Raw genomic sequence first — 70,460 nt, forward strand, 5'->3', positions numbered from 1 at the left:
CTGGGAACAGTGGTTATGTCTGAGTCCCATCCATTAGACTGAGGATCCCACCATAAAATGACTGATTTGTGTGACCTCCCAGACCCGTCTGTAAAAACTGTAAGGGCCTGTAATGGCTGGTCGCTTCTTCTAGGCAGAGGTACCAAATTAAAGGCAGTGGTAAAAAGCCTGTGCTGAGGCGGGTGGGATGTAAGTTGGCCTGTATCATCTGCCAATGCCACAGCAAACGTGTCTGACCGCTGGTTTAGCCACTGCAGATAAACATTGGTAACAGGCAAACAGATACAGCAAAAGTCCACGCCCGCCAGCAACAACAAGCGTTGCCTGGCCTTAACCATCAAAAAGGCAAACATCTCGTGCTGGGTCAAGGCAGGTTTTGTTGGCTGGTTTGATAAAAAGACCCACTCCATAAGGAGCAGGGGATCTGACATTTGGGGATCCCACTGAAATATCAGCGCATGAGGCTGCCGGGAGGGATTTAAGAGAATAAGGTGAAAAGGCAACTCAGGAGCCCATTGCTGTGCTTGCCTGACCATTATTGCCATGGCAACCTTCTGTAAAGATTGAGCGGCTTCAGAGCCAAGACTGCAGGGAGAACGTAAGTCAGTGTCCCCTTTTGACAGGGCAAACAAAGGGGCTAGTTCTGCACTGGATATTCTTAACAGTGGTCGGACCTAAACACACGTTAGCAGTGTCAGTAGGGACACACCATTGAGCTGCTGGGGATTCCAGCTCCTATTGCAGCTCCAACATGTCTGGAACCGCAGCTCTCATCGGTGCTGTGACTTCATTCAGGCCATGGTCGTCCACAGTTAATCTCCATTCCTCATCAGGCTTCTGCACTGGCCATACGGGGCTGTTGAAGGGTGACTGAGCCCTCCTTATCACTGCTTGGCTCTCTAGTTGACCAATCAGCTTATGTGCTGGGAGCAGGGAGTCTCTGCTGGGGCGGTACTGCCCACGATGTCCTGCAGTAGAAGGGGTTGGTACCTGCTGCTCCTCCACCCTCCTCATGCCCACCACAGAAGGGTCATCAGAGAGACCAGGCAGGGCAGACAGCCAGGTAATGCCCTCAGTCTCTATGGCTGCTACACCAAAGGCCCATTTATACCCTTCCAGGTCTTCAAAGTCCCCTCTCCAGAGCAATCTGTACCCAGGATGCAGGGAGCAGCTGGGCCAGTTACTATCCAATGGGTCTCCCAGTCATTCCCAGTCACGCTCACTTCAGCCTCCAACACACTCAGCTCTTGAGACCCTCCAGTGACTCCAGGGCTGGTAATGGAGTCTGCCCCTGTCTGGCTGGATGGTATCAAAGTGCACTGTGCAGCAGTGCCCAGCAGGGCTCTAGAACCCTGTGGTTCTGTTGTGCCAGGCCACCCAACCCACAGTGTCCAGTCAACTGGGTTATCCCTCTCCTGCAGCTGGCTGGAGGCAGGGCCCCTCTAACGTTGAGCATGGCATCCACAAGTAACACAGGGCTTTGTGTGGCGTGCTGGACTCTCCTCTGGGGTAGAGACCCACCTGCTTGGGCCAGCAGATACTTCCCGGGAGAGCCGAGCAGTCATCATGCTGGGACTGTTCTCTCTAGTGGCACCACCCTGCAGCTCCCGTGCTCTGGCACGCAGAACAGCAGTGGCTTTGCCGTCCCACCTGCTCGTGTCCTCACCATGTTCAGCAGAGGAGACCACAGAGAACCTCGTGTCTGATTCTGCATAACCTGAGCTGGTCTCCTTGGAGTGCCCCTGTTTCTGATGGCTGATACATGGTTCCATTCAGGAGAGGAATGGGTGGTTTTCTGCCTCTCCAGTCTGGAGACCCTATCACCCAGCTTCTCACAGAGGTTTTTCCACTCCTCAGCTGTTTTTTCCACAGCTGAGACATGGGCATTTAGGGGGTTAGAGATACTGTCTGCATATTACCTAAGCTGGTTAGCAAATTCATCGACAGTTGGTGGTGTTTCACCATTTCCCACAAAGACCCTTCCTCCCAACATGGTGGGATACATAGGAGGAGCACTCTGTGAGAGCCTCTTTAGCATGGGCTGACTGCATGGCAGCTCCTCAGGGCTTTCAGGTGTGTCCCCATTACCATAGATGACCTCCTGGACTGCCAGCTCTCTCAGACAGGTAATACCTCTTTCTATGGTGTCCACCTACTGGGGTGGCATCAGTGTCCTCCCTGTGGGGATACTGGCTTTTGACAGCCATCAAAAGGTGGTGCCAGAGACTGTAAGGACCGTTTTTCCTGCCAACCATCTTATCAATGCCTGCATCTCTGGCTAAGGATCCCAACTGCAGAGCCTCCCTGCCCTCCAGATCTACCCCAGCAGCTCCCAGGCCATCCCACCCCAACAGCCTCCAAATCAGTGACTCATCCTCCCTGTGTGTAGGATCCTTTCCTCCATCCCGTGACTCCTTCATGGGCAGGGATTTAACCCTGATCTCAGGCCCGAATCGCTGCCGTGTGCTGTTCCTGCCCCAGGCTGCCTCTCCCCTGGACCAGCGCCTGCCCCTGTCTCCCAGTCCTCATCCCTCCCCGGGCGGTCTGACTTCTCCCCGTGCTCTCTGCGCCTTGTTCCTGGAGCCCCCAGGGCTGGTTGGGACTGAGGGGAGCGGTGTCACGCGCTGCCGCAGGTCCCGCTGACCCCAGAGCAGCGCCGGGGGCGGCAGCAGCGGCAGGGGCCGTGGGGGCAGCAGCAGCGGGGGCAGCAGGAGGGGCCCTGGGGGGCTGGCAGCGGCAGGTTTCCTGCACCACTTCCCAACTGGAGCCAGCCCTGGCACACAGCAGGCACAGCCCTCATGCAAGCAGAAGGGAACAGCCATGCCTGGGGCCCCCAGGCTCGGGCACGGGGAACTGGCCAGAGAAAGGAGCAGAATCATTTCTCATAACACCCAAATCCTCAAGTCGCCCTTGAACTGCCCAAGCCAACCCTCAGCCCAGCTCCTCCCAGCAGCAACCACTGCTTGAACCAAATGAGAAAACAACTCAGGTGGCAAATAGGACATAAAACTATAAATCATTGTCTATTCCCCCCCTTCCACCCTCCCAAGGGAAGACAGAAGGATAAGGAAGAGACTTAAGGGCTGGAAACTGAAACAGGAATGAATTTACTGCAACGTGGGTAAGGAAATAACACATGGGGAAAGAACAGATCTATACACTTCTGTACTAATATAGACAAAACTGATCTTGCTGATGGCAGGAACGGGTGGGTGAGGGTCCCTTGCAGCAAGGCCACTTCAGGAGAGGGGTCCAGGGCTCCTCACAGCACCTGGTGGAGTTGGATTCCAGAGAGCACCTGGTGAACTGAAGAATCCCCAGGCAGCAGCAGCAGCAGCAGAAAGGAAGGAGGCAGAGGAAGGAAAGGGCCTGAGCTTCTGGTTCTCCTGCTTTTGTAGAGTATGGCAGGAACAGGGGGAATATTGACCCATCCCTGTTCCGACCCTCCTGGGTCTTTCAGGGAGTTAAGGACCCTCTCTCTAGTTCCTCTTACAGGTGCTCAACACCAGGCCAGAATCACTCAAACCTAAACACCCCTGACCCAGGTGCCATTGCCTGCTCAGGACCGACCTTCCAGCCCATGAATCCTGCAGACAGAGGCAGGTGACAGCAAGCCCAGCCCTGAAGGCAGGCTGTGGCCACCAGCAGGAAACACTCCCAGGTGCAACAGGCTGACAAAACAGGACTCACAGCCCTGTGGGCAGAGATGGTGGCCAGCAGCTGGGACAGGCTGGTGGCCCTTGGTTCAAGGAAGCACATCCCTCAGCTGCATCCAGGTGGTTTCCAGGGGACGTTGCTGTCAACATGGAGTGACCTGGAGACACTGTCTGTCCTACAGACCCTCACAGCCCCCCAGGAAGAGCTGGGGGGTTGTGCTCTCTGGGGTTCATCTCACCCCCCGCACATGATGCTCATGCTCAGGTCTTGTCTGCACAGGGCAAACAGGGACTCCTGCCCTTGCTGACAATGTGTCCCTGTGGGAGGGACAAGCAATCTCTGTCAGCTGTGGTGAGAGGCCAGTGCTGGGGAGGGTGGTTGTTCTGGCTGCTGAGTGACAATGGCCCTGGGGCAGCTTTCCTGGGCTGCCCAGTGAAGACAGAGCAGAGCCTGCCCTGCTGGTTGCTCCTGCCTGTCCCAGGAGCCTGGCTGGGCCAGGAACACGCCGCTGTGCCCCCACCCTGCACACTCACACACTGGAGCTGTTCCCTGCTGCTTTCCTCTCGGGGACTCTGCCCAGCCCAGCTCTTCCCCAGCTCTCCCAGCTCCACCTCTCCCTGCAGCCCAGTCTGGGCAGGCCCTGCAGAATGAAAGGAGGAAATGGAGCTCAGGGGCAGGGACTCTCCATCTGGCAGGCTCAGCAGATCAGCAGCTCAGGAAGTGACAGCCCCAGGGCCAGCCCTGCTCCCTCCCTCCAACCTCCCATCTCTCTCCTCCAGGCTCCTCCTGGCCTCCCCAGAGCTCAGAGTGAGTCCAGAGGAGGCCACAGAGATGATCCGAGGGCTGGAGCAGCTCTGCTCTGGAGACAGTCTGAGAGAGCTGAGGTTGATCAACCTGGAGAAGAGAAGGCTCCAGAGAGACCTTAGAGCACCTGCCAGGGGGCTCCAGGAAGGCTGGAGAGGGACTTTATTTCAGGGCCATGCAGTGACAGAATGAGAAGGGAAGAGTTCCAAACTGAAAAGAGAGATTGGGATTACACTTGAGGAAGAAATTCTTTCCTGTGAGGGTGGTGAGACACTGGTGCAGGTTTCCCAGAGAAGCTGTTGCTGCCCCAACCCTGGAAGTGTTCCAGGGCAAGTGGGATGGATCTTGGAGAAACCTGATCTAGTGGGAGGTGTTGCTGTCCATGCAGGACAATAGAACTAGATGACCTTCAAGGTCCCTTCCACCCCAGCCCACTCTATGACTCTGTGCAATGCAGGTCAGTGGCAGTGTCTCTCTGGCTGGCATGCTCAGGAGATCCTGGTGCCAGGCAGCCTGCAACCCTGGGAAAGTGGGAAGGGAACAGCTTGGATATGCCCAGGTGCTGGTGCTCCCTGGCAGTGCTGTTGTGCAGCCCTTACCCTGCCCCTCTGCACAGAGGCTCTGAGAAGGTCTCCAAGGAAGGATCTGTGAGTGGCTGGAAGGTCTGGATTCTGTTTAAACACACAGAGAGCACAGCTCCTGATTTACACAGTCTCTGGGTCAGACACAAGCTGGACAGACACAGAATTAGAAAGGGCACAAGTACTGACATTCCTTTCTGGACAACATTAGAAAAAGAAGAACAGAGCAAATAAAACCCCATAAAGTTGATAAGCTAACCCCAGAAAAACTAGCAAAGATGGACATGACATATACTGAGATACATCAGCAGTGATTTGCACAAGAAGACAACCAGGTGAGCACTTCTGAAAATCCTCCAGTCACCAGTTTCTGCACAGCATCCTGGAGCTCCTGGTTCCTCATGCTGTAGATGAGGGGGTTCAGTGCTGGAGGCACCACTGAGTACAGAACTGCCACCACCAGGTCCAGGGATGGGGAGGAGATGGAGGGGGGCTTCAGGTAGGCAAACATGGCAGTGCTGATGAACACAGAGACCACGGCCAGGTGAGGGAGGCAGGTGGAAAAGGCTTTGTGCCTTCCCTGCTGAGAGGGGATCCTCAGCACAGCCCTGAAGATCTGCACATAGGACACCACCATGAAGACAAAACAGCCAAAAGCTAAACAGGCACTAACCACAATAAGCCCAAGTTCCCTGAGGTAGGAGTGTGAGCAGGAGAGCTTGAGGATCTGGGGGATTTCACAGAAGAACTGTCCCAGGGCATTGCCCTGGCAGAGGGGCAGTGAAAATGTACTGGCTGTGTGCAGCAGAGCATTGAGAAACCCAGAGGCCCAGGCAGCTGCTGCCATGTGGACACAAGCTCTGCTGCCCAGGAGGGTCCCGTAGTGCAGGGGTCTGCAGATGGCCACGTAGCGGTCATAGCACATGATGGTGAGAAGATACCACTCTGCTCCAAGGAAGAAGACAAAGAACAAGAGCTGTGCAGCACATGCTGAGTAGGAGATGGCCCTGGTGTCCCAGAGGGAATTGGCCATGGCTTTGGGGAGGGTGGTGGAGATGCAGCCCAGGTCGAGGAGGGAGAGGTTGAGCAGGAAGAAGTACATGGGGGTGTGGAGGTGGTGGTCCCAGGCGATGGTGGTGATGATGAGGCCGTTGCCCAGGAGGGCAGCCAGGTAGATGCCCAGGAAGAGCCAGAAGTGCAGGAGCTGCAGCTCCCGCCTGTCTGCGAATGCCAGGAGGAGGAACTGGCTGATGGAGCTGCTGTTGGACATCCCAGCCCTTTCCTCAGGAGGTGCTGCCAGAGGAGGAAAGCACACTCACAAGTCAGGACAGCCCTGAGCAAATCTCTTCCCATTCCCTCCACTTTACACCCCACCCTCTGAAAACACACATTGACTCTCTCCTTGTTTACAGAACATTCCTCCATCTCCCTGGCTGGAGCTCTGGTCTGTGCTGGCCAAGTGTGCTGTAAGGAGACCTGCAAAAAGAGTTTTTCCTGCTCCAGAGCAGGGGCAACATGGGAAAGAGCATGAGGAGCTGCTAAGCAGGTGACTCAGGCTGAGATCCCAGTGCCTTGGAGCCAGGAGCTCTGCTGTGGAGCAGAGGAGACCAAGGGCTTGCTGCGGGGAAGGGACCTGACTGCAGCTGCTCCTGCTGGAAGCTGTCCCCACCTCTCCTCCCTGGCCCTGCTCACAGCCCCATCCCACCCAGCCTGTGCTCAGCTCTGCCCTGCAGAGCCCTCCTGGCAGCAGGACCCTGCCCAGGGGCAGCTCTGTGCTGGCCACTCCTGAAGAGGAGACCAGATCAGCCCTGGGGAGAGCACAGAGCTGAGGGCAGTGCTTCCTGCAGGCAGAGGAAAGGCTGAAGGCACTTTCTCAGGGGCCTTGACAAACCTGCTCCTCTCTCCCTGCAAAGCTGCAGGAGTCTGGGTCTCCTGTCCAAGCCAGCAGCTCCAGGACTGGTTCCTCCCCCCCGCACAGAGGGGCATGCAAAGAGACACTCACCATGCCCAGGGCTGTGAAGATGTCTCCTTCAGCAGCTCTCAGCCCTCCTGCCCCTCCTGCCTGCCTTTATCCTCTCTCCCTGCCTGGCTCCTCTCCCCTGCTGCCTGCAGGCAGTGCCCTCAGCCCCTGCTGGGGCTCCTCTCCACAAGGCAGGCTCAGCTGCACACTCCCAACTTTCTGCAGCATTAATGGGTCCCAGGGAGGACCATTACCAGGAAAGGCTGCACAGGGGCTGCTTAGAGCAGGAACCTGGAAGCACTCATGGCAGGCAGGGAAAGGCCATGGCAAGGTGGCTCTGATGAGCAGTGAAGCTGAAGAAACCTCTCCAGAAGCCAGAGTCAGGTGCAAACTCCAGAGTTTCTGGCAGTGTGAAGGGGTCCCACTGAGGGACATCCCTGACAAAGCTGCCTGGGCTCTGGTGAGAGCAGGAACCTGGAGGCCCTGCTGACAGGCAGGCAAAGGCAAGGACAAGATGGCTCTGAGCTGGAGTCAGCCTGGCTGGGGGAGATGATTCCAAGGTGCAAGCCCTGACCCAGAGGCCCTGGGAGAAGAGATCCTGCCCCTCACACGTTGCTCAGGGCTCTGCCCGGGCACTGGGATGTGGGGATGTGCAGTGCCTGGAGCAGGACTAGGAGACACTCTTTCTCAGGCTCACAGGTGTGATGAGGAGCCCATGGAGTCCTGCTGCTCTCATGAGAAGGTGTCTCCTCGTAGGCAGCAGCTGCAGAGAGAAGCTCCACAGCCCAGGAGATCAAGACCTGGGCTGGGGGCTCTCAGCCATGGCTGTGCCCCCAGCTGTCCCCACCACAGGCTGTCCTACAGTGTCTGACTCCTGCAGCTCTTTCCCTGCAGGCTGTGGACATCCCCCTGCTTCCCAAACTGGCCACCCATGGTGATGTCATGGCCATACATCCCATTTAAGGCTCTACTGCCCCATTGTGATGTCATGGCCATACATCCCATACAAGGCCATATGAGGTACTGAGGCCTGAACCAAAGAGGACCTCTAGAGGAATCTCACAACCCAGCACTATATATTTATACATATTTTGATGACAATCTCTAACTATCAGGTGCAACACTTACTGTGTAGCTGTAACCAGCAGACAGATCTCTCTTTATTTAGAGGCACGCTGCAAGGCCATGAAACCAGACATCTGGCCTTGGGGAGACAGATGTGGTTCAAGCCAAAATAGGGAGAGATACCACCCACCCACCCCCCTTTGGCCCAGCCAGTCACTAGACTGGTTTTGAAAGGAGTCCCATTGTCTGACTCAAGTCTTCCTGGAAGGACCATCTCCTTCATTCCTTCTATTTAGCAGCCCTTGTACACGTCTCAGGAGAACAGCAGTGGGTTTATTGTCTCAGGTTCTCTTGTCCTCTTTATAAGATCACACTAGAGAGACCACAGGTGGCATCCAAGTGGGTCCTGCCTCTCTTGCTGCTGTCTCCTAGCAGGACGTGTCCCCTTCATGGCTGCAGCACCAGCCTTCCCATCTGTCAGGCATCTTATTCCTTCCCTCAGTCATTTCTTCCATGGCTGAGGTGTGGAACTGATGGGGATCAGAGATCATGTCTCCATACTGTCGTGCTTTGAAAGCCACTTCACTCACAGTTGGTCTTTTGTAGTCATCAAATCATCCCCTGAAGGAGAACATCTGGGCATGTGCTGCTGGCACAGCCTGCACAGACCTCTGGAGCATTTGTGTGTCGCACAGAACGTCACCAGGATCTGTAACCTCTTTTTCGGGAACGGTCCATCTTCTCTCCCCCCACATCAGACTAAACAAAATGCCTTTCAAGCCGGCAAAGCAAGAGAGGTGTCTTTTTGCTCATTTAGCCAAGGACTAACTGGAAGACGCCTCCTGCTCTACCAGATAACTCCACAGCAAGAAAAGAGCATAAGTGTTCTGATAACTGGCAGAAGAATGGACAATAGATTAAAGATGCCTCTCACAGAGCACGTACCTGGCCAGTGCTAATTGGCTAATTTGAACAGAGGTACTTTCTCGAACAGTGATTTCTGATCTATAAAAGAGGGCAAGATCTGCAGGCCGGTGCTCTCTGCCTGCCCAGGAGGAGACCCTGCTGCAGCAGCAGAAGCCATGGGAACCTGCAGCAGACCCTGCTGCAGCAGCAGAAGCCATGGGAACCTGCAGCAGACCCTGCTGCAGCAGCAGAAGCCATGGGAACCTGCAGCAGACCCTGCTGCAGCAGCAGGAGCCATGGGAACCTGCAGCAGACCCTGCTGCAGCAGCAGAAGCCATGGGAACCTGCAGCAGACCCTGCTGCAGCAGCAGAAGCCATGGGAACCTGCAGCAGACCCTGCTGCAGCAGCAGAAGCCATGGGAACCTGCAGCAGACCCTGCTGCAGCAGCAGAAGCCATGGGAACCTGCAGCAGACCCTGCTGCAGCAGCAGAAGCCATGGGAACCTGCAGCAGACCCTGCTGCAGCAGCAGAAGCCATGGGAACCTGCAGCAGACCCTGCTGCAGCAGCAGAAGCCATGGGAACCTGCAGCAGACCCTGCAGCAGCAGCAGAAGTCCCTGGAACGCCAGCCCCGCTGTCCGGAGGAGCCGAGAGGGAAGGGGGGGCTGCCCCGCGACCGCTGCCCGGAGAAGCGGAAAGGGGGGCACCTGTGCCCGCTCCCCGGGGACCCTGCCTGCCCAGCCTGAACCAAACCAGACCAAAGTAGGAGCTTGCCCAGCCTGCCTTTGTCATCTGCTTCGGGACTGGAGCCGTGCTTGGTGCAGCTGCTGCTGCTGGGAGGGGTCGCCCCGGTTCCCGGGAAGCCCCCCCACGGATCTCCTGCCGAGCCTGCCAGCGCATCCCGGGAACCACGCGCTGCGGGAGGAGGGTAAATACACACACACACACACACACATACACACACAGGCACACACACAGACACACACACACACACAGACACACACAGACACACACACACACACTCACACACACACACACTCTAACTTTCCTGCCGGGCTCAACTCCTTCCCTTTCACTCCATTGATTTTACACTCCTTCTCGGAGTGTGCCTTTAATAAGACCATAGTACCTCTGAATCCCTTTCCAATAGACACCTGGACAGCCTCTCCTGAACCTTGTTCCCTTAACTTGTGTTGACCCTTAATAAACCTATTAATTCATAAACTAAACATTGGCCTCAGTAGCAATTTGTGAGCGTGGTGGGAGGGTGTTCTGATCTACCCTCTAAGATACGGCCCCGCGGTGGCCGTTCCTCCGTGAGAGGCAGCGCCGCGTGTGACCCTCGGGCTCATTCACAAACCCCTCCACACTGGGGGGGGAGTCACAGAAACACCCTGACAGCCGGGAGCCCCCGGTACCGGCCTGTGACACCCTTGTTATCATAGATCACCTCTGGCACCTCTGGGGGCTGTGATACACCCACTCAGGGCCCTTTGGCCCAGTCTGACTCCATCCTTGCTGGGTACCATGTCACATAGGACTTGTTTTCCAAAGGCCAGGACAGTGTGTGGGTGCTGGCAGGGGACACAGGAGATGTTTCCAGCCATCCGGTGGTTCCTTCCACCTTGGTGAGCACATGGCACTTGCCTTGGTGGTTGGTGGCAGTGTGATATGATCCATGTGCCAGACCTCCCCAGAGTTCTCTTTCAGCCATTGTCCTCCAAAGCAGGGAGGCTGGAACTGCTGGGCTTGTTTGATTGCAGCAGGTGTTTCAGGGCCCCTGAATGCCAGAGATGTCTGTTCCATCCATGGGTTCAGCGGGGAGAAATGGTGAGGACTGTCATTGTTAACAGTCTCCAGGAGGTTGCAGCTGAAGGACAGAGGTGACAGCAGTGCTGACTCCAGACACAGGGTCAGTCTCACCATCAGGGTCACACAGCCCAGCCCAGTGATGCCCTTGAGCCAGGCTCCAGAGGTGACCACCAGCACCTCCAGAAGCATGGAAGGTGTGACATCCCACAGCTCTCATAACAGCTCAGAGAGCAAAGCAACCAACACGGTGCCCAGTGACTGTGAAACCAGTACAATGAACAATTATAACTGCTTCATTTTACCATGCTCTGATCAGAGCTGTCCTTCTCTGAACCCTTCCAGCCCCACGTTGGGCACCACAAATCAAAAGGACTGTTCAGGTTTAACCCCAGCCAGCAACTCAGCAAGACACAGCCCCTCGCTCACGTGGCCTCCTCCCAGTGGGACAGGAAGGAGAACTGGGGGAAAAAGGAAAGAACTTTTGTGGGTTGAGTTGAGAACTGCTTAATGATTGAAACAAAATATAATCCTAATCCTAATAACAAAAATAATATATTTATATCACCAAAAATAATAAAAAATCCAAAACCAAACTGTCACAGCATTTCCTTTCCCTTGTCATTGCTCCCCCTCAGCCCCCACTGCCCCCAGGAAGAGCCCTGAGCCCTGTGAGAGGGACAGGATCTGCCTTCCCAGGGCCTGGGCTCAGGGCTTGGCCTTTCTGCTCCATCCAACAAAGCAAAGGGTTTCTCAGCAGGACAGGCACCTGCCCAGGGCCTTTGCCTCCCTGCACTCATGGCCTCCCATGATCTGCTCTAGCGAGGCCCTGGGGAGGCTTTGTCAGGCTCAGGGGGACCCCTGAGTGCTTCAGGGTCCTTCCTTTTGTTCAGGCTTCTCTCAGTATCTGAGGTTCATGTCATTAGCCCTAACGAGCTAGATCATCCTCATCCTAACAAGCAAGTATTACAAAGCACTAACAAGCTTTTTTTGTTTGTTTTACTGTTTTTTTAATTACTTTGACAGTGGCCTCCAATTACCTGCTGTAAGGAGTCCCTGGGGAGGCTTTGTCAGCAATAGCCCTCAGTGGGGCCAATCACTGCTTCAAGGCACTTTCAGTTTTGCTTCTGGCTTCCTGAGCACTTTGTTCAGTCTTCCCTCAGCACCTGAGGATCATGGACTCAGCACCAAACACACCCTGGGAGTCATTAAAGTGCAGAGAGCCCTAACGAGCCTTTTGTCTCCCTGTCTCTTCAGGTCTTCAAGACCCTTACAGCTCATTGGGAGCATTTTCATCATGTAGTTCAGGAGGAAGATTTCAGACAGTACCTCATAAAAATGGGGGGTTAATTTAAAGTATATTTTGGATGATTTTCATTTGAGAGAAGAGGTGATAGAAGCATTCTCCAAGTGATACTGGTCCAGGGTGTCTTTTTTAATAGTGTTTATTTTTTTTTTAATAATGTTTTAAGACATATAGAAACAAAAGAGTTTTAAAATGTATGCTCAGCAAATGCAATTATACAACATCTAAGAGAAAAATACAACATCATGAAATACAGCAGAATTAATTATTACACCACAAAATATCTACAATACAGATATCACTGAAAAATAGAATGTTTCAAATATTTTTAAAGCAGTTATGAAGGAAAATACAGCTCTGAAACTGAGGTGAAGCAGCAAAAATATTTTTATATTTTACTTGCATTTGTTTAACATTAATTTTAGAACAAGTCTGACAAATGATTTATTTGGCTTTATCTCATTGTTAGTTTTTCATTTCTCATCTTGTATTGAGTTGCCTTTATCTCTGCTCTAAGCTGAGAAGCCACAAAAGAGAGCCTTTCAAATAAGGAAAACCAAGCCATTTTCATTAGGCACATGATGAAAGATTCCTCCTTAACTACATGATGAAAAGACTCCAATTAGCTGTTCAAGTTGTGAGGACCTGAAGATCATTACAGGAAAAGTCACAGCTCGTTAGGGTTGTTGTATTTTAATGAGCCCCACAGTGTATTTGGTGCTGAGTCCATGAGCCCCAGGTGCTGAGAGATGGATGAATGAATGAATAGTTTAAAGAAGCCAGAAGCAAAACTGAAAGTACCTTGAAGCAGTGATTGGCCCCACTGAGGGCTATTGCTGACAAAGCCTCCCCAGGGACTCGTTAGAGCAGGTAATTGGAGGCTGTGATTGCAGGGAGGCAAAGTCCCTGTGCAGGTGGCTCTGAAGCTAAGAATTCTTAGTATGTCTTTATTCTATGAAGCAGTGAGGCCAAACTCTGAGCCCCAGGCAATAGGAAGGCAGATCCTACCCCTCACTTGTGGGTCAGGACTCTTCTTGGGGGCAGTGGGTGGGAGGATGAGCAACACCAACTGTAGGAAAACTGTGCAACACCTCCTGGCTACCCCAAGAAGGGACAAGGAGGAAACCAAGTCCAGAGCCTCAACATGAAATTTTGCCTGGTGGTCATGAGACAATGGCCCTTTCTAAAGCTGTCCTTCCAGGTGCAGACTGTCTAGACAAAGGCCATTTCCATTCCCATCCTGAGTCAAACCGTGACAGCAATTATTGGTGCCCAACGTGGGGCTGAATCTTTAGCCCAGGCTCTAAAGTCATTGGTGAATGTTGAAGATTCCAGCTCTGATGGCAGGAATCCCTCAGGTAGCAATGGGCTGCACTTCTGCTGAATCTACTGACGGGTTGAAAACTGAACAGACACTTCCTGCAAAGTTTCTGCTGCAGCTTTTTCCCAAGATGCAGTTGTACATGTGGTGTGCAGCTGGGATCATCCTGCTCTGTGGAGCTGCTCTGCTGATTCTTTTATGTAGATGTGATTGGTTCATGTATGTGATTGGTTTTTATTTATAAGACTGTAGCCAAAGCCATCATCTCTCCTGTGAGAAGATATTGAGTGCTCACAGGGGTTTTGATACTGATCTATAGGGTGGCAGTGTGTAGTAAGGGCTTTGATGTGAACAGAAAGGTCCATGTTGGTAATGGCAGGGTCAGCTTTACCTCTGCGTTTTGTCTCGGGCTGAATCTCCCAGCTCTGGATCTGAATGGCAGGTTTCAGTAGGGATGCTTCTGCTGAATGTTTAGAATGTTCTGTGGATGGTAGAGCAAGATGTTGTTCCCCTCACTGCCACTCCCCCCAGGCAAGGCTGCTGCCACCACTGCTGCTGCTGCAAAGACCAAGGCCACTCGCCCTCCATCCAGTGAGTAAAGGTTCATCCTGTCATCAAGGGAAAGGCAAAGACAACTGGTCCCAGAGCTCATCCCTGTCTGAAATCTCCACAGCTTCCACAGGACCAGGAAGAGAGTGATGGAGAAGATTCTTCTCAAGCAGATGGAGGAGTAGGCCCTTCTCAAGCAGATGACAACGATGACCTTGTCCAACCTTTCTCTCTAAAGGAACTGCACCTCATGAGAAAGGACTTGACCCTCCATGAAGGTGAGCCCCTTCTGCCTTGGTTGCTCTGCTGCTTTGATAGTGGGGCTGAAATCTAGGACATGGACGAAAGAGAAGGCAGGCAGTTGGGATCCCTGGCCAGAGATGCTGCATTGACAGAGCACTTGGGAGTAAGGCAGGAACTCCCAGCCTGTGGAGCCAACTTCTTTCAGCTGTGAGGCAGAGATACCCCCACAAGGGTGACATCGACTGGCGCCGAAGCAGAACAGCCACTCTTGAGAGAGACATCACGTGTCTGAGAGAACTGGCTGTGCCAGAGGTGATCTATGATAACAAGGGGTTACAGATCCTGGTGACCTTCTGTGCGACACACAAATGCTCCAGAGGTCTGTGCAGGCTGTGCCAGCAGCACATGCCCAGATGTTCTCCTTCAGGGGATGATTTGATGACTACAAAAGACCAACTGTGAGTGAAGTGGCTTTCAAAGCACGACAGCATGGAGACATGATCTCTGATCCCCATCAGTTCCACACCTCAGCCATGGAAGAAATGACTGAGGGAAGGAATAAGATGCCTGAGAGATGGGAAGGCTGGTGCTGCAGCCATGAAGGGGACACGTCCTGCTAGGAGACAGCAGCAAGAGAGGCAGGACCCACTTGGATGCCACCTGTGGTCTCTCTAGTGTGATCTTATAAAGAGGACATGAGAACCTGAGACAATGAACCCACTGCTGTTCTCCTGAGACGTGTACAAGGGCTGCTAAATAGAAGGAATGAAGGAGATGGTCCTTCCAGGAAGACTTGAGTCAGACAATGGGACTCATTTCAAAACCAGTCTAGTGACTGGCTGGGCCAAAGGGGGGTGGGTGGGTGGTATCTCTCTCTATTTTGGCTTGAACCACATCAGTCTCCCCAAGGCCAGATGTCTGGTTTCACGGCCTTGCAGCATTCCTCTAAATAAAGAGAGATCTGTCTGCTGGTTACAGCTACACAGTAAGTGTTGCACCAGATAGTTAGAGATTGTCATCAAAATATACATCTATATATAGTGCTGGGTTGTGAGATTCCTCTAGAGGTCTTCTTTGGTTCAGGCCTCAGTACCTCATATGGCCTTGTATGGAATGTATGGCCATGACATCACAATGGGGCAGTAGAGCCTTAAATGGGATGTATGGCCATGACATCACAATGGGGCAGTAGAGCCTTAAATGGGATGTATGGCCATGACATCACAATGGGTGGCCAGTTTGGGAAGCAGGGGGATGTCCACAGCCTGCAGGGAAAGAGCTGCAGGAGTCAGACACTGTAGGACAGCCTGTGGTGGGGACAGCTGGGGGCACAGCCATGGCTGAGAGCCCCCAGCCCAGGTCTTGATCTCCTGGGCTGTGGAGCTTCTCTCTGCAGCTGCTGCCTACGAGGAGACACCTTCTCATGAGAGCAGCAGGACTCCATGGGCTCCTCATCACACCTGTGAGCCTGAGAAAGAGTGTCTCCTAGTCCTGCTCCAGGCACTGCACATCCCCACATCCCAGTGCCCGGGCAGAGCCCTGAGCAACGTGTGAGGGGCAGGATCTCTTCTCCCAGGGCCTCTGGGTCAGGGCTTGCACCTTGGAATCATCTCCCCCAGCCAGGCTGACTCCAGCTCAGAGCCATCTTGTCCTTGCCTTTGCCTGCCTGTCAGCAGGGCCTCCAGGTTCCTGCTCTCACCAGAGCCCAGGCAGCTTTGTCAGGGATGTCCCTCAGTGGGACCCCTTCACACTGCCAGAAACTCTGGAGTTTGCACCTGACTCTGGCTTCTGGAGAGGTTTCTTCAGCTTCACTGCTCATCAGAGCCACCTTGCCATGGCCTTTCCCTGCCTGCCATGAGTGCTTCCAGGTTCCTGCTCTAAGCAGCCCCTGTGCAGCCTTTCCTGGTAATGGTCCTCCCTGGGACCCATTAATGCTGCAGAAAGTTGGGAGTGTGCAGCTGAGCCTGCCTTGTGGAGAGGAGCCCCAGCAGGGGCTGAGGGCACTGCCTGCAGGCAGCAGGGGAGAGGAGCCAGGCAGGGAGAGAGGATAAAGGCAGGCAGGAGGGGCAGGAGGGCTGAGAGCTGCTGAAGGAGACATCTTCACAGCCCTGGGCATGGTGAGTGTCTCTTTGCATGCCCCTCTGTGCGGGGGGAGGAACCAGTCCTGGAGCTGCTGGCTTGGACAGGAGACCCAGACTCCTGCAGCTTTGCAGGGAGAGAGGAGCAGGTTTGTCAAGGCCCCTGAGAAAGTGCCTTCAGCCTTTCCTCTGCCTGCAGGAAGCACTGCCCTCAGCTCTGTGCTCTCCCCAGGGCTGATCTGGTCTCCTCTTCAGGAGTGGCCAGCACAGAGCTGCCCCTGGGCAGGGTCCTGCTGCCAGGAGGGCTCTGCAGGGCAGAGCTGAGCACAGGCTGGGTGGGATGGGGCTGTGAGCAGGGCCAGGGAGGAGAGGTGGGGACAGCTTCCAGCAGGAGCAGCTGCAGTCAGGTCCCTTCCCCGCAGCAAGCCCTTGGTCTCCTCTGCTCCACAGCAGAGCTCCTGGCTCCAAGGCACTGGGATCTCAGCCTGAGTCACCTGCTTAGCAGCTTCTCATCCTCTTTCCCATGTTCCCTCTCCTGTGGAGCAGGAGAAACTCTTTTTGCAGCTGGGCTCCTCACAGCACACTTGGCCAGCACAGACCAGAGCTCCAGCCAGGGAGATGGAGAAATTTTCTGTAAACAAGGAGAGAGTCAATGTCTGTTTTCAGGGGATGGGGTTTAGGGTAGAGAATGGGAAGAGATTTGCTCAAGGTCTTCCACCTTAAAACTCCTCAGGCGTGGTGGGTAAACTAGAGCAGAAGAAACAAACCAAAGTCCACTCAGCTCTACCCTGCAGTTGGGTGAGTCTGGAAGAGAAATGCTGAAAAGCTCTTAGATCCAACAAGTGGATCCAACCTGTGGTCGCCCCTTCTTGCTGTTTACCTGTGGCTGCAGGGCAGGGTTCACTCCTCCAGGGCTCACAGCTCCCTGGTGAACCATCATCCAGAACCAGCCAGATTATACAAAGAGGACCTGCCCAATGTCTTCAGGAAAGGCAAGAGGCAGCTTGTGGTCTTTTAAGAGTAACTACTAGATTTTTTTGCTTGAAATTCTGTTAATTTTTTTTGCTGGACAGGTCTCCATGCCCAGAGGCAGCAGATGTCCAACAGCAGCTCCATCAGCCAGTTCCTCCTCCTGGCATTCGCAGACAGGCGGGAGCTGCAGCTCCTGCACTTCTGGCTCTTCCTGGGCATCTACCTGGCTGCCCTCCTGGGCAACGGCCTCATCATCACCACCATCGCCTGGGACCACCACCTCCACACCCCCATGTACTTCTTCCTGCTCAACCTCTCCCTCCTCGACCTGGGCTGCATCTCCACCACCCTCCCCAAAGCCATGACCAATCTCCTCTGGGACACCAGGGCCATCTCCTACTCAGCATGTGCTGCACAGCTCTTGTTCTTTTTCTTCTTCCTTTCAGCAGAGTGGTCCCTTCTCACCATCATGTGCTATGACCGCTACGTGGCCATCTGCAGACCCCTGCACTACGGGACCCTCCTGGGCAGCAGAGCTTGTGTCCACATGGCAGCAGCTGCCTGGGCCTCTGGGTTTCTTTATTCTCTGCTGCACACAGTCAGTACATTTTCACTGCCCCTCTGCCAGGGCAATGCCCTGGGACAGTTCTTCTGTGAAATCCCCCAGATCCTCAAGCTCTCCTGCTCACACTCCTACCTCAGGGAAGTTGGGCTTCTTGCTGTTGGTATCATCTTAGTATTTCTCTGTTTTGTCTTCATGGTGGTGTCCTATGTGCAGATCTTCAGGGCTGTGCTGAGGATCCCCTCTCAGCAGGGAAGGCACAAAGCCTTTTCCACCTGCCTCCCTCACCTGGCCGTGGTCTCCCTGGTCGTCAGCACTGGTGCATTTGCCTACCTGAAGCCCCCCTCCATCTCCTCCCCATCCCTGGACCTGGTGGTGGCAGTTCTGTACTCAGTGGTGCCTCCAGCAGTGAACCCCCTCATCTACAGCATGAGGAACCAGGAGCTCAAGGATGCCCTCAGGAAAGTGATTTCTTCCAAGGGTGCTGAGGGAGCTGGCGGAGGTCATTGCTAGGCCACTCTCCATCATCATCGGTAAGTCATGGGTAACAGGAGAGGTGCCTGAGGACTGGAGGATAGCAAATGTCACTCCAGTCTACAAGAAGGGCAAGAAGGAGGACCCGGGTAACTATAGACCGGTCAGCCTCACCTCCATCCCTGGAAAGGTGATGGAACAACTTGTCCTTGGCACTATTTCTAGACATATCAAGGAGATGGGGGTCATCAAGAGCAGTCAACATGGTTTTACCAAGGGTAAGTCATGTTTGACTAACCTCATAGCCTTCTATGAGGAAATTACTAGGTGGATGGATGATGGTAGAGCGGTGGATGTGGTCTATCTTGATTTCAGTAAAGCATTTGACACCATCTCCCACAGCATCCTTGTAGATAAGTTGATCAAGTATGGGTTTGATGATCAGGCAGTGAGGTGGATCAAGAACTGGTTGAAAGGAAGAAGTCAGAGAGTTGTAGTCAATGGGGCAGAATCTAGTTGGAGGCCTGTGACTAGTGGAGTCCCTCAGGGGTCGGTACTGGGACCGGTGTTGTTCAACATCTTCATCAACGACCTGGATGAGGGTACAGAATGTACCCTCAGCAAGTTTGCTGATGACACCAAGCTGGGAGGAGTGGCTGACACACCAGAAGGCTGTGCTGCCATTCAGAGAGACCTAGACAGGCTGGAGACTTGGGCGGGGAAAAACCTGATGAAGTTTAACAAGGGCAAGTGTAGAGTTTTGCATTTGGGGAAGAAAAATGTCATGCACCAGTACAGGTTGGGGGCTGAGCTGCTGGAGAGCAGTGTAGGTGAAAGGGATCTGGGGGTCCTGGTGGACAGGAGGATGACCATGAGCCAGCAATGTGCCCTTGTGGCTAAGAAGGCCAATGGCATCCTGGGGTGCATTAGAAAGGGTGTGGTTAGTAGGTCAAGAGAGGTTCTCCTCCCCCTCTATTCTGCATTGGTGAGGCCGCATCTGGAGTGTTGTGTCCAGTTCTGGGCCCCTCAGTTAAAGGACAGGGAAGTGCTTGAAAGAGTCCAGCGCAGAGCCACAAAGATGATGAAGGGAGTGGAACATCTCCCTTATGAGGAAAGGCTGAGGGAGCTGGGTCTCTTTAGTCTGGAGAAAAGGAGACTGAGGGGTGACCTCATCAATGTTTACAAATACGTAAAGGGTGAGTGTCAAGAAGATGGAGTTAAGCTTTTTTCAGTGATGACCAGTGATAGGACAATGAGTAATGGATGCAAATTGGAGCATAGGAGGTTTAAGGTGAATATCAGAAAACAATTTTTTTTACTGTGAGAGTGACAGAGCACTGGAACAGGCTGCCCAGAGAGGTTGTGGAGTCTTCTTCACTGGAGACATTCAAAACCCGCCTGGACGCCTTCCTGTGTGATGTACTCTAGGTGACCCTGCTCTGGCAGGGGGGTTGGACTGGATGATCTTTCAAGATCCCTTCCAACCCCTAGGATTCTATGATTCTATGATTCATTGTTCAAGTGTGACAGATTTAAAGCCTCTTTCCAGAAGTGATTCCATTTTATGTCATTGCACACTTTTTGTTTGTTTATTTTTTGGTTTTTGTTTTTAGATTTTTTGGGTATTCTACTCTGTTTGTTGTTGTTTTATTTATTATTAGTATTATTATTTTATATCTCATTACTGCTGTTGTTATTGTCATCCATGGTTTTGTTTCTGCAGACATGTTTGCACTTGTGTTGCTACAACTGAGACACGGACCTGCTTTGTTTCCTCTTGATCCATCATTAAAGTTCCTAACACTTGCTCTGAGTCCTTGGCTGTCCAGGAACCCAAATCAGCTGCTCTGCATGGCATCCTGTCCCCCAGCCATGTCACTTGCACCACTCAGCTCTCTAGGTCATTGATACAGATATTAACCAGGACTGGTCCCAGGACGGACCCCTGAGGAACACTTGTCACCATCTCCATCTGGACACTGAGCCATTCACCACTGCCCTCTGGATCTGACCTTCTCACCCATTCCTCATCCACTGAGCAGTCCACACATCAAACCCTTCTCTCTCCAGGTTAGAGAGAAGGATGTTTTGAGGGGTCACGTCAAGGGCCTCACACAATCCAGGGAGGTGACACCCATGGCTCTTCCCTTCCCAATGATGCAGTCACTCTGCTGCCCTATTTGCAACTGGCCTTATAACTCTGAGCACACACCACTGGCTCCTGGGACACTCCTGGAATGCCCAGGCCCTTCTTCTCAGGGTCACTGCTGAGTTGCTCAGCTCTCAGCCAGCCCTCATTCTGGGGATGATTCTGCCCCTGGCAAAGGACTGACTGCTTCTCTGGGTAAAACTCTGTGAGGTTTCTTCTGACCGAATCCCAGAGTTTTTTGAAGTCCCCCAGGAGTGAAGCTGTGTTTGGACCCCTGTTAATGTGTGTGTACAGGTGGCTCACCCTGACATGGGGGGCCTCTGGCAAGATCAGAGCATGAGGAATTGCAGAACACTACATATCTTAGGTGATTCAACTTGTGGCCAAGTTAGGAATGCCCATGGTGACAAGCTCAGAAACACCAAATGAAGGTACAAAGGAAGCAAAGCAAGGGCCAGGGAGGAAAGTGTGAGCAGAGATGGGGTCTTTGTGTGGGAGGGCACAGAGATCACAGAATCACAGAATTGTTAGAGTTGGAAGATCATCTAGAAACCATCTAGTCCAGCCCCCCTGCCAGAGGAGGTTCACCTAGAGCAGGCTGTACAGGGGGTTTTACTGTCTGCAAAGAATTATAGAATCATTAAGGTTGGAAGGGACCTTAAAGATCAGCAAATTCCAACCCCCGTGCCATGAACTGGGCACCCTACCACTATACCAGGCTTCACAAATCCTCATCCAACCTGGCCTTAAAAACCTCCAGGAATGAGGCATCAACAGCCTCCCTGGACAACCCATTCCAGTTCCTTATCACCCTTAGAGTGAAGAATTTCTTTCTAATATCTCACTAAATCTCCCCTCTCTCAGATTAAAACCATTGCCCCTTTTCCTACCACTATCTTCTCTCATCAAAAGCCCCTCCCCAGCTTTCCTGGAGCCCCTTCAGGCACTGGAAGGTGCTCTAATATCTCCCCAGAGCCTTCTCTTCTCCAGGCTGAACACCCCCAACTCCCTCAGCCTGTCTTCTTAGCAGAGCTGCTCCAGCCCTTGGATCATCTTTGTGGCCTTCTCTGGACCGTCTCCAGCAGCTCCATGTCTTCCCTGTGCTGAGGGCTCCAGAGCTGCTCTCAGTACCCCAGGTGGGGTCTCACCAGAGCACAGCAGAGGGGCAGAATCCCCTCCCTCACTGTGAGATGTGTTCACCTGGTTCGTGTTAAAATGGAAAATCACAGGGTGAAGAACAATCTTTTATGGAACAATGTTAGAGTCATAGAATGAAGAATAATCCTTTGTGTATAGTATCTTTGCTTGTGCTGCCTGCTTTTGTATAGTGCAACAAAATTTGTATCTTCTGCTTTCATTGCATGAGATTTTTGTATTATGTAGCAGACATTGGGCAAACATCTTAAAGTTACTTTTTAGCATAGACCGGCTTTGTTGTAAAACAATGAGGATAGTATAAAACAGATTCTTGTAAATCGTTAACATAAGCCGACTGTTTTCTCGAAATAGTAATGCATATGTATTAGTCAAAAAGGATAAAACCTGAGAGATGAAACTGTTTGGGGCACGTCTTGGTGGAGCAGAGACTCCCGGCGCACCCAGCGCTGTTTGCTGCTTCCGTTCGCTTAATAAATTACTGATCTGGATAAAGATCCCACTTGGGAACGAGTCATTTATCACAGCTGGGGGCTCGTCCGGGATGTTCTCAGTTCCTGAATTCTGACTTGATCTAGGAGGGGCACCCCACTGTTTGGTAGCTCCTGATCGGGTCAGGTCGGGACTAACGCCATCCTGAACCTGAACAGCTCTTCCAGCCGCGGTTCCAATCTCCCGCCAGGGACTTGGCCGGTGAAGGACTGAAGCGATTCTTGTGGTATTCGTGGGTGGGTGACAGGTCCTAGACCCCCTGCAGGACACTCTTACTGGTGATCAAGGGCTGGAGGAATTGCCACGGTAAAGTTCCTAGGACCAGAAAAAAGGGAGCAAACTACTGGATAATGGTTAGAAATTGGGATGAAAGGGGCCCCAGAAAAAGAAAAACAAAACAAAACAAAAGAGAACAACGAATTACACTTGGTGCAATATTGCATAGTTAAATGGCCAAAGAAACCTTTAAGACCACAAATCTTTTGGCCTGTTTTTGGATCTTTTAAGGACTGGATATGCTAAGCTTTAAATATATATGTTAACACAAAGGAAACTTTTTAATCAGCAGGAGAGTGATTGTGCAAGATTATGGATCAGGGCTTCATCCCCTTTTCCGGCTTCAATATGAACATTAAAAACAGAGGAGGAGTTTAAGGAAAAAGAAAAAGATAAAAACAAAGAGGGGAAAGAAAAAGATAACTGGGAGCCGCTGGACAATTTACTTCCTCCGTATGTTAACAATCCACCTCCGGCAGCGACCCCCCCTCCCGTGGCTGCAGCAGCTGCACCAGCACCGGAGTTAGAGCAACCCCCGGCTCATGTACAAGAAGTAAGACTGCTGTAGCTGAGGAGGCTTCTCTGTACCCCTTATGAGAAGTCCCTCTCGGAGGCAATCAAGGAGGCATCGGGTTTGTGGTAGCCCCGTTAAATACTACAGATGTAAGAAATTTTAGGAAGGAAATGGGGACCCTATTAGATGATCCCCTTGGAGTATCTGAAAAACTGGATCAATTCCTAGGTCCCAATACTTATACTTGGGAAGAAATACAATCCATTTTAGGAATATTATTTACTGCTGAAGAGAGAGAGATGATTAGACAGGCTGGGATGAGAATTTGGGAAAGACAGAATCAGGCAGGACTCCTGGGAGACCAGAAGTGGCCAAATGTGTATCCCCACTGGGATCATCAACAACTCCAAGGGAGACAGGATATGAGAGATTTCAGAACACCAATCATACAAGGAATAAGGGAAGCGGCCCCTCGAGGACAAAATATTAATAAAGCATTTAATGAACAACAAGGAAAAGATGAATCTCCAACAAAATGGTTAGAAAGGCTGAGAAAAAGCCTACAAATGTATTCTGGAATTGATCCAAATACAGTGGCTGGAACTGCACTTCTTAGGACACAATTTGTAGCTAAATCATGGGGAGATATAAAAAGGAAATTAGAAAAACTCGAGGATTGACAAGAAAGAGGATTAGAGGAGTTACTTAGAGAAGCCCAGAGAGTCTTAAGTTAGAAGAGACAAAGCCGTTAGGAGAGAAAAAGGGAAAAGTTGTATGTACACAGCTTTGGTTGAACACTAGTGATGGGGAGGATGTGTACAATTGTGTGTGAATGTGTTCGGGTGTGGGCAGAGGCCTCTCACCTCGCCTCCCCCCTCCCCGGCGTCTCCTGCTGTGCTAACTGCTGGAGAGGAGTAGGGGGTGATGGGGTCAGGAGAGCTCGAGCCTGGGGGTCGGCGGTGGTGGATGGACGGGGTCCTCCCTGGACGCCGGCCATGGATAGAAAAGAAGAGAAGAAGAAGCAGGAAGGAAGTTGTCTTCTGGGATCACTGACCTTCCTCTGGGCTCACGTAGCTCTCTGGAATGGAAGATCTCTGGCCAGTTTTGCTGTCTGTCTCACTCAGCCTCCTCCGGGGGGGTCAGAGATCTCCCTGTAGCGTCTGAGCCGGCAGAGTGAAGGTGCGACCTTGGAGACCCAGCAGTTAGAGAAACATTCCAGTGTCTTATCAGCTCTAGCTAGGACACTGTTGCTAGTTAAAAGAGAAATTAAACTTGAGCATTCAGTCAAGGGGACAAATTGCAGATTAAATTAAAGACTTTTGGAAAAAGGGAATTTTAAAACCATGTATGTCACCTCATAATACACCCATTCTCCCTGTGAGGAAACCAGATGGGTCATCTAGGATGGTACAAGACCTAAGAGCTGTGAATCAGCGAACAATCACAAAGTTTCCTGCGGTAGCAAATCCTAATACTTTACTGAGTCATGTATCCCCCAAATACACTTGGTAGAGTGTAATAGATTTAAAGGATGCTTTTTGGGCCTGTCCTTTGGATGAGGGATCCAGGGATTATTTTGCCTTTGAGTGGGAGGATCCCAAAATGGGACAAAACAACAACTAAGATGGACTGTATTACCACAGGGGTTTACATAATCACCCAGTTTATTTGGACAAACTTCAGAAAAAAAATTTTTACAAGATTTCCTATTACCCAAGGAGGCAAAATTATTGCAATATGTGGATGATTTATTAATCGCAGGAAATAGTGAAGAGGGGACCCGAGAAGCCACCATTAAATTGTTAAACTTTTTAGGAGAAAAGCCTGGGGACAGTTGCTGTATGTTCCTGAGGCAGGTGGTAACTTACTGGGCAGGGACATGATTATACAATTGGGCTTGCAAATCAGAACACACTCAGAAGGTGTGGTTATAACAGAACAAGATGAGGCTGGAATAGATCCCTTGGTGTGCGGTCTTAGGAGAGATCGGGCAGAACCCCCTTGCTTTCACCGCAGTGGGAGGCTGCTGTGGCTGGATTCTGCCTTTGCTCTCCTGGGACAACCTGCACGGCAGCTGCACACTTTGTTGTGGGGCAGGACCTGAGAAAAGGTTTAAAGATGATCCTAAATGGTGAAATTAAGATGCAAACGAGGTCAGATATCACCTGCACAGCAAATTTTTATTAGTGTAACAAACACCCTCAACCTAAAGTCCCCAAAAGTCCAGATATTTTTTTTTCTCTGCTACCACTCTCCTCGGGTCAATGATGTCTCCTTTGGCTGTAACAGTCCAACTCCAACTGGTGTTTTCTGGTATAAGTCCCAAGGAAAACTTAGTCCTTCGGCTGTAACAGTCCAACTCCAATCGGTGTTTTCTGTCCACAGTGATAGCAGAAAGGAACTGTAAAACTATCAATTATAACAACTAACAATCAACATTAACAATTAACAATTTCTTAACAATCAACATTAACAATTAACAATTTCTTAACCTCTAACATTAACAGTTAACAATACAAAGCTGGAAGATCCCAGGCCAGGACCGGCGGCTGTGGCTGGGAAGAGTTAGAAGGAATAGTTTCAGTATTTTCAGGGGATGAAGATGACCGTGTACAGAAACGACTACATATTCCACGCAACCAGAGACACAGACGACTACATATTCATGCAAATGATTACAAGGCCAGAGCACATACAAAATAAAACCACAAAAAATGATAATAAGAACAGTAAGCATGATGAGGTAGGCATGTACGGCACCTTCCAGGATTACAGTTTGTTTTTCCATAAACCCCTGGACACTGTTTTGCAAGGCCTTCATGTTATCTCATAGAATCTCGAAGCTGCTTATGGCTGGTCCTTTGTGTCCAGGTCTGGTATCCTGGGGTGCGATGGGTGCGATGTGCAGAGGTGCAGCGCGCTGGCCTGGCCCGAGCTGGTCTGTCTGTGCCTGCGCTGGTCCGGCCACGCAGAAGGATAAAGGATGTCCACGCCCTCGTCCCATCAAGGCGCCTGTGCAGCTCAGTTGTTTGTTTTTGTTTGTTTGTTTGTTGCTTTGTAGATAGTTATAGTTTTTAAGCTAACTGTGCAAAAGCAAACTATAAAACACATGATAGGGAATCTGTAAAATAGCGTTTGCTCATAGAATCGTTACCATTGATGGTTTTGGTTGGTAAACTGCACGAATGTGTTTAACACCGTCTAGAGATAAAATAGTTATAAACTGTGTCTTGGCTACTATATATTGGATAAGTTGGATAGAACATGGAGTCTACCCATTGTTCTGCTAAGAATCAGGACTGCTCCTCACAAAGCCATAGGGGTGTCACCTCATGAAATGCTGTTTGGACTGCCATATTTAGGCAAAGGTGATGGACTTCTGAAAAAGGATGGACCCACGTATCACGAGTAAAAGATCTTCTATGAACTTTTCGGATGAAGAGGAATATGGAGAACTGTTCCCACGACAAACTAAAGAGACATCAAGTTTATACTCCTGGTTCACCATACAGTCAGAGGAAACACTAAGACAAGTTCAATGTATTTCCTGGAGAGATCGGGCCTTACCCCCTCAGACAGGAGGGGCAGGACTTTATAGGACTGTACCATCATCTGTAACCTATGCTTTAGCTTGTGATTTAGAAAAGGACAATATTGTGATCCTCCAATACCAACTCACATTCCATGTATTAAACACCCAAAGTTGAACCATTTAGGATGGGTTATGTGTAAATGTCAAATATGTCACCAATATTGGTCATGTATTTCATATAAACGAAGGCCCAGTTCTGAGAATACCAGAGAATTGGGAAGTATTTGAACGAAATTGGAATATGACTCTAAATTATTGTAGGCAAAAATTTGGAGGACAACTAGTTTAAATTAAGGGCAAAACCAACATACAAATTGGAAGGAGCTAACCCGAAAACCCTGCGAGTGTTCAGAAAAAGCCACCCCTTAAGACAAAAGACAGACAAGAGAGCAAGACCGGGTAGGGAACCGGTGGTGCAGCTTAAAAGGTCTGCCAAGGGCTGCAACCCCTTCGGGCTGTGACCGCCGACCACTATGGCCCTTACCGGACCTCTGCTAGTCCTGTTTGGGTGAGTTCTTTAGCCCTAACTACAGTGACCAACTGCACTCAATGTGTAGTTACTACTAAAGGGGGACGGGTAAGCTCTCAAACTTTGGTGTATCATACTATCTATGACTGTAAAGGTCAAAAATTAGGACACTGTATTCATAACGAGCCCCAGTATGCTTTATGCGAAGAAGGAAACAGGACTATATGCTATGATCCAAAAGAACTCCCCTATCAATATTGGGTGGAGATTAGAACAAATTACCAGAATGGGAGATTGATAGGATCAAGTAAGGTGATTGGGAATCTGACTACACCTGTCTGAGTGTCTTTTGATGCATGTGACGCTATTGATGGTGACCCATACACTAACTGCGGGAACATGGGTTGGAGGAAATATTATAGTCAGAGTGAAAAATATGTATGTGTTAAACCTGAGTCGTCACTACCCACCAACTGCTATCACAGTGAGGTGGAAGAGACTGCCAGGAGCTATTACTGTTGTGCTACCGGGTGGAGTTGTGCCTGTTGGAGTACAGCTCCTAGCTGGAGATGGCCTCGACAAGGTAAAGGTACCGGATTAGAAGCAGAAACAGCAAAAGGAATAATCCACTCCAATTGTACAGCTCATTCTTGTAACCCTGTTAATCTAACTATTTGGAGTCCAGAAAAATGGAAACAACAAGAGGTGAAAACTGGAATACTGAATTATGGACCTGGAGAAGATCCAGGTGCTGTTTTACAGATAACAATTAAAGAAAAATCTAGAGAGTTAATACAACACCGGTTATTGTTTCACTCCTTTTTGTCATGAACTAGAAACAGGAGTAAAATATGAAATTCCCACCGTAGCCAAAAATTTATTTGTAAATCTTGCTGAAAACATTGCTAAATCATTAAATGTAACCAATTGCTATGTTTGCAGTGGAACAAATCGAGGAGAACGATGGCCATGGGAGGCTATGGAAAGCAATATAAGTGATCCAAACAGATGGAGAACAGTAGAAAAGGGAAACAGGAAAGAACAATGGGTACTTCAAACAAGTATAATTGGAAGAAGTTGATGGCAAAATTTAAGGAATGATGGAAAACAAGTAGGTGACCTGGAATGTGAAGGAGGTTACTTGTGGAATGAAACTCAAAAGGATTGGGACCGGTGGGGAAGCCCACTAGAGATGAATGGTCAATCTAAGAATTGGACCAATGGAACGAATATACCAAATGGTTGGTCAACTCCTGAAGGACATTATTGGATTTGTGGCAAATTAGCTTATGCATTTTTGCCAAAAAACTGGACAGGATCCTGTGTGTTAGGAACTATAAGACCCAGTTTTTTCCTGTTACCCATAAATCGGGGTGAACGGCTAGGAGTCCAAGTATGTGCAGAAGCCGATGAGTTAAGAAAAAACCGCTATGAGCGAAATTTACAAATTGGGAATTGGAAAGATAATGAATGGCCACCTGAGAGAATCATGGCCTATTATGATCCAGCCACATGGGCCAAGGACGGGTCATGGAGTTACAGGGCCCCAATATACATGCTTAATCGGATAATAAGGTTACAAGCTGTAGTAGAAATAGTTGTAAACAAAACTGGGGAGGCACTAGGATTAATCGCCAAGCAAAATACTAAAATGAGAACTGCGTTGTATCAGAACCGTTTAGCTTTGGATTACTTGTTAGCACAGGAGGGGAGAGTTTGTGAAAAATTCAAACTTAGTAATTGTTGCTTAGAAACTGATGATGAAAGAAAGGCTGGAAATGAACTTGTAAAAGAAATGAAAAAGATTGCACAGGTTCCAGTTCAAACTTGGAACGGAATTAACTTAGGAGGATTTTCTTGGGAAAAATTCATGGGAGAAAACTGTTTGACCAAAATTGGAATAATTATACTCGAATTATGTGCAGGATTGTTAATAATTCAGTGTTTGATACCTTGTTTCAACGGGCTCATACGGGCTTCAATCATTCAAGGGATGCAAATATCTGTACTACCCATCGACTTGGAACCAGGAAAAGAGGAGACACATTCTCTAATGATATTGAATACAAAGGGAGATTGGGAACTGATGCCAATTCAGCAGATATTAGCACGATTGGAAACAAAACCACGATTCAATAGCATAAAAGAAGAAAATGGGGGATTGTGAGATGTGTTTACCTGATTTGTGTTAAAATGGAAAATGTGTTCACCTGATTCATGGAAAACCACAGGGTGAAGAATAATCCTTTATAGAACAATGTTAGAGTCACAGCATGAAGAATAATCCTTTGTATATAGTATCTTTGCTTGTGCTGCCTGTTTTGTATAATGTAACAAAATATGTGTCTTCTGCTTGGACTACTGCTCTTGTATTGTGCACCTTCTGCTTGCACTGCATGTGATTTTTGTATCATGTAGCAAACATCTTAATGTTATTTTTTAGCATAGACCGGCTTTGTTGTAAAACAATGAGAATAGTATAAAACAGATTCTTGTAAATCATTAACATAAGCTTACCCTTTTCTTGAAATAGTAATGCATATGTATTAGTCAAAAAGGATAAAAACTGAGAGATGAAACTATTTGGGGCACGTCTTGGTGGAGCAGAGACTCCCGGCGCGCCCAGCGCTGTTTGCTGCTTCCGTTCGCTTAATAAATTACTGATTTGGATAAAGATCCCACTTGGGAACGAGTCATTTATCACAGGAGGAGCACTCTGTGAGAGCCTCTTTAACATGGGCTGACTGCATGGCAGCTCCTCAGGGCTTTCTGGTGTGTCCCTATTATCATAGATCTGGTGAGAGGCCAGTGCTGGGGAGGGTGGTTGTTCTGGCTGCTGAGTGACAATGGCCCTGGGGCAGCTTTCCTGGGCTGCCCAGTGAAGACAGAGCAGAGCCTGCCCTGCTGGTTGCTCCTGCCTGTCCCAGGAGCCTGGCTGGGCCAGGAACACGCCGCTGTGCCCCCACCCTGCACACTCACACACTGGAGCTGTTCCCTGCTGCTTTCCTCTCGGGGACTCTGCCCAGCCCAGCTCTTCCCCAGCTCTCCCAGCTCCACCTCTCCCTGCAGCCCAGTCTGGGCAGGCCCTGCAGAATGAAAGGAGGAAATGGAGCTCAGGGGCAGGGACTCTCCATCTGGCAGGCTCAGCAGATCAGCAGCTCAGGAAGTGACAGCCCCAGGGCCAGCCCTGCTCCCTCCCTCCAACCTCCCATCTCTCTCCTCCAGGCTCCTCCTGGCCTCCCCAGAGCTCAGAGTGAGTCCAGAGGAGGCCACAGAGATGATCCGAGGGCTGGAGCAGCTCTGCTCTGGAGACAGTCTGAGAGAGCTGAGGTTGATCAACCTGGAGAAGAGAAGGCTGCAGAGAGACCTTAGAGCACCTGCCAGGGGGCTCCAGGAAGGCTGGAGAGGGACTTTATTTCAGGGCCATGCAGTGACAGGATGAGAAGGGAAGAGTTTCAAACTGAAAAGAGAGATTGGGATTACACTTGAGGAAGAAATTCTTTCCTGTGAGGGTGGTGAGACACTGGTGCAGGTTTCCCAGAGAAGCTGTTGCTGCCCCAACCCTGGAAGTGTTCCAGGGCAAGTGGGATGGATCTTGGAGAAACCTGATCTAGTGGGAGGTGTTGCTGTCCATGCAGGACAATAGAACTAGTTGATCTTCAAGGTCCCTTCCAGCCCAGCCCACTCTATGACTCTGTGCAATGCAGGTCAGTGGCAGTGTCTCTCTGGCTGGCATGCTCAGGAGATCCTGGTGCCAGGCAGCCTGCAACCCTGGGAAAGTGGGAAGGGAACAGCTTGGATATGCCCAAGTGCTGGTGCTCCCTGGCAGTGCTGTTGTGCAGCCCTTACCCTGCCCCTCTGCACAGAGGCTCTGAGAAGGTCTCCAAGGAAGGATCTCTGAGTGGCTGGAAGGTCTGGATTCTGTTTAAACACACAGAGAGCACGGCTCCTGATTTACACAGTCTCTGGGTCAGACACAAGCTGGACAGACACAGAATTAGAAAGGGCACAAGTACTGACATTCCTTTCTGGACAACAACAGAAAAAGAACAGAGCAAATAAAACCCTATGAAGTTGATAATCAAACCCCAGAAAAACTAGCAAAGATGGGCAGGACATACAACGAGGTACATCAGCAGTGATTTGCACAAGAAGACAACCAGGTGAACACTTACGAAAATCTTCCAGTCACCAGTTTCTGCACAGCATCCTGGAGCTCCTGGTTCCTCATGCTGTAGATGAGGGGGTTCACTGCTGGAGGCACCACTGAGTACAGAACTGCCACCACCAGGTCCAGGGATGAGGAGGAGATGGAGGGGGGCTTCAGGTAGGCAAACATACCAGTGCTGATAAACAGGGAGACCACGGCCAGGTGAGGGAGGCAGGTGGAAAAGGCTTTGTGCCTTCCCTGCTGAGAGGGGATCCTCAGCACAGCCCTGAAGATCTGCACATAGGACACCACCATGAAGACAAAGCTCAGAAAGAATAAACAAGCATTAAGTAAAACAAGCCCAAGTTCCCTGAGGTAGGAGTGTGAGCAGGAGAGCTTGAGGATCTGGGGGATTTCACAGAAGAACTGTCCCAGGGCATTGCCCTGGCAGAGGGGCAGTGAAAATGTACTGGCTGTGTGCAGCAGAGCATTGAGAAACCCAGAGGCCCAGGCAGCTGCTGCCATGTGGACACAAGCTCTGCTGCCCAGGAGGGTCCCGTAGTGCAGGGGTCTGCAGATGGCCACGTAGCGGTCATAGCACATGATGGTGAGAAGGGACCACTCTGCTGTGATGAAAATGGCAAAGAAGAAGAGCTGTGCAGCACATGCTGAGTAGGAGATGGCCCTGGTGTCCCAGAGGGAATTGGCCATGGCTTTGGGGAGGGTGGTGGAGATGCAGCCCAGGTCGAGGAGGGAGAGGTTGAGCAGGAAGAAGTACATGGGGGTGTGGAGGTGGTGGTCCCAGGCGATGGTGGTGATGATGAGGCCGTTGCCCAGGAGGGCAGCCAGGTAGATGCCCAGGAAGAGCCAGAAGTGCAGGAGCTGCAGCTCCCGCCTGTCTGCGAATGCCAGGAGGAGGAACTGGCTGATGGAGCTGCTGTTGGACATCTGCTGCCTCTGGGCGTGGAGACCTGTCCATCAAAAAAATTAACAATTGAAGTTCAAGCAAAAAAATCTAGTAGTTACTCTTAAAAGACCACAAGCTGCCTCTTGCCTTTCCTGAACACCTTGGGCAGGTCCTTTTTGTTCAATCTGGTCGGTTCTGGATGATGGTTCACCAGGGAGCTGTGAGCCCTGGAGGAGTGAGCCCTGCCCTGCAGCCACAGGGAAACAGGAAGAAGGGGCGACCACAGGTTGGATCCGCTTATGGGATCTAAGAGCTTTTCATCCTTCTCACTCCTATCTCACCTGAGTGCAGAGCAGAGCTGAGGGGATTTTGGTTTGTGTCTTCTGCTCTAGTTTCCCCACCACACATGAGGAAAGTTTTTAAGGCAGAAGCCTTGGCCTTTCCACTGCTCTCCAAGTGAAACCTTGAAGGTGCTGAGAAGCAGAGGGACTGTGCCTTAGTGCAGAGTGAGGACAGCTACTCTGTCCATCAGTCCTGCTCTCAGCTGCCCTGAGCTGGCACCTCTTTCAGCTGCAGGACCATCATACACAGATGTTCTCCTGAGGAGAAACTGAACATGGCTGAGAGCAGAGCAGTCAGATTGTCCAGTGCAGCTCTCCCAGCCCCTCAGCCCATCTCATTCTCCCTGAGCAGGATCTCAGCTCTGCCCTCCCAGCCAGGGAGGCACAGGGCTCACTGCAGCTGCCCACAGACAGACCAGGAGCAGTATTTCCATGGCCTTGGCATGGACATGTCTTCTCCATGGGGCTCCCAGGAAACACAGAGGTGCCACAGGAGAGCTGTGCCCTTCTGGAGGGCAGTGTGCCACTCAGCAGGACCCTGCAGGGGAAGAGCCCAGTATCCCAAAGATGGGGTATCCTGACAGGAGGGTCAGCTCAGCCCCAGCCCCACACCCTGCAGTCCTCACAGCCCCAGATATCAGGCCATTGGGATGCTTTTCCTCCATGGACACAATGGCAGGACAGGACACCCAGCATCAGTGTCTGAGCTGCACCCAAATCATCACCCCCCACCCCAAGGAGAAGAAGGAGAAGAACAAGGGCAGGAGGGGCAGGAGGGGAACATGATAAAGTGCTGCTGGTGAGAGAGTTGGGACAGGGACACAAAGTCAGAGACTCCAGCATTTCTGCTCTGTGGTGATGAGGTGTCTGGGAAGGGAACTCAGGACTAAGTCCTGAAGGGATATGAAGGGCTGGGAGTTCTACAGAGGGGGAGAGGAGAGCAGGGGGTTGCTCTTGGGAAGGCATCAGCCCTGCAGGGATGGCAGGAAGGTGTCCAGATCCCCTCTCCCATGACTTGCAGGCAGCAGCTCCCTCTCCCTCCCTGCCCATGTCTCTGCTGCCTGGAGCTGTCTCTGCTGCCTGGAGCTGCTTCTCTGTCTCCATGTGCCCTCCTTAGCAGGGCTCCCAGAGCCCATCCCACCCGCCGGGTGCTCAGCTCTGCCTGGAAGACACCCCTTGTAGCAGGGACCTGCCAGGGGCAGCTCTGGCTGTGCAGGGGCTCAGCAGCAGCTCAGACAAGTCCCCACTAGCTCTGGGGTCTCAGTGCCTTCTCCAGAGTGGAAAGCTCAATTCTCATCTCCCACTGCCCACCCAGCTCACCAAGAGTACAGAACTCAAAGCACAGACTCCTTTTCTCCCAGATAAATGCTGCCTCTCTGTGCTGCTTCAGAAGGACCCTCTGCAAATGCCCTGGGGGTGATCTGGAGCTGTGAGCAGTCCTGACCCACACAGCACCCTCTCAGAAGCAGAAGGACCCGTCCTTGCCCTGCCAGGGACGACTCATTCCGCACAGAGCTTCTCCCCACAGTCCTTGAGGAGCTCCCCGGGCAGGCTGAGAGCTGCCCCTGGCAGGCAGCACAGCCCCTGCCCCAGCACACAGCCCCTCAGCTGCAGGACCCTGCTCTGACAACAGCCCTGGGCACCCCTGCCTGCACCCCTGCCTGCACCAAGATCCAAAATGGCACAACCAGAGCCACCCACACCAAAGCCCTGACACACCTCACACACCCCATAAGCTGTGGCTGTGCCAGCTGCAGGAGATGCCTCCAGGAACTGCACCCACCTTGCCCTGCACCCACAGACTCACCGTGCCAAGGGCTGCACAGATGTCTCCTCCACTGAGCTCTCACTCCCCCCCAGTCCTGAGCACCTTTAAGCTCTCTCTGCCTTGCCCATCTCCCTCAGACCCCCTGGCAGTGTCCTTCTCCCTGCTGGGCCAAGCAGAGGAGCTGCTCCTGGGCAGAGCTGTCTCTCTGCAGCACTGCCCACTTGCCAGCAGCTCCCTCCATCCCAGGAGCCCAGCTCAGAACCTTAATGAGCCCTCTGGTGGCTTTGCTGCTGAGCCCATGAAGCTGAGACAGGGAGAGGAAGCTGATGAAACCTCTGCAGAAGTCAGAGCCCAACTGCAAAGTTTCTGTCAGTGCTGATGGGTCCCAGTGAGGGACACGAGTGAGGAAGCGTCCCCAGGGTGTGGGTAGAGCAGGAAAGAGGAGGCAGGGATGGCAGGTGGGGAAGAGGAAGGTGAAGGTGGCTCTGGGGCTGAGTGACCCTGGGTGTGTTTCATGACTGCAGAGGACCAAGCCCTGTCCCCCTTCACCAAAGGTGCCAGCCCTGACCCCCAGCCCCTGGGAAGGGAGATCCTGTCCCTCACTCACCCCTCAGAGCTCTCCCTGGGGCACTGGGATGTGGAGCTGTGCAATGCCAAGGGCAGGACCAGGGCACGACTCTTCTGCCTGCTCCCTCAGCCCCCTTGGGTGGGTCCATCTGGCCCCAGAGCCTTGTGTGTGTCCAAGTGGTGCAGCAGGTCACTGACCATCTCCTCTGGGATGATGGGGGCTCCATTCTGCTCCCCATCCCTGCCTTCCAGCTCAGGGGGCTGCGTACCCAGTGAGCAACTGGTCCTGCTGCTAAAGGCTGAGGCAAAGAAGGCATGAAGCACCTCAGCCTTCTCCTCCTCCCTGGTCACTGATCCCCTCACATCCAGTAAATGACAGACATTCTCCTCAGTCCTCTTTTTGTTGTTAATATATTTGTAGCAGCATTTCTTGTCATCTTTTGCAGCTGCAGCCAGGTTGATTTCAAATTGGTCTTTGGCCATTCTGATTTTCCTCCTGCACTTCTTCACAGCCTCTTTCTTGTCCCCCTCATTGTCCTGCCCCTTTGTCCCAGGGCCATAAACTCTCCTTTTTGCCCTGAATTGACACCAGGTCTCTCCATTCAGTCAGGCTGGGCTGCTTCCCACTGCCTTGACTTTCTGCTCAGGGCCCCTGCCTGCTCCTCTGCATTTCAGACTTCCTTCCTGCAGCCTTTTTGAAGAAGGGTAGAGAGGAAGACCCTGGGAACTAGTGACCTCTCAGCCTCCCCTCTGTGCCTGGGAAGAGCATGGAACAGATCCTCCTAGAAGCTGTGCCAAGGCCCATGGAGGACAGGGAGCTGACTGGAGACAGCCAGCAGGGCTTCAGCAAGGGCAAGTCCTGCCTGGCCAACCTGGGGGCTTTCTGGGGTAGAGTGACTTCATCAGTGGACAAGGGAAGAGCTACAGGTGTTACCTCATGGACTTGTATGTGGCCTTGGACACAATCCCCCACAACATCCCTCTCTCTAAATTGGAGAGAGATGGATTGGATGTGTGGAGAGTTCACGGGATGAGGAATTGGTTGGATGGTCAGATCCAGAGGGTAGTGGGCAATGGCTCAATGTGGTCCATACACCAGAGGGATGGGATGCCATCCAGCTGGACCCGGACAAGCTCCAGAAGTGGGCTCATTTTAACATCACAGTGTTCAAGACGGCCAAGTGCACCTGGGTCTGTTCAGCCACTGGTATCAATAGAGGCTGGGGATGAAGGGTCTGAGAGCACCCACAAGATGAAAGGTCTGGGGGTACTTCCTGGTGGATGAAAAGCTGGAGATGAGCAGGCAATGCGTGCTGGCAGCCCAGAAAGCCAACTGTGTCCTGGGCTGCATCACCAGCAGCGTGACCAGCTGGTCAAGGAGGGGATTGTCCTCCCCTGCTCTTCTCTGGTGAAACCCCTCCAGCAATGCTGGGTCCAGCTCTGCAGCCCCCAGCACAGGAAGGACATGGAGCTGTTGGAGTGAGTCCAGAGGAGGCCACAACAAACATCAGAGGGCTAGAGCACCTCTGCTCTGCAGACAGGCTGAGACAGTTGGGGGTGTTCAGCCTGGAGAAGGCTCCAGGGTTACCCTTGCTGGCCCATCTACCAGCTGTGCTCAGAAATTCTCTCAAGACACTCCAGAATCCACCTGGACAGTTTGCAAGACCAGGAAGAGAGTGATGGAGGAGATTATTCTCCAGCAGATGGAGGAGCAGGCCCTTCTCAAGCAGATGACAGTGATGACCATGCCCACCTTTTCCTCTAAAGCAACTGCACCTCGTGAGAAAGGACTTGACCCTCCATGAAGATGAGCCACTTAGTTGCTCAGATCTCAGTACTTCATATGGCCTCGTATGGGATGTATGGCCATGACATCTCAATGGCCATCACATCTGCTTCGGCACCATTCGGTGTCACCCTTGTGGGGGTATCTCTCTCTCACAGCTGAAAGGAGTCGGTCCCACAGGGTGGTAATTCCCACCTTATTACTAAGTGCTCTGTCTATACCAGCATCTCTGGCCAGGGATCCCAGCTGCTTGGCTTCTCTCTCATCCACGTTGCAGGTTTCAGCCCCACTATCAAAGCATCAGAGCAGCCAAGGAAGAATTCCCTCACCATCAGTGCAGGTGAAGTCCTGTCTCATGAGGCGCAGTTCTTTCATAGAGAAAGGCTGGACAAGGTCATCGTCGTCATCTGACTGAGGAGGGCCTGCTGTTCTGTCTGCTTGAGAGTGGTCTGATTTGTTATCTGTTTGAGAGGTACCTGCTCCATCAACTGAGTTAGAATCCTCTGCCTCCTCAGTTTCAGTCTCTTTTGTTGCTTGAAGGAACTCTGCTTGTCTCAGGGAGGAGCGTTTTGCCTTTGCCTTGCTCCTGGTCACAGGGTGAACTAGCCTGATTCGAAAGGGAGTGGACTTTATCTTTGTAGAAGCAGTTGTTTTTGTAGCAGCACTTGTAGAGGCAGCTGTTTTTGTAGCAGTACGAGGGGTGGTATCAGGAGCAGTGGAGCTGGCAGCAGCAGTGGCAGCAGCATTGCCTGTGGGGGAGTGGCAGTGAGTAGAACAGCATCTTGCCCTACGCATCCACAATACATTATAAACATTCAGCAGAAGCATCCCCACTGCAACAATGCTATTCACATCAAGAGCTGGGAGATTCAGCTCGAAAGAGAATGGAGAGGCAAAGCTGAACCAGCTCCTGCTGTTACCAACATGAACCGTTCCATTCACTTTAGGAGCTGTACCACTAGGACTTGTACTGTAACTGTACACACACAGTGCCCCCATAAAGAGCAGTATCATAATCCCTAGGATCACTAGGCCGGTATCATATGGTTGGTTATGGCTACAGTTCTATCAATAAACCATAAAACAATCACAAGAGCAGCTCCACAGAGCAGAATGCTCTCAGCTGCACACCACATGTACCATTGCAGGTTTGGAAAAAGATCCAGTAGATTCATTGCTCAAGTGTCTGTTCAGTTTTCAATCCATCAGGAAATTCAGCAGAATTGTTACCCATTGCTATCTGAGGGATTCCTCCCATCAGAGATGGAATTTTGAACACTCCCAATTAATCAAACTGTGTAATCTGGGCTTAAAATCAAGCCCCACGTTGGGCGCCAATAAACTGTTGTCAGCATTTGACTCAGGTCCTCAACAATGCTCTCGATCCCCTTCCCCTGCCACCCGGGTAGGGAGGGAGAGAGAGGAAAAGACAGAGACTTGGCTGCATTGAAAACTCAACTACACAGCGTTAATTCAACATCAATGATAAAAGAAAGATATACAATTACATACAAATATGTTCAGAGACTGGCAAAAGCCTCTCTCCTCCCCCCACCCCAGCAACTCCCACAGCATCTCCTGAGCTGGGAACAGTCCCATAAAATCCCGGAACTGCTGGAGAAAGCGGAGGGTGATGAGGGTCAGGAGAGCTGGAGCCTGGGGGTCCACGGGGAGGGAGGGACGGAGTCCTCCCCGGATGCCGGCCACAGGTGGAGGAGAAGGGAAGAAGAAGCAGGAAGGAAGTTGTCTTGTGTGATCTCTGTGCTTCCCCTGAGCTCACGTAGCTCTCTGGAATGGAAGATCTCTGGCCAGTTTTGCTGTCTGTCTCACTCAGCCTCCTCCGGGGGGGTCAGAGATCTCCCTGTAGCGTCTGAGCCGGCAGAGTGAAGGTGCGACCTTGAAGCCCCAGCAGGTAGAGAAACATTGCACTGTTGTCAGTGCTGGTTGGAACACTCTGCTGCTAGTTAAAAGAACGCTTCCTGAAGGGGAAATCAAATAAAAACTCAATAAAAGGAAAATTGGCTTCATCCTGGCTCAAACCAGGACATATGTATATTTTGATGACAACCTCTACATATCAGGTGCAACACCTACTGTGTCTCTGTAACCAGCAGACAGATCTCTCTTTATTTAGAGGCACGCTGCAAGGCCTTGAAACCAGACATCTGGCCTTGGGGAGACAGATGTGGTTCAAGCCAAAATAGAGAGAGATACCACCCACCCACCCCTCTTTGGTCCAGCCAGTCACTAGACTGGTTTTGAAATGAGTCCCATTGTCTGACTCAAGTCTTCCTGGAAGGACCATCTCCTTCATTCCTTCTATTTAGCAGCCCTTGGACACGTCTCAGGAGAACAGCAGTGGGTTTATTGTCTCAGGTTCTCATGTCCTCTTTATGAGATCACACTAGAGAGACCACAGGTGGCATCCAAGTGGGTCCTGCCTCTCTTGCTGCTGTCTCCTAGCAGGACGTGTCCCCTTCATGGCTGCAGCACCAGCCTTCCCATCTCTCAGGCATCTTATTCCTTCCCTCAGTCATTCCTTCCATGGCTGAGGTGTGGAACTGATGGGGATCAAAGATCATGTCTCCCTACTGTCATGCTTTGAAAGCCACTTCACTCACAGTTGGTCCTTTGTAGTCATCAAATCATCCCCTGAAGGAGAACATCTGGGCATGTGCTGCTGGCACAGCCTGCACAGACCTCTGGAGCATTTGTGTGTCGCCCAGAACGTCACCAGGATCTGTAACCCCTTGTTATCATAGATCACCTCTGGCACCTCTGGGGGCTGTGATACACCCACTCAGTGCCCTTTGGCCCAGTCTGACTCCATCCTTGCTGGGTACCATGTCACATAGAACTTGTTTTCCAAAGGCCAGGACAGTGTGTGGGTGGTGGCAGGGGACACAGGAGATGTTTCCAGCCATCCGGTGGTTCCTTCCACCTTGGTGAGCACATGGCACTTGCCTTGGTGGTTGGTGGCAGTGTGATATGATCCATGTGCCAGACCTCCCCAGAGTTCTCTTTCAGCCATTGTCCTCCAAAGCAGGGAGGCTGGAACTGCTGGGCTTGTTTGATTGCAGCAGGTGTTTCAGGGCCCCTGAATGCCAGAGATGTCTGTTCCATCCATGGGTTCAGCGGGGAGAAATGGTGAGGACTGTCATTGTTAACAGTCTCCAGGAGGTTGCAGCTGAAGGACAGAGGTGACAGCAGTGCTGACTCTGGATCCCAGGTCAGTCTCACCATCAGGGTCACACAGCCCAGCCCAGTGATGCCCTTGAGCCAGGCTCCAGAGGTGACCACCAGCACCTCCAGAAGCATGGAAGGTGTGACATCCCACAGCTCTCATAACAGCTCAGAGAGCAAAGCAACCAACACGGTGCCCAGTGACTGTGAAACCAATACAATGAACAATTATAACTGCTTCATTTTACCATGCTCTGATCAGAGCTGTCCTTCTCTGAACCCTTCCAGCCCCACGTTGGGCACCACAAATCAAAAGGACTGTTCAGGTTTAACCCCAGCCAGCAACTCAGCAAGACACAGCCCCTCGCTCACGTGGCCTCCTCCCAGTGGGACAGGAAGGAGAACTGGGGGAAAAAGGAAAGAACTTTTGTGGGTTGAGTTGAGAACAGCTTAATGATTGAAACAAAATATAATCCTAATCCTAATAACAAAAAAATATATTTATATCACCAAAAATAATAAAAAATCCAAACCCAAACTGTCACAGCATTTCCATTCCCTTGTCATTGCTCCCCCTCATCCCCACTGCCCCCAGGAAGAGCCCTGAGCCCTGTGAGAGGGACAGGATCTGCCTTCCCAGGGCCTGGGCTCAGGGCTTGGCCTTTCTGCTCCATCCAACAAAGCAAAGGGTTTCTCAGCAGGACAGGCACCTGCCCAGGGCCTTTGCCTCCCTGCACTCATGGCCTCCCATGATCTGCTCTAGCGAGGCCCTGGGGAGGCTTTGTCAGGCTCAGGGGGACCCCTGAGTGCTTCAGGGTCCTTCCTTTTGTTCAGGCTTCTCTCAGTATCTGAGGTTCATGTCATTAGCCCTAACGAGCTAGACCATCCTCATCCTAACAAGCAAGTATGACAAAGCACTAACAAGCTTTTTTTTCGTGTTTTACTGTTTTTTTAATTACTTTTACAGTGGCCTCCAATTACTTGCTCTAACGAGTCCCTGGGGAGGCTTTGTCAGCAATAGCCACCAGTGGGGCCAATCACTGCTTCAAGGCACTTTCAGTTTTGCTTCTGGCTTCCTGAGCACTTTGTTCAGTCTTCCCTCAGCACCTGAGGATCATGGACTCAGCACCAAACACACCAGGGGCAGGATCTCTTCTCCCAGGGCCTCTGGGTCAGGGCTTGCACCTTGGAATCATCTCCCCCAGCCAGGCTGACTCCAGCTCAGAGCCATCTTGTCCTTGCCTTTGCCTGCCTGTCAGCAGGGCCTCCAGGTTCCTGCTCTCACCAGAGCCCAGGCAGCTTTGTCAGGGATGTCCCTCAGTGGGACCCCTTCACACTGCCAGAAACTCTGGAGATTGCACCTGACTCTGGCTTCTGGAGAGGTTTCTTCAGCTTCACTGCTCATCAGAGCCACCTTGCCATGGCCTTTCCCTGCCTGCCATGAGTGCTTCCAGGTTCCTGCTCTAAGCAGCCCCTGTGCAGCCTTTCCTGGTAATGGTCCTCCCTGGGACCCATTAATGCTGCAGAAAGTTGGGAGTGTGCAGCTGAGCCTGCCTTGTGGAGAGGAGCCCCAGCAGGGGCTGAGGGCACTGCCTGCAGGCAGCAGGGGAGAGGAGCCAGGCAGGGAGAGAGGATAAAGGCAGGCAGGAGGGGCAGGAGGGCTGAGAGCTGCTGAAGGAGACATCTTCACAGCCCTGGGCATGGTGAGTGTCTCTTTGCATGCCCCTCTGTGCGGGGGGAGGAACCAGTCCTGGAGCTGCTGGCTTGGACAGGAGACCCAGACTCCTGCAGCTTTGCAGGGAGAGAGGAGCAGGTTTGTCAAGGCCCCTGAGAAAGTGCCTTCAGCCTTTCCTCTGCCTGCAGGAAGCACTGCCCTCAGCTCTGTGCTCTCCCCAGGGCTGATCTGGTCTCCTCTTCAGGAGTGGCCAGCACAGAGCTGCCCCTGGGCAGGGTCCTGCTGCCAGGAGGGCTCTGCAGGGCAGAGCTGAGCACAGGCTGGGTGGGATGGGGCTGTGAGCAGGGCCAGGGAGGAGAGGTGGGGACAGCTTCCAGCAGGAGCAGCTGCAGTCAGGTCCCTTCCCCGCAGCAAGCCCTTGGTCTCCTCTGCTCCACAGCAGAGCTCCTGGCTCCAAGGCACTGGGATCTCAGCCTGACTCACCTGCTTAGCAGCTTGATCCCTGCGGAGGAGAAGCGTCCAAGTGCCACCTCAGGGTGCCTGTCCTCCCTCTCTGGGAGCATCGGGGCATTTCTCCATCTGGCCCTGCTGCCTGTGCTGTCCTTGCCCTTCCCCTCAGGCTCCCTAAGGACAAGGGTGTCTAAGGTGCAGCTCAGACACCCATTCTGCAGGAGCTCTCAGGCAGCTGTGGCCAGGGCAGCAAAACCGCTGGGCCCAGCCCAGCTGAGCTTCTCTGGACATGCTGGGGTGGAGGGCTTGGGACCAGCCAGCTCTGCTGGTGGCACCACAGCTGTAGGAGTTTCGTGGAGGTTCTCCTACAGGAATATGCACAAGTGGATCACAGATGAGGAAAAGAGGGTATTTTTGAAGCTGACATACTTTTCCCAGCTCCCCCCTGCTGTGGAGCAGGGAGAGCTCCTTGGGAGCTCAGCTCCTCACAGCACACTTGACCCACATGACCAGAGCTCCAGCCAGGGAGATCCAAGAAGGTTCTGTAAATAAGGAGACAATGTCTGTTTTCAGGTGGTGGGGTGTGAAGGGAGGGAATGGGAAGAGATTTGCTCAGGGCTGTCCTGACTTGTGAGTGTGCTTTCCTCCTCTGGCAGCACCTCCTGAGGAAAGGGCTGGGATGTCCAACAGCAGCTCCATCAGCCAGTTCCTCCTCCTGGCATTCGCAGACAGGCGGGAGCTGCAGCTCCTGCACTTCTGGCTCTTCCTGGGCATCTACCTGGCTGCCCTCCTGGGCAACGGCCTCATCATCACCACCATCGCCTGGGACCACCACCTCCACACCCCCATGTACTTCTTCCTGCTCAACCTCTCCCTCCTCGACCTGGGCTGCATCTCCACCACCCTCCCCAAAGCCATGGCCAATTCCCTCTGGGACACCAGGGCCATCTCCTACACAGGATGTGCTGCACAGCTCTTGTTCTTTGTCTTCTTCATCTCAGCAGAGTGGTCCCTTCTCACCATCATGTGCTATGACCGCTACGTGGCCATCTGCAGACCCCTGCACTACGGGACCCTCCTGGGCAGCAGAGCTTGTGTCCACATGGCAGCAGCTGCCTGGGCCTCTGGGTTTCTCAATGCTCTGCTGCACACAGCCAGTACATTTTCACTGCCCCTCTGCCAGGGCAATGCCCTGGGACAGTTCTTCTGTGAAATCCCCCAGATCCTCAAGCTCTCCTGCTCACACTCCTACCTCAGGGAACTTGGGATCCTTGTGTTTAGTCTCTTTTTAGCATTTGGCTGTTTTGTCTTCATGGTGGTGTCCTATGTGCAGATCTTCAGGGCTGTGCTGAGGATCCCCTCTCAGCAGGGAAGGCACAAAGCCTTTTCCACCTGCCTCCCTCACCTGGCCGTGGTCTCTCTGTTCATCAGCACTGGCATCTTTGCCGACCTGAAGCCCCCCTCCATCTCCTCCCCATCCCTGGACCTGGTGGTGGCAGTTCTGTACTCAGTGGTGCCTCCAGCACTGAACCCCCTCATCTACAGCATGAGGAACAAGGAGTTGAAGGAAGCGGTGTGGAAACTCATTACCAAATGTTTTCCTGAATTTCTAGTGTGTCCATCTTCCTGATCATTTGACTTATAACTCATTACAGGCCTTGCTTTTTTCATCTTTTGTTGTTGTCATTCTTTTTGGGTGAGCTTTTTATTTTCTGGATTGCTTACTTTTGATAATACCCTTCACAAAGAAATGTGGACACTCACTTCTGCATCATTACCTTCCTCACTAGTCTGACCCAACAACAGTGTAAATAAGGAGCTATATTCCTTTTCTACCTCAACAATTAAGTATCTTGCACTGACTTGTCTGTCTAAGACCCAAGCAACTAAAACTGAAAAATGCCTTTCGGCATTGGTTCCCTGCCAAGTTAGAGGGCAAAAGATGGACCCAAAAGCAAAATGGAACAGTCATGGAGTCCCTGATACATGGAATGGGCAATTGTCATGGTTTGGGCCCAACACAACAACAAAGGAACAGCCCCATGGCCGCTCACTCAGCTCCCCTCACACACACTCTGGGATGAGGAGAACAAAGCTCATGGGTTGAGACAAAGGACAAGGAGGGTTCTTTACCAATTAAGGTCCTGGGCAAAACAGACTCATCTTGGGGAAAAAATAATAATTTGATTTCACACTAATCAAACACACACAGGACACAGACTCACCCAGAGCAGGGCTTGCATATGTTACCCCACCCCTCCCTTCTTCCCAGGCCCAAATCCCTTTGTTCCCGGTTTCTCTCCCTCCTTCCCCCCAGCAGCACAGGGGGATGGGGTTTAGAGTCACTTCACAGGCTGGTGGTTCCTGCTGCTCCTTCCTCCTTCCCTGCTTCCCCACGGGGTCCCTCCCATGGGAGAGAGTCCTCCACCAACCTCTCCTTCACGAGTCCTTCCCACAAGGTCCGGAGCTGCTCCAGCCTGGGCTTCCCACAGAGTCACAGCTGCATAATCAGAGTCCACAGGCAGCAAATCCACTGGCCACAAAATCCAAGTCTGCTGGCAAAGTTCATCCCCCCTGGGGCCTTCAGGGAATGTTCCACCATGTTCCTCCATGACTGCAGGGGGAAAGCTGCCCTCTCCCCATGGGTTGCAAGGAAACTTCTGCTTGGGCACCCTCTTCCCCTTCTTCCTCAGCATCCACCAGCATTGCTCTCCCTCTCCAGCACAGCTCTTCCTCCTTAAGTGCTTCTCAGATGTTATCTCAGTTCTTTCTATTGTCCCTCTAATGGCTCCTTGGCTGGGTTTGGAGCAGGGGGAGCTTCTCAGCTTCTTGCCAGAGCCAGCCTTGGGCCCCTTCCCGCACTACCAAAATACCCCACCAAACCAGAACAGGAATGTTCCCAGCTCCTAGATAAATCTCTTCCTCCTCTGTCTCTCATGACCTGTGTGACGTTTGTGCTTGGGAAAACTCTCATCATCATGCTAGTGGTGCCAAACCAGCATCTTTACACCTCCATGAGCTTCTTCTTGGCATATTTTTCTGCCCTGAAGACCTTCTACAGATCCACCATACTGCCCCAGCTGATGGCCAGCTTTCTGACTGTGGACACCACCATCTTTGCTCATCACATTGTTGGTACTCTTTCCTACATCTGTGGTGTGTACAGACAATTTGCTACTGCTGACCACATCCTACCATCCGTACTGGGCTGGGTGCCACCTCCTGCTCTTCAGAGGAGTCATGAAATGGGGCATCTGTCTCCAAATGACAGCTGCACATTGCTGTGGGAAACTGTTCTTTTCTTCCCCACATCAGTCTAAACAAAATGCCTTTTCAGCCAGCAAAGGCCTCTCCTGATTATCCCCAGCTAAGGGACTAAACCAGACTTGCTTCTCAAGGACAACTGAACCCAAAACAACAGCTGTGGCCCGGGACAGAAAGGATGGGCGACAAGCCACCCTGTGCCCCTGGCAGTCACCGCCCTAACGTGGGGCTGATGGACGCTCGTTGGCTCTGGGCAGTGACACTGACTGGACAGGTGGGTCAGGGGGTATCAAAGGGGCGAGGGCAGCAGGTGGGCCCTTCCCTCCTCCCTGAGGCCCGTTCGGACGCTTTCTGCCTGGGACACCCCCCTGCTGCGGACACTGGTGCTGGGACCCTGCCTGCCTGCCTGCCCCGGGTCCAGCCTGAGCCTCAGCGCCGAGCGTGCCGGGGTCCCGAGCCCTGGGGTCGGGGCCGGAGCCCCCTCCCCGTGTTGCTGCCGCTGGAGGGGAAACCAGCGGCCGCTGCACCCGCTGCCGAGAGGCTGCCCCTCCGACACCACGGACCTGCCGTCCTGCCTGGCCAGAAGGGGCCACCGACCAACCCTGCCGCTGGGAACGGAGCCTGGGGACAGGCTGGGGGTGACACCACCTCACACACACACACACACACACACACACACACACACACACACTCCTCTCCTCACACTCGCACACACAGCACAACCTCTTCAGCAGGACTGACGTCGGGTTTCCTTCCCTCCTCCCTCCTCCCTTTGGTCCTTAACCCTCTCCCTCAAAAGCTCAGGACCTCTTGCATTGCCTCCCTAAAGGACACTTTCTCACTACACACATATTGATATCCCTGGTAGCCATTCACATTTGCATTGTCCCTAAACATCATCCCTGGGTTTGTGTTAACCCTTAATAAACCGATCAGTTTGTGGAGCAAACCTTGGCTTCAGAGGCAATTTCTGAGCGTGGTGGGGTGGGGGTGCTTTCTAACTCCCCCCCTGAAATACGGCCCCGCGGTGGCCGTTCCTCCGTGAGAGGCAGCGCCGCGTGTGACCCTCGGGCTCATTCACAAACCCCTCCACATCGGGAGGGGCAGTCGCAAAAGGATCCTGACAGCCGGGAGCCCCCGGTACCGGCTCGCGACAGTGATACCCCATTATGATGTCAAGTTATTGATGTCATACATTGGGATGTCACCCGTAATGGCATCACCCACTATGACATCACCAATTATGATGTCATTCATTATGACATAATCCATTATGTCATCACCAACTATGACATCAGACATTATGACATCACCAACAATGATGTCATCCATTATGAAATCACCAATTATGACATCACCAACTATGACAGCACTCTTTATGACATCACCAACTTTGACGTCACCCATTATGACGTCATCCATTATGACGTCACCCATTATGAAGTTGTGGGAAACTGTTCTTTTCTTCCCCACATCAGTCTAAACAAAATGCCTTTTAAGCCAGCGAAGGCCTCTCCTGATTATCCCCAGCTAACGAACTAAAACAGACTTGCTTCTCAAGGACAACTGAACCCAAAACAACAGCTGTGGCCCGGGACAGAAAGGATGGGCGACAAGCCATCCTGTGCCCCTGGCAGTCACTGCCCTAACCTGGGGCTGATGGACACTCGTTGGACCTTAAGAGGCGCGGGCACGCTCTACAGAGGGAGCAGTACAAAGTGATTTACGATGCCTACATGGTGGGAGACCTCAGCAGACTCGCAAATTACATCATGACTTTGGAAGATGGTACTCCTCTGTCTAAAGAGCTTAAAAAGGAGATTAAGAAACACGGGCTTGATTTCATCAATGCCCGAAATTTCTTTATCCTGGCCATGGTGGTGCAGCAAGCAAAGGAGGGATTACAGCAAAGAACTGAAGGGTTACAGCGAGGGGAAATAAAGAGTTGCAGCAAAGAATTGAAGGGTATGCAAGCGAGAAATTGGAAGGGTTAAGAAAGCAGGGAAAGGAGAGAACTGGTGCCACCCTGTCTCACTTAGGTGATAAATGTGGGGAACTTGCTAATTTCGAGGATTCCTCAGGTTCTGGTAGTCAGGATACTGAGGTCTTGGATGACTTTAACACACTAAAGAAATGTAAGCCCGGAAACTCTGAGCAATCAGATAGGAAAAGTGTGAGTTTTCATTTCGGGACAGAAAAGCAGCGCCCGATTTTGGAATCAAAGCCACAGCCGCAAGAGCAGCAAGCCCCCGCACAGCTGCAGCCCCCCCTCTCCAGGGAGCAGGAGGAGGGACTAAGGGCAGATTTTAGGATATTACACGAGGCAGTTAAGGACTTCATGACACATAACACTCAAAGAATTAGCAATTTGGAGATAAATGTCCATAAAGTTTCCACGATTGTGGACAATAGGTTTAGTGATTTGGAGATGGATATTCACCATAGCATTCGAAGGATTGGTGAATTGGAGAAATATGTCCACCGACTTTGTCCACAAACAGGGACAAAGTCCCAACTAATTTACCTTCTCACTATACTGGTTCTGAAGATGAGGAGGAGGAGAGAATAGAGCATAAACAACTGCGCCCGGTTATGAGAACGACTTTTGCTCTTGATGAAGATACTGGTAGGAAGAAAGATAAGGTAGTCAAGGAAGTAGCTTACACACCATTAGAATTGGCACAAATTAGAAAACAATACAGCAGGCGCCCATCTGAGACAGAAGCTGAATATGTAATGAGAGTGTCCCTCACAGGAGGAGACGAGATCAGATTAAGTGAACAAGAAGCTAGAGGGTTCTGGGGATCTGGAATTATTCTAACGACTGGAGAAGGGGGACACCCCTGGTCCCTAACCCAGCGAGCAGCTTTCTTTGTTGGCTCGACTGATCCCCTTAGCAGAGGAGAGCCGAGGACCCTGCGGGGGGGCTATTCTAACATTTTGGACAATGTCCAAAAGGCTGCTGCAATTCAAATGATTTATGACCATGATTTAGTACCAGATCAAGAAAGTCCTATGAATCTTCGAGTGAAACCAGACAGAATGAAGGCCTTAATCAGGGGGCTCCCTCTGTTACTTAAAGAGGCAGCCGTGAAAATCAAACTTAGAATCGAAAACGGAGATCTGCGAGGATTTACATGGTCTGATTTGGCCAAAGAATTGATAAAATACGGCAAGGAATATGAGGATACATCTGATTCTGAAGATGTTCCCAAGCCTTCTGCAGCCAGACAAAAGATTCGACCCTCCTATGCTGATGTGGCTGCCAGGGCACCCTGGGATCCTCCTAAGCAGCGGGAGAAATCACGGGGTGACTGGACAGTCGTGGATAGATCTAAAAACAACAGAAAGCCAAACAGCACCCATAAAAGCCAGTACCCTGAAAACAAAAGTGCTTCATCTCGAGGTGATGACAAAGGGCCCTATGCTAAGCCAGGCGTAAAGGTATCCCATCGAAGCTTTTGTCTCAGGATTATTCTTATCAGCTTCTGAAAGACTGTCCTGGTGTGAGCCAGGATTAAGCCAATTTTTCTTTTCACTGATTTTTTTTTCCTTCAGTAAGCTTTCTTGTAACTAGCAACTGTGTGTTCTGCTAGGCTGATAAGACAGTGGAATGTTTTTCTAACTACTGAGGTTTCAAGGTTACACCTTCACTCCGCCGGCTCAGACACTATGGGGAGATCTCTGACCCCCCCGTGGGAGGCTGAGTTAGACAGACAGCAAAATTGGCCAAAGATATTCCATTCCATATATCTACGTAAGCTCAGAGGAAGGACAGAGATCTTAGAAGACAGCTTCCTCCTTCTTCTCGCCGCTCTCTTCCGTCCATGGCCGGCGTCCGGGGAGGACTCTGCTCATCCATCACCGCCGACCCTTAGGCTCGAGCTCTCCTGACCCTCATAACTCTCCGCTTTCTCCAGCAGCGGCTCCGGGATTTCTCGGGACTCTTCCCAGTTCAGGGGAGTGCTGTGGGAGTTGCTGGGGGTGGGGGGAGGCGAGAGGCTTTTGCCCATATCTGAATATATCTGTATATAATTGTATATATTTTCTTGTGTGATTCATTAGTGTTTTAATTAAAGCTGTGTAGTTTAGTTTTCAATCCAGCCAAGTCTCTCTCCTTTTCTCTCTCTCCTTCCCTGACTGGGTGGGGGGGGGAGGGGATCGAGAGCATTGTTGTCGGACCTGAGTCAAACGGTGACAACAATTTAATTGGCGCCCAACGTGGGGCTTGATTTTAAGCCCAGATTACACATTTTCATCAATTGGGAGTGTCCAAAATTCCATCTCTGAGGGGAGGAATCCCTCAGATAGCAATGAGCAATAATTCTGCTGAGTGTGCTGACGGATTGAAAACTGAACAGACACTTGCTGCAATGAATCTACTGGATCTTTTTCCAAACCTGCAATTGTACATGTGGTATGTAGCTGAGGGCATTCTGCTCTTTGTAGCTGCTCTTGTGATTCTTTTGTGGTTTATTGACAGAACTGTAGCCATAGTCAACCGTATCATTACCAGCCTAGTGATCCTAGGGATGATGATACTGTTCTCTATGGGGTCACTGTATGTGTACGGTTACACTGCTAGTCCTACTGGTACAACTCCTAAAGTGAATAGAACGGTCCATGTTGGTAACAGCAATAGCTGGTTCAATTTTACCTCTCCATATTCTCTCAAGCTGAATCTCCCAGCTCTTGATGTGAATAGCATGGTTGCAGTGGGGATGTTTTTGCTGAATGTTTATAATATATTGTGGATGCGTAGGGCCAGATGTTGTTCTGCTCACTGCCACTCCCCCACAGGCAATGTTGCTGCCACTGCTGCTGCCAACACCACTGCTGCCAATACCACCACTCCTGCTGCTACAAAAACAACTGCTTCTACAAAGAAAAAGCCTGATCCATCGCGAACCAAGCTAGTTAACCCTGTGACTAGGAGCAAGGCAAAGACAAAAGCAGCAGAAAGTGAGGGTGAGGAAGAAGAGGATCCTAATACAGTTGATGGAGCAGGTACCTCTCAGACAGAGGCTGACGGTGAGGAAGGGAAGGATTCTAAATCAGATGATGGAGCAGGTACCTCTCAGACAGATAAAAAACCAGGCCACTCTCAGACAGATAAAAAACCAAGCCACTCTCAAGCAAATAAAAGAACAGCAGGTCCTCCTCAATCAGATGACGACGATGACCTTGCCCACCCTTTCTCTATGAAAGAACTGCGCCTCATGAGAAAGGACTTCACCCGCATTGATGGTGAGGGAATCCTTCCTTGGCTGCTCCGATGCTTTGATAGTGGTGCTGAGACCTACAATGTGGATGAGAGAGAAGCCAAGCAGTTGGGATCCCTGGCCAGAGATGCTGGTATTGACAGAGCACTTAGTAGTAAGACAGGAACTACTACCCTGTGGGACCGACTTCTTTCAGCTGTGAGAGAGAGATACCCCCACAAGGGTGACATCGGATGGCGCCGAAGCAGAACACCCACTCTCGAGAAAGCCATCACCTACTTGAGAGAGATTGCTGTGCGAGAAGTGATCTATAATAACGATGGAATCACAGATCCTGATGATGTTGAGTGTGACACACAAATGTTCCGGAAGTTTGTTCAGGCTGTACCAGCAGCGCATGCCCATATATTCTCCTTCATGGGATGTTTTGAAGGTTACGAAAGACCAACTGTACGTGAGGTAACTGTTAAAGCACGACAGTATGGAGACATCCTCTCTGATTCCCTTTACTTCCAAACCTCAGCCGTTAAGAAAATGGTTGACAGGAAGTATAAGATGCCAAATGGAAGTAAACTCCAGACTCTTCCTAGAGACAACTGGTCACGTGTTGCAGCCATTAAGAAGAGACGTCCTGCTACGAGACAGCAGCAAGGAAGACAGGACTCACTGCGACGCCACCTGTGGTCTCTCTTGAAAAATCATTTTAGAGAGGACATGAGAGTCTGGGACAAGAAACCCACTGATATGCTCCAGTTACGTGTGCAAGAGCTTCTAAACAGAACAAAGCCAGGAGATGGTTCTTCCAAGAAGAAGGTTGCACCAGTCAACAACCAGGATGGTTCATCGAGCTCTAGTGCTCAACCCTAGGGATGCCCTGCCTCCAGCCAGGAGGAGGAGAGGGACAACCGAGTTTATTGGACTGTGTGGATTCGGTGGCCTGGCACATCAGAACCACAAAGATATAAAGCTTTGGTGGACACTGGTGCACAGTGCACTCTAATGCCATCGAATCATAAAGGGACAAACCCTGTCACTATCTCTGGAGTGACAGGAGGTTCTCAACAACTGACTGTTGTGGAGGCCGGTGTGAGCCTCACTGGTAAGGAGTGGCAAACGCACCCTATAGTGACTGGCCCAGGTGCTCCGTGCATCCTTGGCATAGACTATCTCAGGAAAGGATACTTCCGTGACCCGAAAGGGTACCGGTGGGCCTTTGGTATAGCAGCTGTAGAGACTGAGGACACTGAACAGCTGCGTACTTTGTCTGGCCTTTCAGATGACCCTTCTGTAGTAGGGTTGCTGGAGGTTGAAGACCAACAGGTGCCAATTGCCACTTCAACAGTGCATAGACGACAGTATCGCACCAACAGAGACTCTGTGATCCCCATTCATAAGCTGATTCGGCAATTGGAAAGCCAAGGTGTGATTAGCAGGACTCATTCACCCTTCAACAGTCCTATCTGGCCAGTGCGAAAGCCTGATGGCGAGTGGAGGCTGACAGTGGACTATCGTGGCCTGAATGAGGTGACACCACCACTTAGTGCTGCTGTACCGGACATGCTAGAGCTTCAGTATGAGTTGGAGTCAAAAGCAGCTAGGTGGTATGCCACTATTGACATTGCTCATGCATTCTTCTCTATTCCCATAGCACCAGAGTGCAGGCCACAGTTTGCTTTCACCTGGAGGGGAGTCCAGTACACCTGGAATCGACTGCCCCAGGGGTGGAAACACAGCTCAACCATTTGCCATGGACTGATCCATGCTGCACTGGAGAAGGGTGGAGCTCCAGAACACCTGCAGTACATTGATGACATCATTGTGTGGGGTGACACATCAGAAGAAGTTTTTGAGAAAGGTAAAAAGATCATCCAAATTCTTCTGGATGCTGGTTTTGCTGTAAAAAGAAGCAAGGTCAAGGGACCTTCGCGAGAGATCCAGTTCCTGGGAATCAAGTGGCAAGATGGTCGTCGCCAGATCCCAATGGATGTGATTAACAAAGTAACAGCTATGGCCCCACCATCAACTAAAAAGGACACTCAAACCTTTTTAGGGACTGTTGGTTTCTGGAGAATGCATATTCCATGTTACAGTGAAATTGTGAAACCTCTCTATGAGGTGACCAGAAAGAAGAATGATTTCAAATGGGGTCCTGACCAACAGAAAGCTTTTGAGCAGATCAAGAAGGAGATTGCGCAGGCAATGGCCCTTGGACCGGTTCGAACAGGGCCAGACATCAAGAACGTGCTCTACACTGCAGCCGGACACAATGGTCCCAACTGGAGCCTCTGGCAGAAAGCACCAGGGGAAACTCGAGGTCGACCCCTGGGATTCTGGAGCCGGAGCTACAGAGGTTCCGAGGCCAACTACACAACAACTGAGAAGGAGATACTTGCAGCATATGAAGGAGTTAGAGCCGCTTCAGAAGTGATTGGCACTGAAGCACAGCTCTTTCTGGCGCCCAGGCTACCGGTGCTGAGATTCATGTTCCAGAATAACCTTTCTCCTGTCCATCATGCCACCGATGTGACTTGGAGTAAATGGACTGCTTTGATCACCCAAAGAGCCCGAATAGGGAAACCTAATCGTCCAGGTATTGTGGAAGCAATTACAAACTGGCCAGAAGGCACCCACTTTGGAATGCCACCACAAGAAGTGGTGAGACGAGCTCAAGAAGCTCCACCATATGATCATCTACCAGAGACTGAGAAACAATTTGCTCTTTTCACCGATGGCTCCTGTCGTCTTGTAGGGAACCGCCGGAAGTGGAAAGCTGCCGTGTGGAGTCCTACACGACTGGTTGCACAAGCAGCTGAAGGAGAAGGTGAATCAAGTCAGTTTGCAGAGGTCAAAGCCATCCAGCTGGCTTTGGACATTGCTGAGCGAGAGGGGTGGCCGAGACTCTACCTCTACACTGACTCGTGGATGGCAGCAAATGCCTTGTGGGGTTGGCTAAAACAGTGGCAGCAGAATAACTGGCAGCGAAAGGGTAAACCTATTTGGGTTGCTGACCTGTGGAAAGACATTGCAGCTCGGATAGAAAAACTGGAGGTAAAAGTGCGTCATGTGGATGCACACGTGCCTCTGAGTCGAGCCACTGAGGAACATCGACACAACCAACGAGCAGATGAGGCTGCTCAAGTGTTCCAAGTAGACTTAGACTGGGAACACAAGGGTGAGCTTTTTCTGGCTCGGTGGGCCCATGATGCTTCAGGTCATCAGGGCAGAGATGCAACATACAAATGGGCTCGTGACCGAGGGGTGGACTTAACCATGGACACTATTGCACAGGTGATCCATGACTGTGAGACATGTGCTGCAATTAAGCAGGCAAAACGGTTGAAACCTTTGTGGTATGAGGGGAGGTGGTCAAAGTACAGATTTGGAGAGGCCTGGCAAATTGACTACATCACACTTCCTCAGAGCCGCCAGGGTAAGCGCTATGTGCTTACAATGGTGGAAACAAGTACAGGATGGTTGGAGACATATCCTGTGCCTCATGCCACAGCCAGGAATACTATTCTGGGTCTTGAGAAGAAAATTTTGTGGAGACATGGTACTCCAGAGAGAATTGAGTCAGACAATGGGACTCATTTCAAAAACAGTCTTGTCACTGACTGGGCTAAAGAGCATGGTATTGAATGGATCTACCATATCCCATACTATGCACAGGCCTCAGGGAAAGTTGAAAGGTACAATGGTCTGTTGAAGGCTACCCTAAAGGCAATGGGTGGTGGAACTTTCAAAAACTGGGATAAAAATTTGGCAAAGGCCACCTGGTTAGTTAATACCAGGGGATCCATCAATCGGGCTGGTCCTGCCCAGTCAGACCTTTTGCATACTACAGATGGGGATAAAGTCCCTGTGGTATGTGAAAGAAACCTGCTGGGTAAAAGTGTTTGGGTCTATCCTGCTTCAGGCAAAGGTAAACCTGTCAGGGGTATTGCTTTTGCTCAGGGACCTGGACATACCTGGTGTGTGATGATGGAGGATGGTGAAGTACAATATGTACCTCAAGGTAATCTGACTTTGGGAGAGAATCCTTAATTTGACAGCTGGTAAAGTATAGAGCCTGTATGTAATATATGGTATGGAATAAGGGGTGGAATGTCCTGGTTTGAGCCAGGATTAAGCCAATTTTTCTTTTCACTGATTTTTTTTCCTTCAGTAAGCTTTCTTGTAACTAGCAACTGTGTGTTCTGCTAGGCTGATAAGACAGTGGAATGTTTTTCTAACTACTGAGGTTTCAAGGTTACACCTTCACTCCGCCGGCTCAGACACTATGGGGAGATCTCTGACCCCCCCGTGGGAGGCTGAGTTAGACAGACAGCAAAATTGGCCAAAGATATTCCATTCCATATATCTACGTAAGCTCAGAGGAAGGACAGAGATCTTAGAAGACAGCTTCCTCCTTCTTCTCGCCCTCTCTTCCGTCCATGGCCGGCGTCCGGGGAGGACTCTGCTCATCCATCACCGCCGACCCTTAGGCTCGAGCTCTCCTGACCCTCATAACTCTCTGCTTTCTCCAGCAGCGGCTCCGGGATTTCTCGGGACTCTTGCCAGTTCAGGGGAGTGCTGTGGGAGTTGCTGGGGGTGGGGGGAGGCGAGAGGCTTTTGCCCATATCTGAATATATCTGTATATAATTGTATATATTTTCTTGTGTGATTCATTAGTGTTTTAATTAAAGCTGTGTAGTTTAGTTTTCAATCCAGCCAAGTCTCTCTCCTTTTCTCTCTCTCCTTCCCTGACTGGGTGGGGGGGGGAGGGGATCGAGAGCATTGTTGTCGGACCTGAGTCAAACGGTGACAGCTGCAGAAGAAACTTTGCAGGAAGTGTCTGTTCAGTTTTCAACCCGTCAGTAGATTCAGCAGAAGTGCAGCCCATTGCTACCTGAGGGATTCCTGCCATCAGAGCTGGAATCTTCAACATTCACCAATGACTTTCGAGCCTGGGCTAAAGGTTCAGCCCCACATTGGGCACCAATAATTGCTGTCATGGTTTGACTCAGGATGGGCATGGAAATGGCCTTTGTCTAGACAGTCTGCACCTGGAAGGACAGCTTTAGAAAGGGCCATTGTCTCATGACCACCAGGCAAAATTTCATGTTGAGGCTCTGGACTTGATTTCTTCCTTGTCCCTTCTTGGGGTAGCCAGGAGGTGTTGCACAGTTTTCCTACAGTTGGTGTTGCTCATCCTCCCACCCACTGCCCCCAAGAAGAGTCCTGACCCACAAGTGAGGGGTAGGATCTGCCTTCCTATTGCCTGGGGCTCAGAGTTTGGCCTCACTGCTTCATAGAATAAATAAAGACACTAAGAATTCTTAGCTTCAGAGCCACCTGCACAGGGACTTTGCCTCCCTGCAATCACAGCCTCCAATTACCTGCTCTAACGAGTCCCTGGGGAGGCTTTGTCAGCAATAGCCCTCAGTGGGGCCAATCACTGCTTCAAGGTACTTTCAGGTTTGCTTCTGGCTTCTTGAAACTATTCATTCATTCATCCATCTCTCAGCACCTGGGTTCGTGGACTCAGCACCAAATATACTGTGGGGCTCATTAAAATACAACAACCCTAACGAGCTGTGACTTTTCCTGTCATGATCTTCAGGTCCTCACAACTTGAACAGCTAATTGGAGTCTTTTCATTATGTAGTTAAGGAGGAATCTTTCATTATGTGCCTAATGAAAATGGCTTGGATTTCTTTATTTGAAAGGCTCTCTTTTGTGGCTTCTCAGCTTAGAGGAGAGATAAAGGCAACTCAATACAAGATGAGAAATGAAAAACTTACAATGAGATAAAGCCAAATAAATCATTAGTCAGACTTTTTCTAAAATTAATGTTAAACAAATGCAAGTACAACATAAAAATATTTTTTCTGCTTCACATCAGTTTCAGAGCTGTATTTTCCCTCATAACTGCTTTAAAAATATTTGAAACATTCTATTTTTCAGTGATATCTGTATTGTAGATATTTAGTGATGTTATACTTCATTCTGCTCTATTTCCTGATGTTGTATTTTTCTCTTACATGTTGTATAATTGCATTTGCTTAGCATACATTTTAAAACTCTTTTGTTATTAAATATCTTAAAACAGTATTTAAAATATAATAAATTGTTAAAAAAGACACCCTAGACCAATATCACTTGGAGGATGCTTCTATCAGCTCTTCTGTCAACTGAAAATAATCTAAAATACCCGTTGAAATAACCCCCATTTTTATGAGGTACTGTCTGAAATCTGCCTCCTGAACTACATGATGAAAATGCTCCCAAGGAGCTGTAAGGGTCTTGAAGACCTGAAGAGACAGGGAGACAAAAGGCTCGTTAGGGCTCTCTGCACTTTAATGACTCCCAGGGTGTGTTTGGTGCTGAGTCCATGATCCTCAGGTGCTGAGGGAAGACTGAACAAAGTGCTCAGGAAGCCAGAAGCAAAACTGAAAGTGCCTTGAAGCAGTGATTGGCCCCACTGAGGGCTATTGCTGACAAAGCCTCCCCAGGGACTCCTTACAGCAGGTAATTGGAGGCCACTGTCAAAGTAATTAAAAAAAACTGTAAAACAAACAAAAAAGCTTGTTAGTGCTTTGTAATACTTGCTTGTTAGGATGAGGATGATCTAGCTCGTTAGGGCTAATGACATGAACCTCAGATACTGAGAGAAGCCTGAACAAAAGGAAGGACCCTGAAGCACTCAGGGGTCCCCCTGAGCCTGACAAAGCCTCCCCAGGGCCTCGCTAGAGCAGATCATGGGAGGCCATGAGTGCAGGGAGGCAAAGGCCCTGGGCAGGTGCCTGTCCTGCTGAGAAACCCTTTGCTTTGTTGGATGGAGCAGAAAGGCCAAGCCCTGAGCCCAGGCCCTGGGAAGGCAGATCCTGTCCCTCTCACAGGGCTCAGGGCTCTTCCTGGGGGCAGTGGGGGCTGAGGGGGAGCAATGACAAGGGAAAGGAAATTCTGTGACACCTCCCAGCTTCCCCAGGAAGGGGCAAGGATGAAACAGAGCCCAGAGCCTCAAAATACAATTGCTGCTGGTGGGGCTTGGTGCCCAAGGCAGCTGTCATGGCCAAGAGGACAAAGCCCTCAGTTCTACTGAGCCCTTTGGCCCTGCCAGAGCCCTTGGCCATCTCTACTGCAGACTGTCTTTCAGTGTCTGTGCCTGCAGCAGCCTGGAGACATCCATCTGATTTTCTCATCTAGACCTCACCCTGGCATTTCTGCACCTTCACTGATGTCTTTCTGCTCTCCCTGCTTGTTCACTTAAACAGAGCCAGGGGCTGATCCAGAACCTTCTCCAGTTGACCTGTTGCACCACAAGGCTACACTTCAAGTGATACCTCTTTTTCTTCACCTCCAGTCTGAACCTTCCAAGCTGCACTTAGTGCAGCTTTTCTTCTCTTCCCACTACCAAGAAAAGCTGCATCATCTCTGGAACCTCCATTCAAGCAGTTCCAGGCTACTGCTGTAGTGCCATGAGCCTCCACTTCTCCTCGCTAAGAAGCCCAGGTCCCTCAGCCTGTTTGGGTTTGTGCTGAGACCAATGTTGGTAACACAGGGATGTCTGAGTTGCTGCCAAGCCGTGCTGACATGAAGCCAAGGACTTGCCCACCTTCTCACACTGCCCCTGTCCTGCCAGCTGCTGCTCTGCAAGGAGCTGGAGGAGGCAGAGCCAGGACAGCTGACCCAGAGTGGCCACTGGGATGTTCCATGTGATGTCATGTTAGTACTGAAGCTGGGGGGAGTTATCCAGGGGAGTGTGATGGCTGCTCAGGAACTCACTGAGCATCAGTCTGTGGGTGGGAGTGGTTGCATCACAATTTGTTTCCCTCCTGTTTTGTTTCTAATCTCTTTTCTTTTACAGTTTGGTTTTGGATTTTTTATTCTTTTTGGTCATACAAATGTATTTCATTTTTAATATTAGGATAATATTAGTATATTTAATATTTATTTAATATTAGGATATTTTGTTTGAATCATTAAGAAATTCTCAACTCAACCCCCAGAAGATCTTTCCTTTTTCCCCCAGTTCTCCTTCCTGTCCCACTGGGAGGAGGCCACGTGAGCGAGGGGCTGTGTCTTGCTGAGTTGCTGGCTGGGGTTAAACCTGAACAGTCCTTTTGATTTGTGGTGCCCAACGTGGGGCTGGAAGGGTTCAGATAAGGACAGCTGTGATCAGAGCATGGTAAAACGAAGCAGTTATAATTGTTCATTGTACTGGTTTCACAGTCACTGGGCACCGTGTTGGTTGCTTTGCTCTCTGAGCTGTTATGAGAGCTGTGGGATGTCACACCTTCCATGCTTCTGGAGGTGCTGGTGGTCACCTCTGGAGCCTGGCTCAAGGGCATCACTGGGCTGGGCTGTGTGACCCTGATGGTGAGACTGACCTGGGATCCAGAGTCAGCACTGCTGTCACCTCTGTCCTTCAGCTGCAACCTCCTGGAGACTGTTAACAATGATGTTGCCTTTCGTGAAAGGCGTGACGACCTGGTTCAAGAACGGCACGGCGGCCAACCCCAGGCCGCTCGGTCCATCAGCTCACAGACACCAATGTGGTGGATGGCAAATGGCGTTTATTAGTGTTTACCGCGGTGTTTATATGAGTTAGGTCTGTGGTGTCACTTCCGTCTGCTTACATCGTGAACTAAGTGCTATTGGCTATTAGGAGAGGGGCCTTATCTTTCCGTACAGCGCGAAATCTTCCGGCCGCCGGACCCTAACTACCCACACACCCATTATGACGTCACCCACTATGACGTCACGGATTATGACGACATCCATTATGACATCACCCAGTATGACATCACCAGTTATTATGTCATCCATTATGACGTCATCCATTATGACATCATCCATTATGACGTCATCCATTATGACATCATCCATTATGACATCACCCATTATGACATCATCCATTATGACATCACCCATTATGATGACACCCATTATGATATCATCCATTATGACGTCACCCATTAAGACGTCACCCATTATGATATCACCAAGTATGACGTCACTGATTATGACAACATCTATTATGACATCTTCCATTATGACATCATCCATTATGATGTCATCTACTATGTCATCACCAACTATTACATCACCCCTGATGACATCACCAACTATGACGTAACCCATTATGACATCACCAACTCTGACGTCAACCATTATGACGTCACCCATTATGACGTCACTAACGATGACCTCACCCATTATGACATCACCCATTGTCACGTCACCCATTATGACATCATCCATTATAACGACATCCATTATGATATCACCAAGTATTATGTCATCCATTATGATGTAACCCATTATGACGTCATCCATTATGCTGTCATCCATTATGACATAACCTATTATGAAGTCACCCATTATGATGTCACCAAGTATGACGTCACCCATTATGAGTCACCAACTATGACCTTACCCATTACGACACCACCCATTGTGACGTCATCCATTGTGATGGTACCCATTATGATGTCACCCATTATGACATCATCAATTATGATGACATCCATTATGACATCACCCGTTATAACATCACCCATTATGACATCATTTATTATGACAATTTTCGTTGACATCACCCATTATGATGTCACTCATTATGACATCACCCATTATGACATCATCCATTTTGAAGTCACACATTATGACGTCATCAATTATGATGACATCCATTATGACATCACCCATTATGACACCACCAGTTATTATGTCGTCCATTATGACATCATCCATTATGACAGCATCCATTATGATGTCACAAATTACGATACCTTCAATTATGATGTCATCCATTATGATGTCTTCCATTATGACATCACCAATTATGATGATACCCATTATGATATCTTCCATTATGATGTCATCCATTATGTCATCCATCATGACTTCACCTATTATGTCATCACCCATTATGATTACACCAAGTATGACGTCACCCATTATGACATCATCTATTATGACATCAATCATTATGACTACATCCATTATGACATCACACATCATGACACCACCAATTATGATGTCACCCATTATGATGTCACCCATTATGTCATCACCAAGTATGACATCACCCATTATGACACCACCAGTAATTATGTCGTCCATTATGACGTCACTCATGATGACATCACCCCTTATGATGTCACCCATTATGACATCATGCATTATGTCATCACACGTATGATATAACCCATTATGACATCACCCATTATGACGTCACCAGTTACGATATCATCCATTATGTCATCACGAACTATGACATCACCCTTGATGACATCACCAACCATGACGACACCCATTATGACATCACCAACTGTGACGGCAACCATTATGATGTCACCCATTATGACATCACCAACTATGACCTCACCCATTATGATGTCACCCATTATGACATCATCCATTATGACAACATCCATTATGACGGCATCCATTATGACGCCACCAATTATGATAACTTCAATTATGATGTCATCCATTATGATGTCTTCCATTACGTCATCACCAACTATGACGTCACCCTTTATGACATCATCCATTATGATGTCATCTACTATGTCATCACCAACTATTACATCACCCCTGATGACATCACCAACTATGACGTCACCCATTATGACATCACCAACTCTGACGTCAACCATTATGACGTCAGGCATTATGACGTCATCAACTATGACCTCACCCATTATGACATCCCCCATTGTGACATCACCCCTTATGACATCATCCATTATAACGTTACCTATTATGACATCATCCATTATGACTTCATCAATTATGATACCTTCAATTATGATGTCATCCATTATGATGTCTTCCATTATGACATCACCAACTATGACGTCACCCTTTATGACATCATCCATTATGATGTCACCCATTATGACATCACCAATTATGACGACACCCATTATGATATCATCCATTATGATGTCATCCATTATGATGTCATCCATTATGACACCTATTATGACGTCACCCATTATGACGTCACCAAGCATGACATCACCCATTATGACATCATTTATTATGACATCTTCCATTATGACATTACCCATTTTGACGTCATTCATTATGACATCATTGATTATGACGTCACAAACTATGATGTCACCCTTTATGACGTCACCGACTATGACGTCACCAATCACGACATCATCCATTATGACGTCACCAATTATTACGTCGTCCATTATGACATCATCCATTATGGCATCACCCATTCTGATGTCACCCATTATGTTGTCATTCATTAAGACATCACCAATTATGACATAATCCATTATGACATCACCCATTATGACACCAATTATGATGTCACCCATTATGATGTCGTCCATTATGACGTCACCCGTTATGAAGTCACTGATGGAAGGGAACTTGTCCATTTCAATCAGCTGGGATCCATGATCTTATTGCTGTTGGATCTTTTAGCCTCTTTGGCTCTCCATTCATCAATCAGATCCTAAGGGAAAGAGCATGAAAGGGCAGGTTAAAACACACGATCCACACTGGAGAATTATCCAAGGTACAACAGCACACAGCCAAGTCCACAAGCCTGAAGGTGACCAGCCTCCTAACTGCTCAACATGACAAAAATAACTTTTCCTCTGCAGAGCTTTCTCCAGGCCCTTCCAATCCCACTGATCAGCTGCTTTTAGCAACCAAGTGAAGTCTCAGGGAGGGAAGAACAAAAGAGAGGTGCCATACTTGGGGACTTATAAACCACTTCTCTCATGTCTAAACAGGGTACAAACAGGACTCATTCAAGATTCCATTGATTCAGTTCACTTCTATGTCAACCATTTGCCCAATAAAGGGCAGGCATGAGGAGGAGCACAATGGGAATATTGATCCATGTCCCCTAAAAAGCCACTTACACCGAGCAAAGTTATTCCACACGTGAGAAAAGGAAAGTCAGTGCACCATATTCTTCACTACTGAAGACTCACCTTGGATGTTCACATCATATTTGATCAGTTACTGCATTTGAAAACTACAGTGTTCCCCCTCGGCTAGAACCAAAAGACTGGAAAGTCCAGCACAACACAAAGGAAATACTGATGTCAATGAGTTCATCTGAATTAAACAGCTAAATACAAGGAAACAAAAAAAATATGCAGAAATAGCCACCACAAATCTTACCTGTCTTTTCAGGACCAGGTGTTTTCCCTTCCAGTACTTGAGCATCTGAAGTGCCTGCAAGGTGCTAACAATGTCAACAGGATGCACTGCAGTCTCCTGGCTGATTTCTGCAAACCAGCAGCACTTTATGTTAGAACAGACACAGATTCCCCTGCAATAGCCTGTAATTGTTAGTTGTCACCTCCAACTTTCAGGCAACTCCTTTGGAAGGGATGCACACAAAATGCCCTGCACATGCTGAGGAGGTACCTGCTCTGGCTGTCTGACTTGCAGCCTTTCACCCTTCAGAACTACCCTGACATGTCTGGGAGATGCTGCACACTCCTTGGTGCCATCATCATAGAAATACTATTAAAGAAGTTCAAATAGTCTCAACGTTTTCCCACAGCATCAGAAAGCCTCTCAGTGGAGCCATTTTCCTATTTAAAATTCAAGTTTTAATTAGAAAATTAAATTATTCTAATCTACAGAGGGATAAAGTCCTTTCTGAATATTTTAAATGTATTTTTTTAAAGAATAAGCCATTATCTAGTTTTAAACTCTTCAAGCTGACTTATCTTTAGTGGTGGCAGGACTGGAAAGCAGCCATACCCAATTATAGGAATATTCCTCCAGCTCTGCTGCTACACAAACATCTCCATGAGTGAAGCATGACCTGCCCCATCTTTAAGGAAGATGAATGAATGAGATGCAGGGGGATGTTCCTGAACCCACTCACTGCAAACCTTTTCCCTGGGAAGCATACCTTTGATAGAAATCTCTTTTCCTTGGAAATTATGCAGGTAACGAAGAAGAACTTCCTTCCAGTAGCTCCTGTAGCTGATGAGCCCTAAATCAGACAGAGGACGTTCTGGAGAGCCAACTTTTTCTTCTACTTTAGAAAGCAAATAGCCTGCAAAGGAAAAAAAAAACCCAACATTTATCCTTCCTAAACTACTCTCTCCTGACTGCTACCCTCTTTAGCACACAGAGAAAGCAGCTAGAATGAAGCCTGCTCAGCCACAACCGTAGATATATTAGATTTATCATGCCTCCAGGATTTCTCTCTCCATACTTACTGAAGTCAATGAGCATCTTGCCATAACCTTGCCTCATGTACTGGGGCATTGTCAGGATACAAGAAACATTGTAGCTGAGAAAAGAATTCTTCTGGTAAAAACAAGGAGAGAGAGAGGAGAGATTAACAGGTCTTGATCTGTACAAACAATGGGGATATCATCACCCCAGCAGACTGAACAAGCCTGTGCAACTGATACAATACAAGGTGAAAGGAGCAACAGCAGAAAAACCTGCCTAACAACAAGTCACACAATCATCCTTCAGCTACCAACCTGGCTTAGTGTCTTGCTTGATTAGCCATTACATTGGGTGTTTGGTGCACAACTTTAAGCCTAGGATAGCTGGCCATGGAGTTGTGCCTGGGTGTGTATGGATGTTCAACTAACCTTGGAGAAATAACCTATCAGGTGACAGCCAGTGTTGTCAGCTTCTGTCATGACATAGAAGAGGAAGGGTTCAACATCATAATACAGTGTTTTATGGTCCAAGAAAAGTTTTGCCAGCAGACACAGGTTTTGACAGTAGATCTAGAAGCAGAAGGAGAGTAGAATACATCTGTTTATTACAGTGGGACACCCCAAGAGTGGACAAAACCATGGCAAATGACAAGAAAATTCTGAATTATCTGAGAAATGAGGTACAGTCTTTCACACAAAGCAGCTAGGCCAGGAAACAATTCCATTTGTGATGAAACTTGATAAGCCCAGCTTCCTTAAGGGTGGGAATTGACGTCTGTGATATCAATCTCTTAACTCCCCAGATACCACATCTGTGGTATCTGATACCACTCGGTGAAGGAAGCAGAAGGTTGGATCTCTGCTTGCTTGCACTGTACTGTGTTAATCCTCTGCTTCAAGGTTATCTCTGGTCACTTGAAAAGCCTCCTCCCAGCTTCCCGCAGTGCAAAATTTAGCATTTGCATTTGTTTCTTTGTTCCTTCCTCTGAAGCCTCCCAAGAGCAGACACAACCAGAGGCAGGACACACAGGGTGCTGCTGCCCAGCACTGAATGTGCAGCTGCAGATCCATGTTCTGCCCTTCAACTCAGGGCTAAGGAGGTCACCCTCACCAACAGGAGGCTGGTTCACACACTAACCCCGAGCTGTCCAAGTATCCACAGGGAATGGGAGGTGGGCAGCACAACCCACTGAGGCTGAGCACAGAAATCTTCCCCCTACCCTGCAGTACAGGATCTTGACACACATGTCCAAGCACTGTATGAGCCAAGAGGTGGAACTGCTGGAGCACAACGTGGCTGAGGAATAACCACAAGGAAAACACAGACAAAACTGCAAGTGTGGACAGATCAGACTCTAGTCTTTCTACAACTAGAGGGAGAAAGGGCCACTTGTGTCCTGCTTCTCTACAGGAAAGGAGTGCCCAGCACATCTGAAAGCCACTCCAGACTGGCCTGAGGATGGCAGTTCCTTACCTTGTTCTTCTGCCCATCCACTTCAAACACTGAGATGGAGCCTTTCCGGTAGATTTCATCACCCGGTGGGTGTTTCCAAACACATTTTGCCTATGACAGGAAAACAACGACAGGGGGACGGCGTTTTCAGGGTGGAAAAAATTTACCAGCTCCTGGATATACCAGGAAACACACGGGTCTCCTAAAGCGGAGATAACACCAGGAATGTTTTCAGTGGAGATGCTGATAGCAGGTGTAAGGCAGGGGGATCAGCTCTGCCCCAGCCCTCACCATGTGCCTGCGAAGTATTGTCTGGCTCTTCCTGTACTTGAGGCAGAATTCACACATGTAGAGACGGCCCAGGCAAGCATACTCCTCTGGGTAGGGGGAGTGGTAGCAATGGAAGCTCCTTGCCACTTCAAGCTTATTTCCTAATTTGCAGGAAGAGGATACAGCCTAATGCTCTGCCTCAGATATCCCAGATGCAATTGTTACTGGTAAGCATCAAAGTGCCTTTTGGTTCATCTCTGGAGGTGGAAGGTGGCTTTGCAAAGCACCTACAGAAGCCTCAGCCTCCACTCCACAGTCACTGGCTACTGTCAGGATGGGTTCTGTTGCCAACACTCCTTAGCCATCCTTTCAGCAGGTGAGGCTGTCTTTTCTTTCACTGAAAATAAACACCTGCTAAATGGGACTGTTACTAATTATTCCTCCATTCTCACTGCAAAAGCTTCACTCCAGCTGTGTGCTTTCAGCACTCCAATGTTACCCCTACAGCAGCTTTGCTGACTTGGCTGGGCTGGAGCTGCCCTTCTTGCAAACTCTGATTCTACCTGAACAACAACACCCAGGAAGCCTTCACATTCCTAACAAAGACCTTTGCTATCAGGTATAATAGGAGTCAGAAGTCTCACCACGTCCTCAGATGCCCGTGCTTGTGCTCTCCGGAAAAGCTTCAAGTCATACTCACTGGTCAGGTTTTCAAGGAGAGGTTCCCTAGTGTTGCCATAGGTTTGTCTGTGCTCCTGGAGCAATAAAATAACAGGAGATTTTGCTGCCACGATGCTACCAAGCTGTTGGATCTTGCAGCTTTTTTTAGCTGAGAATGTTATAGGATGGCTGGGAAAGCCAAACTCCTGCTTAGTTGTCTCATTCCAGACAGGAGGGCATTCAAAGAATTGAAACAAGAGCTAATGAGGGCACCAGCTTTGGGTGTGCCAGACATAACCAAGCCCTTCTGGCTGTTCTCATATGAAAAGCAAGGGGTGGCTTTGGGAATTCTAGCCCAGAAGCTGGGTCCCTATAAGCGAGCAGTAGCATACATCTCCAAACAACTGGATACAATTAGTAAAGGATGGCCAGGATGCCTTCGGGCAGTGGCTGCAGTTGTTCTGAATATTCAAGAAGCCTGGAAGTTCACTTTGGGACAAAAGATGGTTGTGCATACTTCCCATGCAGTAACCTCTGTTCTGGGACAAAAAGGGGGGGTATTTGCTCTCACCATCAAGGTTCCTGAAGTACCAAGCAGTCCTAATGGAACAAGATGATGTTGAAATTACTACATCTGCCATCATTAATCCTGCTTCTTTTCTGAGTGATAAGCAGGAAATGGAAGCCATCACACATGACTGCATAGAGACTATAGAGACAGTGTATGCAAGCAGATCTGACTTGAAGGAGGAACCACTGGAGGAACTGAATACACTTGGTACACCGACGGGAGCAGTTTTGTAAAAGATGAGTCCGCATGGCAGGATATGCTGTAACCACCAGGGATCGAGTGGTGGAAGCAAAGTCCCTCCCTAAGGATACATCTGCACAGCGAGCTGAAATAATTGCTCTAGTGAGAGCACTGGAGCTTGCTAAAGGTCTAAGAGTGAATATCTGGACAGATTCAAGACACAACTTTGGTGTAGTTCACACTCACGGAGCTATTTGGAAGGAATAAGGAATTTTGACAGCCCTAGGAAAACACATCAAGCATGCTGACATGATTCTGAGACTTTTGGAGGCTGTACAATTGCCTTCAGCCGTTGCTATTATGCACTGCAAAGGACACCAGAAAGGTAACACTGCCCAGGAGGTGGGAAATAAATTGGCAGACTATGAAAAAAAAAAAGGGCGGCGGAACAAGGTGAGGTATTAAGTCTGATTCCTGAGAAAACTTTGACACTACCTGATTCAGTTAATTATGATGAAAGGGATCTTAAATTAATCAAAGATGTGGAAGCAGAGATTGAATCAACAGGTTGGGCAAAATTGAGAGATAACAGAATAGTGGTTCCTTTCAGGGTGTTATGGAAACTGGTAAAAACAGAGCATGACAAGACACACTGGGGAACTGGAGCTTTGTACAATTCTCTCACAAAACAAATAGTAGCTAGGAATCAGTTTCAAACTGTGAAGAGTATGGTTGATAGATGTGAAATCTGTTTAAAAAAAATAATAATAAACAAAAAATCCAAAGGTGGAGAATCAAATAAAATTTGGAAGTATTGATAAAGGGAATGTTCCAGGCCAAAACTGGCAGATTTTTCAGAATTCCCTAGAAAGGGCAGGGATATTCAGGCCATTTCAGGATGGCCTGAAGCCTTCCCCTGTAGAATCAACAAGGCCTGAGAAGTCACAAAAATTTTATTGAAAGAAATTATTCCTAGGTTTGGAGTGCCAGAGGTGATCTCCTCTGATAGGGCAACACACATTGTGTCACAAGTGGTTCAGCAAGTTAGTAAATTCTTAGAAATTAATTGGAAATTGTACACAGCTTACCACCTGCAAACAAGTGGGCAAGTGGAAAAGGCTAATCATTTGATAAATACATTTAGGGTGGGATCAAGCCCTCCCTATTGAACTAACAATCAGTAGTTTAAGAATATGGAATGACTACCCTGTTTGTAGGGTGTCTCAGGAATATAACCCATTTAACCTGGCACGGACAAACATACTTATTTTTGCATATACAGAGGAAAAGCTGGCAATGTTTTGGCACTATGAAAGCTTGAACGTAAGTCATGCAAGCTTATCTTGGGGGAAATTAAATGAGATATTGAACCAGTCTCAAGAACTTCGAGAGCATTTAAGGAAGCAGAATAAAACCTTGGCTGAGTCTATCATTAAAACAGTAATAGCCAAAGACAAACTTATTGGTCTGTCTAGTCAAATTGAATCTGAAACTGCCCATCATAGGTGGGATATCTTGTCAGCATAATCATTCTCTGCAGAAAGAAGCTGGGATGTTTTAATTCACCCACTTTTGATACTATTGGTGTTTGTGATTATACTGACAGTCATTAATTGCCTTTTATGGTATAAGCTAAAGAAACTGACTTTAAGAATTTGGGCCTTGCCTAAAGTAATGAAATATAATGATCTAGAATCTTTGTAAAGGAATTTACAAAGTTTAAAGAAAAGGAGGGATTGATACATCATAGAATATTTGTTAGTAAATTCAATAGAAATATAGCCTCATAAAAGTTTACTAAAGTAATGAATTTGCTATACTAAGGGTTGCTTTTAAAACAAGGTGCTTTGTGAAACTATCAGTCAACTATGCCAAGCATCCTGGAGGTTGTGATAACATCAAGTCTTCTAAGACCCTGGCAGCCTACAGACACACTGATGTGGATTCTGACCCACCTGGGCAATCTACCAGCAGGAGACTGGAGACAGGACCAGGACAGAGACAGGACAAAGACGACAAAGGACTAGAATCAACAAAGACCCCCACAGGAGACCCTCGAGCAGGCATAATTACAAAGATAGCCAATTCCAGGAAATAAAATGACTATGTAAAAGAATTCTGGGGACTCACTGACATGGAACTGAATATGCATGTTTTTGGTGTATATTAGTCAGGGTGTTTCACTGACTCCTTGGAGCACTCATGGTGGAGGATCCCCAGTGCTGCCCAGCGCTGCAATAAAGAATGCCTGCTCAATAACAGCTTGGTTGTTGTTATTGGGTCTTGATCTCGGAATCCTTACCCAGCCGCACCAGCCTCCCACTGCGGTGAGGAGTGTTAGAAAGCAGGGGGTTTGGAAGCTCTGAATTTTTGTTTCAACGTCACCAACTATGATGTCACCAACTATGATGTCACCCACTATGACGTCATCCAGCACCGGGTGACACTGCCCGTGGGGCACTCGCTGGGACCCACAGCCCCTTCCAGCCACTCCAACGTGTCCTGTTTGCCCCTGGCAGCCTTCAGGATTTCCCTGCCTGTGATCTCTGGCTGGTGCAGGTTCAAGCTCGCCTTGCAGACCTGGAAGGAGAGCACAGGAACGATGGCAAAGGCAGCCTGGCTCCCACCACCAGATGCCTGCTGGGGACCTGCCAGCAGTGGCTGCTGGGGCAGGGATGCAGGAGATGATGGGGCTGCAGCTCTGCAGAGCAGCAGCTGACTCCAGGCAGAGGGAGGCTCCATCACCCTGCCCTGCCCCCACCCGTGTCCTCCTTGGCACCCACCTGCTTGGATCTGACATGGAGCTGCACAGACTGCACCAGGGAGAAATGCCACTTCTCACCCTGCTGCTGAAGCTGCCTCTCCTCCAGGATGTCCTGCTGCTGGAGCAGGGTGGCTCTGCTGGGCTGCTCCAGGCTCTGCTCTCTGCAGGCCCCACGGCTCCTCTGCTGCACCTCCAGCTGCACCAGCTGGACAGGCAGATGTTCCCCAGCAGCTCCAGGACCCACCCGCTGCTCTGGGATGCTGGGCTGGCCCATGGTGCATGTCAACTGGTGCTCTGCCCCTGCTCCCCGGCCTCCTGGCCCTGCCTCCCTGCCCAGGGCAGCTGGCACGGGGGCCCTGTGGGCAGCTCTTGTGGCCCGAGGAGCACGGGGGGCAGCGGGCAGGGGCCGAGCCCCAGGGGCCCATCCACCCTCGGCTGCCCTGGCCGAGCTGCCCGCCCGGTCCCGCGGTGCCACCGGCTGCTGGACGGGTCCCCAGCGCCCGCTGACAACCCTGCCAATGGCCTCCTGGGCTGGGGCCCAGGCTGTGTCCTGCCCGGCTGGGGCAGAGGCTGCAGGGCTGGACAGGACAGGTCTCCAGCTCTGGGCCCTGGGGCGTCTGCCCCGCTCAGCCCAGATGCCCCCAGCAGACGGGACGGGCTGTCGGTCGCTGCTGGACGTGCCCCTGGCAGGGGGTGCAGGGGGCAGAGGGGGCAGCCTGGGGCAGGTGGGGGCAGCTCTGGGGCGCCCAGCTGCAGGTGCCTGCCCAGGGGCTGCTGCCTTGCTGAGGAGCAGTGGCAGGGATGGCTGATGGGCCATCCCCTCCTGCAGGGCCAGCCTGCCCGGCTGCAAGAGGAGCCGAGGAGAGAGGCCGTGGGAGCGGGACCTCTGTGCCCGCAGCCCCCGTGTCCCCGCTGGGACGGCTCCTGTGCCCGGGCTCCCCTCTCCTCCTGCCCTGCTCCTCTTCTGCCGCCTCTGCTGCAGGCCTGGCAGCTCTTTGCTGAGCTGAGAACGGGCCTGCTCCTTCTCCATGGACATCTTGGCTGTCCTCTGCTGGAGACGTGCCACGGGTGTCCAGGGGAGCTGCTGCCTCCTGAGGGAGATGCTCTCCTGGCAGTGGGCACCCCACGGCTTGGCTTCCTTACATA

The 70,460-nt window shown here is 50.1% G+C and overlaps 7 protein-coding genes across 7 annotated transcripts; 3 read left to right on the forward strand and 4 right to left on the reverse strand.

Annotated features, from left to right (window-relative positions):
* Positions 1-5,346: 5,346 nt before the first annotated feature.
* Positions 5,347-6,312, reverse strand: LOC127396206 (olfactory receptor 14J1-like). The gene has a single exon (XM_051643826.1). It carries the CDS (start codon positions 6,310-6,312, stop codon positions 5,347-5,349), a length of 966 nt encoding a protein of 321 aa, XP_051499786.1.
* Positions 6,313-17,756: 11,444 nt separating this feature from the next.
* Positions 17,757-27,933, forward strand: LOC127396207 (olfactory receptor 14J1-like; the record flags this gene model as incomplete). Its single annotated transcript, XM_051643827.1, has 2 exons — positions 17,757-18,218; positions 27,877-27,933. Coding segments are annotated over 2 exons (519 nt in total), but the record flags the coding sequence as incomplete, so codon positions are not given.
* Positions 27,934-30,888: 2,955 nt separating this feature from the next.
* On the reverse strand, positions 30,889-31,651 carry LOC127396208 (olfactory receptor 14J1-like; the record flags this gene model as incomplete). Its single annotated transcript, XM_051643828.1, has 2 exons — positions 30,889-30,915; positions 31,190-31,651. Coding segments are annotated over 2 exons (489 nt in total), but the record flags the coding sequence as incomplete, so codon positions are not given.
* Positions 31,652-31,654: 3 nt separating this feature from the next.
* On the reverse strand, positions 31,655-32,032 carry LOC127396239 (olfactory receptor 14I1-like; the record flags this gene model as incomplete). Its single annotated transcript, XM_051643857.1, has 1 exon — positions 31,655-32,032. A coding segment is annotated over exon 1 (378 nt), but the record flags the coding sequence as incomplete, so codon positions are not given.
* A 10,408-nt stretch (positions 32,033-42,440) lies between these two features.
* On the forward strand, positions 42,441-43,391 carry LOC127396209 (olfactory receptor 14J1-like). Its single transcript, XM_051643830.1, has one exon. It carries the CDS (start codon positions 42,441-42,443, stop codon positions 43,389-43,391), a length of 951 nt encoding a protein of 316 aa, XP_051499790.1.
* A 5,771-nt stretch (positions 43,392-49,162) lies between these two features.
* Positions 49,163-51,736, forward strand: LOC127396235 (uncharacterized). The gene is made up of 2 exons (XM_051643855.1): positions 49,163-50,032; positions 50,096-51,736. Exons 1-2 carry the CDS (start codon positions 49,339-49,341, stop codon positions 51,112-51,114), a joined length of 1,713 nt encoding a protein of 570 aa, XP_051499815.1. The 5' UTR covers positions 49,163-49,338; the 3' UTR covers positions 51,115-51,736.
* A 9,873-nt stretch (positions 51,737-61,609) lies between these two features.
* On the reverse strand, positions 61,610-69,588 carry LOC127396210 (histone acetyltransferase KAT7-like). The gene is given in 10 exon segments (XM_051643831.1): positions 61,610-61,720; positions 62,401-62,507; positions 63,146-63,292; positions 63,459-63,549; positions 63,846-63,986; positions 64,891-64,980; positions 65,161-65,300; positions 65,747-65,894; positions 69,026-69,130; positions 69,559-69,588. Coding segments are annotated over 10 exon segments (1,110 nt in total).
* Positions 69,589-70,460: the final 872 nt, after the last annotated feature.

Source organism: Apus apus, unplaced genomic scaffold (assembly GCF_020740795.1).
Source record: "Apus apus isolate bApuApu2 unplaced genomic scaffold, bApuApu2.pri.cur manual_scaffold_34_ctg1, whole genome shotgun sequence".
Taxonomy (NCBI): domain Eukaryota; kingdom Metazoa; phylum Chordata; class Aves; order Apodiformes; family Apodidae; genus Apus; species Apus apus.

Coding starts and splice junctions, on each gene's coding strand:
- LOC127396206 (XM_051643826.1), bottom strand. CDS start 6,312: ATGTCCAACAGCAGCTCCATCAGCCAGTTCCTCCTCCTGGCATTCGCA.
- LOC127396209 (XM_051643830.1), top strand. CDS start 42,441: ATGTCCAACAGCAGCTCCATCAGCCAGTTCCTCCTCCTGGCATTCGCA.
- LOC127396235 (XM_051643855.1), top strand. CDS start 49,339: ATGAGCAATAATTCTGCTGAGTGTGCTGACGGATTGAAAACTGAACAG. Junction 50,033..50,095: donor TAATACAGTTGATGGAGCAG/GTACCTCTCAGA, acceptor ATGATGGAGCAG/GTACCTCTCAGACAGATAAA.